Source organism: Hordeum vulgare, chromosome 2H (assembly GCF_904849725.1).
Source record: "Hordeum vulgare subsp. vulgare chromosome 2H, MorexV3_pseudomolecules_assembly, whole genome shotgun sequence".
NCBI classification, from domain to species: domain Eukaryota; kingdom Viridiplantae; phylum Streptophyta; class Magnoliopsida; order Poales; family Poaceae; genus Hordeum; species Hordeum vulgare.
This window is the reverse complement of record NC_058519.1, coordinates 2,332,310-2,404,398: the sequence shown is the minus strand read 5'-3', so window position 1 is coordinate 2,404,398 and position 72,089 is coordinate 2,332,310. Positions and strand designations below refer to the sequence as shown.

The window sequence follows — 72,089 nt, the reverse complement described above, 5'->3', positions numbered from 1 at the left end:
GCGATGTTTTACGAGTTCCCCGAAACCAGACCACGGAGTCCAGAACCGTTTGGCTGCGTAGCGGGACCCAAAATCAGTGACTAATAGCATACAAAACAAGCCGGAATAGGCCAAAACTGTGAGTTTTCATGATTTCCCCTTAACAGGACCCCGGGGTTCCCGAAACATTCAGATCGCAGCGGGACCCCAAATCAGTGACTAATAGTGTACAAAACTTGTCGGAATAGGCCAAAACTTCGAGTTTTGACGAGTTCCCCATAACAGGACCCTGGGGTTCCCGAAATGTTCCGATCGCAGCAGGAACCATAATCAGTGAGTCGTAGCATGCAAAACTCGTCAGGATAGGCCAAAACTGCGAGTTTTGATGAGTTCCCCGTGACCAGACCACGGGGTTCCCGAAACATTCGGATCACAGCGGGACCCAAATCAGTGACTAATAGCATAGAAAACTAGTCGTAATAGGCTAAAACTGCGAGTTTTGACGAGTTCTCCGTAACCGGGCCCCGGGGTTCCCGAAACATTCGAATCGCAGGAGGATCCAAAATGAGTGACTAATAGCATACAAAACTGGCCAGAATAGGCCAAAACTGCATGTTTTGACGAGTTCCACGTAAGCGGACCCCGGGGTTCCCGAAACATTCGGATCACATGAGGACCCAAAATGAATGACTAATAGCATACAAAAGTGGCGAAAATAGGCCAAAACTGCATGTTTCGACGAGTTCCACGTAACTGGACCCCAGGGTTCCCGAAACATTCGGATCGCGGCGGGACCCAAAATCAGTAATTAATAGCATGCAAAACTGGCCACAATAGGCCAAAACTGCGATTTTTTACGAGTTCCTCGTAAACGGACCCCAGGGTTCCCGAAACTTCCAAATCACAGTGGGACCCAAAATCAATGAGTAATAACATGCAAAACTCGCGAGAATAGGCCAAAACTGCGATTTTTCACGAGTTCACCGTAACCGGACCCCGGGGTTCCCGAAACATTCTGATCGCATCGGGACCCAAAATCAGTAAGTAATAGCATGCAAAACTGGCCACAATAGGCCAAAACTGCGATTTTTGACGAGTTCCCCGTAACCAGACCCCGGGGTTCCCGAAACGTTCAGATCGCAGCGGGACCCAAAATCAGTGAGTAATAGCATACAGAACTGGCCAGAATACACCAAAACTGTGAGTTTTCACGAGTTCCACGTAACAGTACCCCGTGGTTCCCGTAACGTTCGGATCGCTGCGGGACCCAAAATCATTGTGTATTAGCATGCAAAAATAGCCAGAATAGGCCAAAACTGTGATTTTTTACGAGTTCCCCATAACCAGACCACGCGGTTCCCGAAACGTTCGAATCGCAGCGAGGACCCAAAACCAGTGACTAATAGCATACAAAACTGGCCGCAATAGGCCAAAACTGCGAGTTTTGACGAATTACCCGAAACCGGATCTCGGGGTTCGTGAAACGTTCGGATCGCAGCGGGACCCAAAATCAGTGAGTAATAGCATGCAAAACTTGCCAGAATAGTCCAAAACTACGAGTTTTGACGAGTTCCCCGTAATCGTACCATGGGGTTCCCGAAACATTCGAATCACAGCGGGACCCAAAATCAGTGACTAATAACATAGAAAACTCGTCGTAGTAGGCCAAAACTGTGATTTTTTACGAGTTCCCCATAACCGGACCCCGGGGTTCCCGAAACGTTCGGATCGCAGTGGGGACCCAAAATCAGTGACTAATATCATACAAAACTGGCCAAAATAGGCCAAACTACGAGTTTTCAAGATTTCCCCTTAACCGGGCCCCGGGGTTCCCAAAACGTTCGGATCGCAGCGGGACCCAAAATCAGTGACTAATAGCTCGCAAGTAATCCCACTCAAGACGATCATATGCTTTCATCATATCCAGTTTCAAGGCACAAAAACCATTCTTCTTTGACCTTTTACGTTTCATGAAGTGAAGGCATTCATAAGCCGAGATAATATTATCAGCAATAAGCCTTCCCCTCACAAATGCCAATTGCTCCTCTCATATAATCTTCGGAAGGAAAGTTTTCAATCTGTTTGCCAAAAAATTGGAAGCAATCTTATATATTATATTACAAAGGCTTATAGGACGGAATTGAATGAGAAGCGTGGGGCTCATTACCTTGGGTATCAGTACCAAAATAGTATCATTCAAATCATTTACCTCTTCTTCCCCTCTCAGAATTATTAATATGAGCAAGGTGATCTCATCTCCACAAATGTCCCAATGACTCTGAAAAAAGTGAGTCGGGTACCTATCTGACCCTCGTGCCTTAGTAGGCACCATGTGAAAAAGAGTCGACTTCACTTCCTCCTTTCACTTCCTCCTTGGTGTAGACCGAGGTCAGTTTCTGGTTCATCTCTGCGGTAACTTTCCGAGGAATAATGTGAATCACCGCTCCATGTTTGTTGTACCCTCTGATTGTTGGGGAACGTCGCATGGGAAACAAAAATTTTCCTACGCGCACGAAGACCTATCATGGTGATGTCCATCTACTAGAGGGGATGAGTGATCTACGTACCCTTGTAGACCGTACAGCAGAAGCGTTAGAGAACGCGGTTGATGTAGTGGAACGTCCTCACGTCCCTCGATCCGCCCCGCGAACAATCCCGCGATCAGTCCCACGATCTAGTACCGAACGGACGGCACCTCCGCGTTCAGCACACGTACAGCTCGACGATGATCTCGGCCTTCTTGATCCAGCAAGAGAGACGGAGAGGTAGAAGAGTTCTCCGGCAGCGTGACGGCGCTCCGGAGGTTGGTGATGATCTTGTCTCAGCAGGGCTCCGCCCGAGCTCCGCAGAAACGCGATCTAGAGGAAAAACTATGGAGGTATGTGGTCGGGCAGCCGTGAGAAAGTCGTCTCAAATCAGCCCTAAAACCTCCGTATATATAGGTGGGAGGGGGAGGGAAGAGGCAGCCTCAAACCCTCAAGGGTTGGCCGAAATTGGAGGTGGGAGAGTCCTACTCCAATCCTACTTGGAGTAGGATTCCACCTTCCCACTTGGAAACTCTTTCCACCTTGTGTTTTTTCCTTCTCAAACCTTATGGGCCTTAGTGGGAACTTATTCCAGCCCACTAGGGGCGGGTTTATCTCTTCCCATAGCCCATGAGACCCCTTGGGGCGTGACACCCCTCCCGATGGTCCCCGGCACCCCTCCCGGCACTCCCGGTACACTACCGATGAGCCCGAAACTTTTCCGGTAATGCACAAAAACCTTCCGGTAACCAAATGAGGTCATCCTATATATCAATCTTCGTTTCCGGACCATTCCGGAAACCCTCGTGACGTCCGTGATCTCATCCGGGACTCCGAACAACATTCGGTAACCAACCATATAACTCAAATACGCATAAAACAACGTCGAACCTTAAGTGTGCAGACCCTGCGGGTTCGAGAACTATGTAGACATGACCCGAGAGACTCCTCGGTCAATATCCAATAGCGGGACCTGGATGCCCATATTGGATCCCACATATTCTACGAAGATCTTATCGTTTGAACCTCAGTGCCAAGGATTCGTATAATCCCGTATGTCATTCCCTTTGTCCTTCGGTATGTTACTTGCCCGAGATTCGATCGTCAGTATCCACATACCTATTTCAATCTCGTTTATCGGCAAGTCTCTTTACTCGTTCCGTAATACAAGATCCCGTAACTTACACTAAGTCACATTGCTTGCAAGGCTTGTGTGTGATGTTGTATTACCGAGTGGGCCCCGAGATACCTCTCCGTCACACGGAGTGACAAATCCCAGTCTCGATCCATACTAACTCAACGAACACCTTCGGAGATACCTGTAGAGCATCTTTATAGTCACCCAGTTACGTTGCGACGTTTGATACACACAAAGCATTCCTCCGGTGTCCGTGAGTTATATGATCTCATGGTCATAGGAACAAATACTTGACACGCAGAAAACAGTAGCAACAAAATGACACGATCAACATGCTACGTCTATTAGTTTGGGTCTAGTCCATCACATGATTCTCCTAATGATGTGATCCCGTTATCAAGTGACAACACTTGCCTATGGCCAGGAAACCTTGACCATCTTTGATCAACGAGCTAGTCAACTAGAGGCTTACTAGGGACAGTGTTTTGTCTATGTATCCACACAAGTATTGTGTTTCCAATCAATACAATTATAGCATGGATAATAAACGATTATCATGAACTAAGAAATATAATAATAACTAATTTATTATTGCCTCTAGGGCATATTTCCAACAGTCTCCCACTTGCACTAGAGTCAATAATCTAGTTCACATCACCATGTGATTCCAACGAATCCAACACCCATATAGTTATGGGGTCTGATCACGTCTTGCTCGTGAGAGAGGTTTTAGTCAACAGTTCTGAAACTTTCAGATCCGTGCGTTCTTTACAAATCTTTATGTCATCTTATAGATGCTGCTACTACATGCTATTTGGAAATGCTCCAAACATCTACTCTACCATACGAATCCGTTTCACTACTCATAGTTATTCGGATTAGTGTCAAAGCTTACATCGACGTAACCCTTTACGACGAACTCTTCAACCACCTCCATAATCAAGAAAAATTCCTTAGTCCATTAGTTACTAAGGATAAATTTTGACCGCTGCTAGTGATTCAATCATGGATCACTCTCTGTACCTCTCAACATACATTGAGTCAAGGCACACTTCAGGTGCGGTACACAGCATGGCATACTTTAGATTCTACGGCTAAGGCATAGAAGACGATCTTCGTCTATTCTCTTTATTCTGCCGTGGTCGGGTTTTGAGTCTTACTCAAATTCACACCTCACAACGCAACCAAGAACTCCTTCTTTGCTGGTCTATTTTGAACTCTTTCAAAACTTGTCAAGGCATGCATCTTGTTGAAACTTCTATTAAGCGCTTTCGATCTATCTCCATAGATCTTTGATGCTCAACGTTCAAGTAGCGTAATCCAGGTACTCCTTTGAAAACTTCTTTCAAACAACCTTGTATGCTTTACAGAAATTCTACATTAGTTCTGATCCACAATATGTCAACCACATATACCTATCAGAAATTCTATAGTGCTCCCACTCACTTCTTTGGAAATACAAGTTTCTCATAAACCTTGTACAAACCCAAAATCTTTGATCATCTCATCAAAGTGTATATTCCAACTCCGAGATGCTTGCACCAGTCCATTGAAGGATCACTGGAGCTTGCATACTTGCTAGTATCTTTAGGATCGACAAAACCTTCTGGTTGTATCACATACAATGTTTGCTCAAGGAAACCGTTGAGAAAACAATGTTTTGACATCCTACGTGCAATATTTCATAAATAATGCATCAACAACTAACATAATTCTAACAGACTTTTAGCATTGCTACGAGTGAGAAAGTCTCATCATAGTCAACTGTTTGATCTTATCGAAAACATCTTTGCGACAAGTCGAGCTTTTCTTAATAGTGACTTATCACCATCATCGTCTGTCTTCTTTTAAAGATCCATCTTTACTCAATAGTCTTATGACCATCAAGTAGTTCTTTCAAAGTCTACACTTTGTTTTCATACATGGATCCTCTCTCGGATTTCATGGCTTCCAGCCATTTGTCGGAATCTGGGCCCACCATCGCTTTCTCCATAACTCGTAGGTTCACTGTTGCTCAACAACATGACCTCCAAGACAGGGTTACCGTACTACTCTGCAGCAGTACGCGACCTTGTCGACCTACGAGTTTTGTAGTAACTTGATTCGAAGCTCAATGATCACCATCATCAGCTTCCACTTCAATTGGTGTAGGCGCCACAGGAACAACTTCCTATGCCCTGCTACACACTGGTTGAAGTGATGGTTCAATAACCTCATCAAGTTCTACTACCCTCCCACTCAATTCTTTCGAGAGAAACCTTTCCTCGAGAAAGGATCCGTTTCTAGAAACAAACACTTTGCTTTCGGATCTGAGATAGGAGATTTACCCAACTGTTTTGGATATCCTATGAAGATGCATTTATCCGCTTTGGGTTCGAGCTTATCAGACTGAAACTTTTTCACATAAGTGTCGAAGCCCCAAACTTTCAAGAAACGACAGTTTAGATTTCTCTAAACCTCAGTCTATACTGTGTCATCTCAACGGAAATACGCGGTGCCCTATTTAAAGTGAATGTGGTTGTCTCTAATGCATAACCCATAACCGATAGTGGTAATTCGATAAGAGACATCACAGCATGCACCATACTAAATAGTGCGTGGCTATGATGTTCAGACACATCATCACACTATGATGTTCCAGGTGGCATGAACTGTGAAACAACTTCCACATTGTCTTAACTGTGTACCAAAAACTCGTAACTCAGATATTCATTTCTATGATCATATCGTAGACAGTTTATCCTCTTGTTACGATGAACTTCACTCCGAAACAGAATTGAACTTTTCAATATCTCAGACTTGTGATTCATTAAGTAAATACTCTAGTATCTACTCAAATCATCATTGAAGTAAGAACATAATGATATCCACTACTTGCCTCAGCACCCATTGGACTGCATACATCAAAATGTATCACTTCCAACAAGTTACTATCTTGTTTCATCTCAATGACAACAAGGCCTTGCTCATGTGGTATAATTTGCATGTCACTAGTGATTCGAAATCAGGTGAGTACAAAGATCCATTAGCATGGAGCCTCTTCATGCAATTTATACTAACATGACTCAAGCGGCAGTGCCACAAGTAAGTGGTACTATCATCATTAACTCGTATCTTTTGGCACCAATGTGTAACACTACAATCGAGATTCAATAAACCATTGAAGGTGTTTATTCAAACAAATAGAGTAACCATTATTCTCTTTGAATGAATAATCGTATTGCAATAAACATGATCCAATCATGTTCATGCCTTAACGCAAGCACCAAATAACAATTATTTAGGTTCAACACCAATCCCGATGGTAGAGGGAGCGTGCGACGTTTGATCATATCAACCTTGGAAACACTTCCAACACGTATCGTCACCTCGCCTTTAGCTAGTCTCCGTTTATGTCATAGCTTTCATTTCGCGTTACTAATCACTTAGCAACCGAACCGGTATCCAATACCCTTGTGCTACTAGGAGTACTAGTAAAGTACACATCAACATTATGTATATCAAATATACTTCTCTTTACTTTTGCCAGCCTTCTTATCTACCAAGTATCTTGAGTTGCTCCGCCTCAGTGATTGTTCCCCTCATTACAGAAGCACTTAGTCTCGGGTTTGGGTTTAATCTTGGGTCTCTTCATTAGTGCAGCAACTGTTTTGCCGTTTCATGAAGTATCCCTTCTAGCCCTTGCCTTTCTTGAAACTTAGTGGTTTTACAAACCATCAACTATTGATGCTCCTTCTTGATTTCTACTTTCGCAGTGTCAAACATCGCGAATCGCTCAAGGATCATTGTATGTATCCTTGATATGTTATAGTTCATCACGAAGCTCTCACAGCTTGGTGGCAGTGACTTTGGAGAACTATCACTATCTCATCTGGAAGATTAACTCCCACTTGATTCAAGCGATTGTCGTACTCAGACAATCTGAGCACACGCTCAACGATTGAGCCTTTCTCCTTTACTTTGTGGACAAAGAATCTTGTCAGAGGTCTCGTACCTCTTAACAAGGGCACAAGCATGAAATCACAATTTCATCTCTTTAGAACATCACTTATGTTCCGTGGCGTTTTACAACGTTTTCGGCGCCTTGCTTCTAAGCCATTAAGTATTTTGCACTGAACTATCATGTAGTCATCAGAAACGTGTATGTCGGATGTTCATAGCATCCACAGACGACGCTCGAGGTGCAGCACACTGAGTGGTGCATTAAGGACATAATCCTTCTGTGCAGCAACGAGGACAATCCTCGGTTTTACAGACCCAGTCTGCAAAGTTTGCTACTATCAATTTTCAACTAAATTTTCTCTAGGAACATATAAAAAACAGTAGAGCCATAGCGCAAGCTACATCGTAATTCGCAAAGACCATTAGACTATGTTCATGACAATTAGTTCAAATAATCATATTACTTAAGAACTCCCACTCAAAAAGTACATCTCTCTAGTCATTTGAGTGGTACATGATCCAAATCCACTATCTCAAGTCCGATCATCACGTGAGTCGAGAATAGTTTCAGTGGTAAGCATCTCTATGCTAATCATATCAACTATACGATTCATGTTCGACCTTTCGGTCTCATGTGTTCCGAGGCCATGTCTGCACATGCTAGGCTCGTCAAGCTTAACCCGAGTGTTCCGCGTGTGCAACTGTTTTGCACCCGTTGTATGTGAACGTTGAGTCTATCACACCCGATCATCACGTGGTGTCTCGAAACGAAGAACTGTCGCAACGGTGCACAGTCGGGGAGAACACAATTTCGTCTTGAAATTTTAGTGAGAGATCACCTCATAATGCTACCGTCGTTCTAAGCAAAATAAGGTGCATAAAAGGATTAACATCACATGCAATTCATAAGTGACATGATATGGCCATCATCACGTGCTTCTTGATCTCCATCACCAAAGCACCGGCACGATCTTCTTGTCACCGGCGCCACACCATGATCATCCATCTACGTGTTGCCATCGGGGTTGTCGTGCTACTTATGCTATTACTACTAAAGCTACATCCTAGCAAAATAGTAAACGCATCTGCAAGCACAAACGTTAGTATAAAGACAACCCTATGGCTCCTGCCGGTTGTCGTACCATCGACATGCAAGTCGATATTTCTATTACAACATGATCATCTCATACATCCAATATATCACATCACATCGTTGGCCATATCACATCACAATCATACCCTGCAAAAACAAGTTAGACGTCCTCTAATTTTGTTGTTGCATGTTTTACGTGGTGACCAAGGGTATCTAGTAGGATCGCATCTTACTTACGCAAACACCACAACGGAGATATATGAGTTGCTATTTAACCTCATCCAAGGACCTCCTCGGTCAAATCCGATTCAACTAAAGTTGGAGAAACCGTCACTTGCCAGTCATCTTTGAGCAAAGGGGGTTACTCGTAACGATGAAACCAGTCTCTCGTAAGCGTACGAGTAATGTCGGTCCAAGCCGCTTCAATCCAACAATACCGCGGAATCAAGAAAAGACTAAGGAGGGCAGCAAAACGCACATCACCGCCCACAAAACCTTTTGTATTCTACTCGAGAAGACATCTACGCATGAACCTAGCTCATGATGCCACTGTTGGGGAACGTCGCATGGGAAACAAAAATTTTCCTACGCGCACGAAGACCTATCATGGTGATGTCCATCTACGAGAGGGGATGAGTGATCTACGTACCCTTGTAGACCGTACAGCAGAAGCGTTAGAGAACGCGGTTGATGTAGTGGAACGTCCTCACGTCCCTCGATCCGCCCCGCGAACAATCCCGCGATCAGTCCCACGATCTAGTACCGAACGGACGGCACCTCCGCGTTCAGCACACGTACAGCTCGACGATGATCTCGGCCTTCTTGATCCAGCAAGAGAGACGGAGAGGTAGAAGAGTTCTCCGGCAGCGTGACGGCGCTCCGGAGGTTGGTGATGATCTTGTCTCAGCAGGGCTCCGCCCGAGCTCCGCAGAAACGCGATCTAGAGGAAAAACTATGGAGGTATGTGGTCGGGCAGCCGTGAGAAAGTCGTCTCAAATCAGCCCTAAAACCTCCGTATATATAGGTGGGAGGGGGAGGGAAGAGGCAGCCTCAAACCCTCAAGGGTTGGCCGAAATTGGAGGTGGAAGAGTCCTACTCCAATCCTACTTGGAGTAGGATTCCACCTTCCCACTTGGAAACTCTTTCCACCTTGTGTTTTTTCCTTCTCAAACCTTATGGGCCTTAGTGGGAACTTATTCCAGCCCACTAGGGGCGGGTTTATCTCTTCCCATAGCCCATGAGACCCCTTTGGGCGTGACACCCCTCCCGATGGTCCCCGGCACCCCTCCCGGCACTCCCGGTACACTACCGATGAGCCCGAAACTTTTCCGGTAATGCACAAAAACCTTCCGGTAACCAAATGAGGTCATCCTATATATCAATCTTCGTTTCCGGACCATTCCGGAAACCCTCGTGACGTCCGTGATCTCATCCGGGACTCCGAACAACATTCGGTAACCAACCATATAACTCAAATACGCATAAAACAACGTCGAACCTTAAGTGTGCAGACCCTGCGGGTTCGAGAACTATGTAGACATGACCCGAGAGACTCCTCGGTCAATATCCAATAGCGGGACCTGGATGCCCATATTGGATCCTACATATTCTACGAAGATCTTATCGTTTGAACCTCAGTGCCAAGGATTCGTATAATCCCGTATGTCATTCCCTTTGTCCTTCGGTATGTTACTTGCCCGAGATTCGATCGTCAGTATCCACATACCTATTTCAATCTCGTTTATCGGCAAGTCTCTTTACTCGTTCCGTAATACAAGATCCTGTAACTTACACTAAGTCACATTGCTTGCAAGGCTTGTGTGTGATGTTGTATTACCGAGTGGGCCCCGAGATACCTCTCCGTCACACGGAGTGACAAATCCCAGTCTCGATCCATACTAACTCAACGAACACCTTCGGAGATACCTGTAGAGCATCTTTATAGTCACCCAGTTACGTTGCGACGTTTGATACACACAAAGCATTCCTCCGGTGTCCGTGAGTTATATGATCTCATGGTCATAGGAACAAATACTTGACACGCAGAAAACAGTAGCAACAAAATGACACGATCAACATGCTACGTCTATTAGTTTGGGTCTAGTCCATCACATGATTCTCCTAATGATGTGATCCCGTTATCAAGTGACAACACTTGCCTATGGCCAGGAAACCTTGACCATCTTTGATCAACGAGCTAGTCAACTAGAGGCTTACTAGGGACAGTGTTTTGTCTATGTATCCACACAAGTATTGTGTTTCCAATCAATACAATTATAGCATGGATAATAAACGATTATCATGAACTAAGAAATATAATAATAACTAATTTATTATTGCCTCTAGGGCATATTTCCAACACTGATGTGAAGAGATGGCGCTAGAAGTCTGTCACCATGCGCTCCATGTCCTTGACATCCTCATCCGTAGAGCCATCCTCCCTCAAGAGTGATTTGATTTTGTTTTTTCTGTCATCGTCTGCTTGCCTGTAAGTGAAAAACATTGGTGTTCTTGTCCCCCGCGGCAAGCCAGGTTATATGTGCCCTATGTCGCCACATTACTTCCTCTCGGTGATATAATTCAACAAGGCGATCCCAGATTTTTACTTCAATGTGGGTCGGCTCAGTCCACCGGGGTCCGCCTGAAGGTTTGCAAGCTCCACGTTCAGTCGTTTGATCTCTGCTCGGACGTTCCCAAAGTGGTATTTGTTGGGTAACGTAGCATAAATTCAAAATTTTCCTACGCATGTTCAGATCTTCCTATGGAGAGACCAGCAACGAGAGAGGGGTAAGAGCATCTTCATACCTTTGAAGATCGCTAAGCGGAAACGTTGCTAGAACGCGGTTGATGGAGTCGTACTCGCAACGATTCCGATCTAGTGCCGAACAACGGCACCTCCGCGTTCAACACACGTGCAGCCCGGTGACGTCTCCTGCACCTTGATCCAGCAAGGACGAGGGAGAGGTTGGGGAAGAAGACCAGAAACACGACGGCGTGGTGTTGGTGGAGAGACGAGGTCTCCTGGCAGGGCTTCGCCAAGCGCCGGCAGAGAGGAGGAGGAAGAAGTGCACGGCTGCACCGAGGGAGAGGGAAAACCGTGTCCTCCAAAGGCCAAAAGTGCCCACTATATATAGGGGAAGGGGAGAGGGGGTGCCACCCCTAGGGTTCCCACCCTAGGGGGTGCGGCAGCCCTCCCAGATGGGGGGAGTGGCGGCCAGGGCAAGGAGGAGGGGGGCGCACCCCTCTGGTGGGCCTAAGGCCCACCTAAGTTAGGGTTCCCCCCTTCCCCTTTTTTCTGGTGCACTTGGGCTGGGTGGGGGGTGCACCAGCCCACTTAGGGGCTGGTTCCCTTCCTCACTTAGCCCATCTAGCCTCCCGGGGTCTTCACCCCCCTTCGGTGGTCCCGGTGGTCCCGGTACGTTACCGGTGATGCCCGAAACACTTCCGGTGTTCGAAACCATCCGTCCTATATATCAATCTTTACCTCCGGACCATTCCGGAGCTCCTCGTGACGTCCGGGATCTCATCCGGGACTCCGAACAACTTTTGGTAATCTCGTATAACAATTCCCTATAACCCTAGCGTCATCGAACCTTAAGTGTGTAGACCCTACGGGTTCGGGAGACAGGCAGACATGACCGAGACACCTCTCTGGCCAATAACCATCAGCGGGGTCTGGATACCCATGGTGGCTCCCACTAGCTCCACGATGATCTCATCGGATGAACCACGATGTCAAGGATTCAATCAATCCCGTATACGATTCCCTTTGTCTGTCGGTATAGAACTTGCCCGAGATTCGATCGTCGGTATACCTATACCTTGTTCAATCTCGTTACTGGTAAGTCTCTTTACTCGTTCCGTAGCACGTCATCGTGTGACTAACTCCTTAGTCACATTGAGCTCATGATGATGTTCTACCGAGTGGGCCCAGAGATACCTCTCCGTCACACGGAGTGACAAATCCCGATCTCGATTCGTGCCAACCCAACAGACACTTTCGGAGGTACCCGTAGTGCACCTTTATAGTCACCCAGTTATGTTGTGACGTTTGATACACCCAAAGCACTCCTACGGTATCCGGGAGTTGCACAATCTCACGGTCGAAGGAAAAGATACTTGACATTAGAAAAGCATTAGCATACGAACAATACGATCTAGTGCTAGGCTTAGGATTGGGTCTTGTCCACCACATCATTCTCCCAATGATGTGATCCCGTTATCAATGACATCCAATGTCCATGATCAGGAAACCATGATCATCTATTGACTAACGAGCTAGCCAACTAGAGGCTTGCTAGGGACACATTGTGATCTATTCATTCACACATGTATTACTGTTTCATGTTAATACAATTATAGCATGAACGATAGACGATTATCATGAACAAGGAAATATGATAATAACCATTTTATTATTGCCTCTAGGGCATATTTCCAACAGTCTCCCACTTGCACTAGAGTCAATAATCTAGTTACATTGTGATGTATCGAACACCCATAGCATCATGGTGCTGATCATGTTTTGCTCGTGGAAGAGGTTTAGTCAACGGGTCTGCAATATTCAGATCCGTGTGTACTTTACAAATATCTATCACTCCACTCTGGACATGGTCCTGGATGGAGTTGTAGCGGCGCTTGATGTGCTTCGTCTTCCGATGAAACCTGGGCTCTTTGGCTATGGCAATGGCTCCAGTGTTATCACAGAAGATTGTCATAGGACCCGACGCGCTTGGAACCACTCCAAGGTCGGTGATGAGCTCCTTCATCCAAATTCCTTCATGAGTCGCTTCTGAAGCAGCTATGTACTCCGCTTCACATGTAGATGCTGCCACGACTTCTTGCTTGCTGCTGCACCAGCTCACTGCCCCACCATTCAACACATATACGTATCCGGTTTGTGACTTAGAGTCATCCGGATCTGTGTCGAAGCTAGCATCGACGTAACCCTTTCCGACGAGCTCTTCGTCACCTCCATAAACGAGAAACATTTCCTTAGTCCTTTTCAGGTACTTAAGGATATTCTTGACCGCTGTCCAGTGTTCCGCACCGGGATTACTTTGGTACCTCCCTACCAAGCTTATCGCAAGGTTTATATCAGGTCTTGTACACACCATGGCATACATTAGAGATCCCACGGCTGAAGCGTAGGGGACAGAACTCATCTTCTCTCTATCTGCTGCCGTGGTCGGCGATTGAGTCTTACTCAATCTCATACCTTGCAAAACTGGCAAGAACACTTTCTTTGAGTTTTCCATATTGAACTTCTTCAATATCTTGTCAAGGTATGTACTTTGCAAAAGACCTATGAGGTGTCTCGATCTATCTCTATAGATCTTGATGCCTAATATGTATGCAGCTTCTCCAAGGTCCTTCATTGAAAAACTCTTGTTCAAATAGGCCTTTATGCTCTCCAACATCTCTATATCATTCCCCATCAATAATATGTCATCCACATATAGTACGAGGAAAGCTACAGAGCTCCCACTCACTTTCTTGTACAGACAGGCTTCTCCGTAAACCTGTATGAACCCAAACGCTTTAATCACCTCATTAAAGCGAATGTTCCAACTCCGAGATGCTTGCACCAGCCCATAGATGGAGCGCTGGAGCTTGCACACTTTGTTACCACCTTTAGGGTCGATAAAACTTTCTGGTTGCATCATATACAACTCTTCCTTAAGGTTCCCGTTAAGGAACGCTGTTTTGACGTCCATTTGCCAAATTTCATAATCATAAAAGGCGGCAATTGTTAACATGATTCAGACTGATTTCAGCTTCGCTACGAGAGAGAAAGTCTCTTCGTAGTCAACTCCTTGAATTTGTCAAAAACCCTTTGCGACAAGTCGAGCTTTGTAAACGGTTACATTGCCGTTTGCATCAGTCTTCTTCTTGAAGATCCATTTATTTTCTATGGCTCGCCGGTCATCGGGCAAGTCCACCAAAGTCCATACTTTGTTCTCATACATGGATCCTATCTCGGATTTCATAGCCTCAAGCCATTTGTTGGAATCCGGGCCCGCCATCGCTTCTTCATAGTTCGAAGGTTCACCGTTGTCTAACAACATGATTTCCATCACAGGGTTGCCGTACCACTCTGGTGCGGAGCGTGCCCTTGTGGACCTTCGCGGTTCAGTAGTAACTTGATCCGAAGCTTCATGATCATCATCATTAACTTCCTCTTCAGTCGGTGTAGGCACCACAGGAACAACTTCTTGCGCTGCGCTACTTTCCTGTTCGAGAGGGGGTGTAATCACCTCATCAAGTTCTACCTTCCTCCCACTTACTTCTTTCGAGAGAAACTCTTTCTCTAGAAAGGATCCGTTCTTGGCAACAAAGGTTTTACCTTCGGATCTAAGATAGAAGGTATACCCAATAGTTTCCTTAGGGTATCCTATGAATACGCATTTCTCCGCTTTGGGTTCGAGCTTTTCTGGTTGAAGTTTCTTCACATAAGCATCGCAGCCCCAAACTTTAAGAAACGACAACTTAGGTTTCTTGCCAAACCATAGTTCATATGGTGTCGTCTCAACGGATTTAGACGGTGCCCTATTTAAAGTGAATGCTGCAGTTTCTAATGCATATCCCCAAAATGATAGCGGTAAGTCGGTGAGAGACATCATAGATCGTACCATATCTAATAAAGTGTGATTACGACGTTCAGACACTCCGTTGCGCTGCGGTGTGCCAGGCGGCGTCAGTTGTGAAACGATTCCACACTTCCTTAGGTGTGTGCCAAACTCGTGACTCAAATATTCTCCTCCACGATCAGATCGTAGACATTTAATTTTTCTGTCACGTTGATTCTCAACCTCACTCTGAAATTCCTTGAACTTTTCAAACATCTCAGATTTGTGCTTCATCAAGTAGATATACCCATACCTACTCAAATCATCGGTGAGAGTGAGAACATAACGATAACCACCGCGAGCTTCAACGTTCATTGGACCACACACATCAGTATGTATTATTTCCAATAAGTCGGTTGCTCTCTCCATTATTCCTGAGAATGGAGTCTTAGTCATCTTGCCCATGAGGCACGGTTCGCATGTGTCAAATGATTCAAAGTCAAGAGACTCTAGCAGTCCATCAGTATGGAGCTTCTTCATGCGCTTAACGCTGATATGACCAAGGCGGCAGTGCCACAAGTATGTGGGACTATCATTATCATCTTTGCATATTTTGGTACTCACACTATGAATATGTGTAACATCACGATCGAGATTCATCAAGAATAAACCATTCACCAGCGGAGCATGACCATAAAACATATCACTCATATAAATAGAACAACCATTATTCTCTAACTTAAATGAGTAGCCGTCTCGCATTAAGCAAGACCCTGATACAATGTTCATGCTTAAAGCTGGTACTAAATAACAATTATTAAGGTTTAAAACTAATCCCGACGGTAGATGTAGAGGTAGCGTGCCGACGGCGATCACATCGACCTTTGAACCATTCCCGACGCGCATCGTCACCTCGTCCTTGGCCAGTCTCCGCTTATTCCGCAGTTCCTGCTTTGAGTTGCAAATGTGAGCAACAGCACCGGTATCAAATACCCAGGAGCTACTACGAGCGCTGGTAAGGTACACATCAATAACATGTATATCACATATACCTTTAACGTTGCCGGCCTTCTTGTCCGCTAAGTATTTGGGGCAGTTCCGCTTCCAGTGACCTTTTCCCTTGCAGTAGAAGCACTCAGTCTCAGGCTTGGGTCCATTCTTTTTCTTCTTCCCGGCATCTGGCTTACCGGGCGCGGCAACAGCTTTGCCGTCCTTTTTGAAGTTCTTCTTACCCCTGCCTTTCTTGAAACTAGTGGTCTTGTTGACCATCAACACTTGATGCTCCTTCTTGATTTCTACTTCTGCAGACTTGAGCATCGAGTACAACTCGGGAATGGTTTTCTCCATCCCTTGCATGTTGTAGTTAAGCACAAAGCCTTTGTAGCTTGGTGGGAGAGACTGGAGGATTCTGTCAATGATAGCATCATCCGGAAGTTCGACTCCAAGTCAAGTCAGACGACCGTGTAACCCAGACATTTTGAGTATGTGCTCACTGACAGAACTGTTCTCCTCCATCTTAAAGCTGAATAACTTGTCGGAGACTTCATATCTCTCGACACAGGCATGAGCTTGAAAAACTAGCTTCAGCTCTTGGAACATCTCATATGCCCCGTGTTGCTCAAAACGTCTTTGGAGCCCCGTTTCTAAACTGTATAACATGCCACACCTGACCAGAGAGTAGTCATCACTCCGCGCTTGCCAGACGTTTAGAACGTCTTGCGCTGCTGCGGGAGCGGGAGGGTCACCTAGCGGCGCATTAAGGACATAAGCCTTTTTAGCTGCTTCAAGGATGAGCTTCAGGTTGCGAACCCAGTCCGCATAGTTGCTACCATCATCTTTCAGCTTGTTTTTCTCTAGGAATGCGTTGAAGTTGAGGTTGACGTTGGACATCTACAATATTTGTAAAGACAACTTTTAGACTAAGTTCATGACAATTAAGTTCATTTAATCAAATTAAGTATGAACTCTCACTTAAATCGACATCCCTCTAGTCATCTAAGTGATACATGATCCATGTTGACTAACCCGTGTCCGATCATCACGTGAGACGGACTAGTCACCATGGTGAGCAACTTCATGCTGATCGTATTCAACCATACAACTCATGTTCGACCTTTCGGTCTCTTGTATTCGAGGTCATGTCTGTACATGCTAAGCTCGTCGAGTCAACCTAAGTGTTTTGCATGTGTAAATCTCGCTTACACCCGTTGTATGCGAACGTTAGAATCTATCACACCCGATCATCACGTGGTGCTTCGAGACAACGAACCTTCGCAACGGTGCACACTTAGGGGAATACATTCTCGAAATTTTAAGAGGGATCATCTTATTATGCTACCGACATTTTAAGCAATAAGATGTAAAACATGATAAACATCACAATGCAATCATATAGTGACATGATATGGCCATCATCATCTTTGCTCTTTCGATCTCCATCTTCAGGCATTGCATGATTATCATCGTCACCGGCGTGACACCATGATCTCCATCATCATGATCTCCATCATCGTGTCTCCGTGAAGTCGTCATGCCAACTACTACTATCACTACTACTATGGCTAACCGTTAGCAATGAAGTAAAAGTAGTAAGCACATGGCGTTGCATCTCATACAATAAATTAAGACAACTCCTATGGCTCCTGCCGGTTGTCATACTCATCGACATGCTAGTCGTGAAACCTATTACAATAACATGATCATCTCATACATCATACATGCAACATCACAACTTTGGCCATATCACATCACATGTCAAACCCTGCAAAAACAAGTTAGACGTCCTCTAATAGTTGTTGCAAGTTTTACGTGGCTGATTTGGGTTTCTAGCAAGAACGCCTTCTTACCTACGTGACAGCCACAACGATGATATGCCAAAGCTATTTACCCTTCATAAGGACCCTTTTCATCAAATCCAATCCGACTAGAGTAGGAGAGACACACACCCGCTAGCCACCTTTATGCACTATGTGCATGTCTGTCGGTGGAACCAGTCTTACGTAAGCGTACGTGTAAGGTCGGTCCGGGCCGCTTCATCCCACAATACCGACGGAAAAGAATAAGACTAGTAACGGCAAGCAAATTGACAAACCATCGCCCACAACTTTTGTATTCTACTCGTGCATAGAATCTACGCATACAAAACCTGGCTCGGATGCCACTGTAGGGTAACGTAGCATAAATTCAAACTTTTCCTACGCATGTTCAGATCTTCCTATGGAGAGACCAGCAACGAGAGAGGGGTAAGAGCATCTTCATACCTTTGAAGATCGCTAAGCGGAAGCGTTGCTAGAACGCGGTTGATGGAGTCGTACTCGCAGCGATTCCGATCTAGTGCCGAACAACGGCACCTCCGTGTTCAACACACGTGCAGCCCGGTGACGTCTCCCGCACCTTGATCCAGCAAGGAGGAGGGAGAGGTTGGGGAAGAAGACCAGCAACACGACGGCGTGGTGTTTGTGGAGAGAAGAGGTCTCCCGGCAGGGCTTCGCCAAGCGCCGACAGAGAGGAGGAGGAAGAAGTGCAGGGCTGCACCGAGGGAGAGGGAAAACCGTGTCCTCCAAAGGCCAAAAGTGCCCACTATATATAGGGGAAGGGGAGAGGGGGTGCCACCCCTAGGGTTCCCACCCTAGGGGGTGCGGCAGCCCTCCCAGATGGGGGGAGTGGCGGCCAGGGCAAGGAGGAGGGGGGCGCACCCCTCTGGTGGGCCTAAGGCCCACCTAAGTTAGGGTTCCCCCCTTCCCCTTTTTTCTGGTGCACTTGGGCTGGGTGGGGGGCGCACCAGCCCACTTAGGGGCTGGTTCCCTTCCCCACTTAGCCCATCTAGCCTCCCGGGGTCGTCACCCACCTTCGGTGGTCCCCTGGGACCATCTCCGGTGGTCCCGGTGGTCCCGGTACGTTACCGGTGATGCCCGAAACACTTCCGGTGTCCGAAACCATCCATCCTATATATCAATCTTTACCTCCGGACCATTCCGGAGCTCCTCGTGATGTCCGGGATCTCATCCGGGACTCCGAACAACTTTCGGTAATCTCGTATAACAATTCCCTATAACCCTAGCGTCATCGAACCTTAAGTGTGTAGACCCTACGGGTTCGGGAGACAGGCAGACATGACCGAGACACCTCTCTGGCCAATAACCATCAGCGGGGTCTGGATACCCATGGTGGCTCCCACTAGCTCCACGATGATCTCATCGGATGAACCACGATGTCAAGGATTCAATCAATCCCGTATACGATTCCCTTTGTCTGTCGGTATAGAACTTGCCCGAGATTCGATCGTCGGTATACCTATACCTTGTTCAATCTCGTTACTGGTAAGTCTCTTTACTCGTTCCGTAGCACGTCATCGTGTGACTAACTCCTTAGTCACATTGAGCTCATGATGATGTTCTACCGAGTGGGACCAGAGATACCTCTCCGTCACACGGAGTGACAAATCCCGATCTCGATTCGTGCCAACCCAACAGACACTTTCGGAGGTACCCGTAGTGCACCTTTATAGTCACCCAGTTACGTTGTGATGTTTGATACACCCAAAGCACTCCTACGGTATCCGGGAGTTGCACAATCTCACGGTCGAAGGAAAAGATACTTGACATTAGAAAAGCATTAGCATACGAACAATACGATCTAGTGCTAGGCTTAGGATTGGGTCTTGTCCACCACATCATTCTCCCAATGATGTGATCCCGTTATCAATGACATCCAATGTCCATGATCAGGAAACCATGATCATCTATTGACTAACGAGCTAGCCAACTAGAGGCTTGCTAGGGACACATTGTGATCTATTCATTCACACATGTATTACTGTTTCCTGTTAATACAATTATAGCATGAATGATAGACGATTATCATGAACAAGGAAATATGATAATAACCATTTTATTATTGCCTCTAGGGCATATTTCCAACAGTATTATCCCATCGTTCAAGTCCCTTTGACAAAGCATCAATTTTCGCCCGTAGGCCAGCTACTGTTGTTACACCCGGTCCCTGCTAGTGTTGTTGTATCTCCTCTTGGAAGCCCCCATGGGACTCCCACATCATCTCATACCTGAATGGTTTTTGATGGTGTTGCTGACCACTTGGTTGAGGCTCGGTCTGAAGCAAGATTGGACTATGATCGGAAGTGGCAGCCACTTTATGCGAAACTTCCGCTTGCGGGTAAATACTGCACCATTCACCGCAAACCAATGGTCTATCAAGCCGTACGCGGGTGTACGTTCCTCCAGCTACCCTCCTTTCGAATGTCCACTTTGGCCCTGAAAAACCGATATCAGTCAACCCGCACACATCTATGGCGTCCTGGAAGCCAAGCACCTATGTCATACTACGGTGGCTCGCTCCATCATACTCATCCAGTCGCAAGACTTCACTGAAGCCCCTGATGCATAACCATGGACGATCACTGGCCGAGGCTAAGGATCGCAGAAGATCCCAAGTTCTGCTTCTTTCACTAACTCTAGCTTCCCCTTAGACGACCGTCATTCTCCACTGGGGTGCACCCGGGATAGTAACCAGCGCATCAGTGTGATAATCAGAGGAACCAAAGGTCTCGAGCTTTATTGCATTATTCCAAAAGATACCGATTCCACCACTCCTTCTAGAACTACTAACCGCATAGGAAAAATCATAACCTAGTGTACTTGCTAAGCTTTCTACTCGACCTCGAGGAAGTGGAGTTTCAACAATGCAAAACACTAGCGGGGCATATTGCCTCGCTAAACCGCAAAGCTCGTGAACTGTCTCGGGTCTGCCAGCCCCGCGACAGTTCCAACAAAGTATACTCATTGAGCCCGGCGGAGCTCCTCGTGGGAGCCCGCCAACTCGCTATGTGAGTTCTTCATTTTTGAGGGCGACGCTCCCTTCTTCAGCTTCTTCCTGTCCCGTGGTGAGACATATGCATATGGAGGCGGCGGAACCTGCCCCGACACCGAGGTATCCTGTGGTGAAGCTACTTGGTTCTGATCGCGTCTCTCAGGTCCAACCGGCTCCATCGTTGCAGGTGTAACGTCCGAAAGGTCAACCCTTTTCTTTGTCGAAGACTCAGCAAGCGTTGGTTGTTCTGTACCCTCGTCCTCTTGCTCAATCGGACATGTTTTCATGGGGCTCTCGGCTGTGTCATCTAGGTTATCATTGTCACTCATCCCCGCCTCTTGTGAAGAGCGCTTCCTAGCTCCATTAGCATCTCCATTAGTAGTTCTAGTAGATCCACATACTCCTCCTCCTCTCCCAGGGCGTGCACCCCCTCTGTTATGTGGAGGGTTGGGGTAATTGTTCTGGCTAAACTGATTTTGTTGGAAATATGCCCTAGAGGCAATAATAAAATGGTTATTATCATATTTCCTTGTTCATGATAATCGTCTATTGTTCATGCTATAATTGTATTAACATGAAACAGTAATACATGTGTGAATAAATAGATCACAATGTGTCCCTAGCAAGCCTCTAGTTGGCTAGCTCGTTAGTGAATAGATGATCATGGTTTCCTGATCATGGGCATTAGATGTCATTGATAACGGGATCACATCATTGGGATAATGATGTGATGGACAAGACCCAATCCTAAGCATAGCACTAGATCGTATTGTTCGTATGCTAAAGCTTTTCTAATGTCAAGTGTCTTTTCCTTCGACCGTGAGATTGTGCAACTCCCGGATACCGTAGGAGTGCTTTGGGTGTATCAAACGTCACAACGTAACTGGGTGACTATAAAGGTGCACTACGGGTATCTCTGAAAGTGTCTGTTGGGTTGGTACGAATCGAGATCGGGATTTGTCACTCCGTGTGACGGAGAGGTATCTCTGGGCCCACTCGGTAGAACATCATCATGAGCTCAATGTGACTAAGGAGTTAGTCACACGATGACGTGCTACGGAACGAGTAAAGAGACTTACCGGTAACGAGATTGAACAAGGTATAGGTATACCGACGGTCGAATCTCGGGCAAGTTCTATACCGACACACAAAGGGAATCGTATACGGGATTGATTGAATCCTTGACATCGTGGTTAATCTGATGAGATCATCGTGGAGCAAGTGGGAGCCACCATGGGTATCCAGACCCCGCTGATGGTTATTGGCCGGAGAGGCGTCTCGGTCATGCCTGCCTGTCTCCCGAACCCGTAGGGTCTACACACTTAAGGTTCGATGACGCTAGGGTTATAGGGAATTGTTATACAAGGTAACTGAAAGTTATTCGGAGTCTTGGATGAGATCCCGGATGTCACGAGGAGCTCCGGAATGGTCCGGAGGTAAAGATTGATATATAGGACGGATGGTTTCGGATACCGGAAGTGTTTCGGGCATCACCAGTAACGTACCGGGACCACCGGAGGTGGCCCCGGAGGCCCCGGGGGTCCACCGAAGGGGGACAACGACCCCGGGAGGTAAGGTGGGCCAAGTGGGGAAGGGAACCAGCCCGTAGGTGGGCTGGTGCGCCTCCCCACTCAGCCCAATGCGTGGGGGAGAGAAAAGGGGGGCAAACCCTAAGCTAGGTGGGCCTAAGGCCCACCAGGTGGTGCGCCACCCCCTCCCCACCCTAGCCGCCGCCACCCTTTCCCATATGGTGGCTGCCGCACCACCTAGGGAGGGAACCCTAGGGGTGGCACAGCCCCTCCCCCTCCTCCTATAAATAGAGAGGGGTTTTGGCCCTTGGGAGACAGACTTCTCCCTCTCCCTCGGCGCAGCCCTGCCCTTCTTTCTCCTCCTCTCTGCCGGTGCTTGGCGAAGCCCTGCCGGGAGACCTCGTCTCTCCATCGACACCATGCCGTCGTGCTGCTGGAGTTCTGCCCCAACCTCTCCCTCCTCCTTGCTGGATCAAGGTGCGGGAGACGTCACCGGGCTGCACGTGTGTTGAACGCGGAGGTGCCGTAGTTCGGCACTAGATCGGAATCGCTGCGACTACGACTCCATCAACCGCGTTCTAGCAATGCTTCCGCTTAGCGATCTTCAAAGGTATGAAGATGCTCTTACCCCTCTCTCGTTGCTGGTCTCTCCATAGGAAGATCTGAATATGCGTAGGAAAATTTTGAATTTATGCTACGTAACCCAACAGTGGCATCCGAGCCAGGTTTTCTATGCGTAGATTCTATGCACGAGTAGAACACAAAAGTTGTGGGCGATGATTTGTTAGTTTGCTTGCCGCTACTAGTCTTATTCTTTTCCGGCGGTATTGTGGGATGAAGCGGCCCGGACCGACTTTACACGTATGCTTATGTGAGACTGGTTCCACCGACAGACATGCACACCGTGCATAAAGGTGGCTAGCGGGTGTATGTCTCTCCTACTCTAGTCGGATTGGATTTGATGAAAAGGGTCCTTATGAAGGGTAAATAGCTTTGGCATATCATCGTTGTGGCTGTCACGTAGGTAAGAAGGCGTTCTTGCTAGAAACCCAAATCAGCCACGTAAAACTTGCAACAACAATTAGAGGACGTCTAACTTGTTTTTGCAGGGTTTGACATGTGATGTGATATGGCCAAAGTTGTGATGTTGCATGTATGATGTATGAGATGATCATGTTATTGTAATAGGTTTCACGACTTGCATGTCGATGAGTATGACAATCGGCAGGAGCCATAGGAGTTGTCTTAATTTATTGTACGAGATGCAACGCCATGTGCTTACTACTTTTACTTCATTGCTAACGGTTAGCTATAGTAGTAGTGATAGTAGTAGTTGGCGTGACGACTTCACGGAGACACGATGATGGAGATCATGGTGTCACGCCGGTGACGATGATGATCATGCGATGCCTGAAGATGGAGATCGAAAAGGCGAAGATGATAATGGCCATATCATGTCACTATATGATTGCATTGTGATGTTTATCATGTTTTTCATCTTATTGCTTAGAACGATGGTAGCATAATAAGATGATCCCTCTTAAAATTTCGAGAACGTATTCCCCTAAGTGTGCACCATTGCGAAGGTTCGTTGTCTCGAAGCACCACGTGATGATCGGGTGTGATAGATTCTAACGTTCGCATACAACAGGTGTAAGCCAGATTTACACACGCGAAACACCTAGGTTGACTCGACGAGCTTAGCATGTACAGACATGACCTCAAATACAAGAGACCGAAAGGTCGAACATGAGTCGTATGGTTGAATATGATCAGCATGAAGTTGCTCACCATGGTGACTAGTCCGTCTCACGTGATGATCGGACACGGGTTAGTCAACATGGATCATGTATCACTTAGATGACTAGAGGGATGTCGATTTAAGTGGGAGTTCATACTTAATTTGATTAAATGAACTTAATTGTCATGAACTTAGTCTAAAAGTTGTCTTTATAAATATTGTAGATGGCCAACGTCAACCTCAATTTCAACGCATTCCTAGAGAAAAACAAGTTGAAAGATGATGGTAGCAACTATGCGGACTGGGTTCGCAACTTGAAGCTCATCCTTGAAGCAGCTAAAAAGGCTTATGTCCTTGATGCGCCGCTAGGTGACCCTCCCGCTCCCGCAGCAGCCCAGGACATTCTGAACGTCTGGCAAACGCGGAGTGATGACTACTCTCTGGTTAGGTGTGGCATGTTATACAGTTTAGAAACGGGGCTCCAAAGGCATTTTGAGCAACACGGAGCACATGAGGTGTTCCAGGAGCTGAAGCTAGTTTTTCAAGCTCATGCCCGTGTCGAGAGATATGAAGTCTCCGACAAGTTCTTTAGCTGTAAGATGGAGGAGAACAGTTCTGTCAGTGAGCACATACTCAAAATGTCTGGGTTACACGGTCATCTGACTTCACTTGGAGTCGAACTTCCGGATGATGCTATAATTGACAGAATCCTCCAGTCTCTCCCACCAAGCTACAAAGGCTTTGTGCTTAACTACGACATGCAAGGGATGGAGAAGACCATTCCCGAGTTGTATTCGATGTTCAAGTCTGCAGAAGTAGAAATCAAGAAAGAGCATCAAGTGTTGATGGTCAACAAGACCACTAGTTTCAAGAAAGGCAAGGGTAAGAAGAATTTCAAGAAAGACGGCAAAGCTGTTGCCGCGCCCGGTAAGCCAGATGCCGGGAAGAAGAAAAAGAATGGACCCAAGCCTGAGACTGAGTGCTTCTATTGCAAGGGAAAAGGTCATTGGAAGCGGAACTGCCCCAAATACTTAGCGGACAAGAAGGTCGGCAACGTTAAAGGTATATGTGATATACATGTTATTGATGTGTACCTTACCAGCGCTCGTAGTAGCTCCTGGGTATTTGATACCGGTGTTGTTGCTCACATTTGCAACTCAAAGCAGGAACTGCGGAATAAGCGGAGACTGGCCAAGGACGAGGTGACGATGCGCGTCGGGAATGGTTCCAAGGTCGATGTAATCGCCGTCGGCATGCTCCCTCTATATCTACCGTCGGGATTAGTCTTAAACCTTAATAGTTGTTATTTAGTACCAGCTTTAAGCATGAACATTGTATCAGGGTCTTTCTTAATGCGAGATGGCTACTCATTTAAGTCAGAGAATAATGGTTGTTCTATTTATATGAGTGATATGTTTTATGGTCATGCTCCACTGGTGAATGGTTTATTCTTGATGAATCTCTATCGTGATGTTACACATATTCATAGTGGAAGTACCAAAAGATGTAAAGTTGATAATTATAGTCCCACATACTTGTGGCACTGCCGCCTTGGTCATATCGGCGTTAAGCGCATGAAGAAGCTCCATACTGATGGACTATTAGAGTCTCTTGACTTTGAATCATTTGACACATGCGAACCGTGCCTCATGGGCAAGACGACTAAGACTCCATTCTCAGGAATAATGGAGAGAGCAACCGACTTATTGGAAATAATACATACTGATCTGTGTGGTCCAATGAACGTTGAAGCTCGCGGTGGCTATCGTTATGTTCTCACTCTCACCGATGATTTGAGTAGGTATGTGTATATCTACTTGATGAAGCACAAATCTGAGATGTTTGAAAAGTTCAAGGAATTTCAGAGTGAGGTTGAGAATCAAGACAGAAAAATTAAATGTCTGCCATCTGATCATGGAGGAGAATATTTGAGTCACGAGTTTGGCACACGCCTAAGGAAGTGTGGAATCGTTTCACAACTGACGCCGCCTGGCACACCGCAACGCAACTGAGTGTCTGAACGTCGTAATCACACTTTATTAGATATGGTACGATCTATGATGTCTCTTACCGACCTACCGCTATCATTTTGGGGATATGCATTAGAAACTACAGCATTCACTTTAAATAGGGCACCGTCTAAATCCGTTGAGACGACACCGTATGAACTATGGTTTGGCAAGAAACCTAAGTTGTCGTTTCTTAAAGTTTGGGGCTGCGATGCTTATGTGAAGAAACTTCAACCAGAAAAGCTCGAACCCAAAGCGGAGAAATGCATATTCATAGGATACCCTAAGGAAACTATTGGGTATACCTTCTATTTTAGATCCGAAGGTAAAACCTTTGTTGCCAAGAACGGATCCTTTCTAGAGAAAGAGTTTCTCTCGAAAGAAGTAAGTGGGAGGAACGTAGAACTTGATGAGGTAATTACACCCCCTCTCGAACAGGATAGTAGTGCAGCGCGGGAAGTAGTTCCTGTGGCGCCTACACCAACTGAAGAGGAAGTTAATGATGATGATCATGAAGCTTCGGATCAAGTTACTACTGAACCGCGAAGGTCCACAAGGGCACGCTCCGCACCAGAGTCGTACGGCAACCCTGTGATGGAAATCATGTTGTTAGACAACGGTGAACCTTCGAACTATGAAGAAGCGATGGCGGGCCCGGATTCCAACAAATGGCTTGAGGCTATGAAATCCGAGATAGGATCCATGTATGAGAACAAAGTATGGACTTTGGGGGACTTGCCCGATGACCGGCGATCCATAGAAAATAAATGGATCTTCAAGAAGAAGACTGATGCAAACGGTAATGTAACCGTTTACAAAGCTCGACTTGTCGCAAAGGGTTTTTGACAAATTCAAGGAGTTGACTACGAAGAGACTTTCTCTCTCGTAGCGAAGCTAAAATCAGTCTGAATCATGTTAGCAATTGCCGCCTTTTATGATTATGAAATTTGGCAAATGGACGTCAAAACAGCGTTCCTTAACGGGAACCTTAAGGAAGAGTTGTATATGATGCAACCAGAAGGTTTTGTCGACCCTAAAGGTGCTAACAAAGTGTGCAAGCTCCAGCGCTCCATCTATGGGCTGGTGCAAGCATCTCGGAGTTGGAACATTCGCTTTAATGAGGTGATTAAAGCGTTTGGGTTCATACAGGTTTACGGAGAAGCCTGTCTGTACAAGAAAGTGAGTGGGAGCTCTGTAGCTTTCCTCATACTGTATGTGGATGACATATTATTGATGGGGAATAATATAGAGATGTTGGAGAGCATAAAGGCCTATTTGAACAAAAGTTTTTCAATGAAGGACCTTGGAGAAGCTGCATACATATTAGGCATCAAGATCTATAGAGATAGATCAAGACGCCTCATAGGTCTTTCGCAAAGTACATACCTTGACAAGATATTGAAGAAGTTCAATATGGAAAACTCAAAGAAAGGGTTCTTGCTAGTTTTGCAAGGTATGAGATTGAGTAAGACTCAGTCGCCGACCACGGCAGCAGATAGAGAGAAGATGAGTTATGTCCCCTGCGCATTAGCCGTGGGCTCTCTAATGTATGCCATGATGTGTACCAGACCTAATATAAACCTTGCCATAAGCTTGGTCGGGAGGTACCAAAGTGATCCCGGTATGGAACACTGGACAACGGTCAAGAATATCCTTAAGTACCTGAAAAGGACTAAGGAAATGTTTCTCGTTTATGGAGATGACGAAGAGCTCGTCGTAAAGGGTTACGTCGATGCTAGCTTCGACACAGATCCGAATGACTCTAAGTCACAGACCGGATACGTATATGTGTTGAATGGTGGGGCAGTGAGCTGGTGCAGCAGCAAGCAAGAAGTCGTGGCAGCATCTACATGTGAAGCGGAGTACATAGCTGCTTCAGAAGCAGCTCATAAAGGAATTTGGATGAAGGAGCTCATCACCGACCTTGGAGTGGTTCCAAGCACGTCGGGTCCAATGACACTCTTCTGTGATAACACTGGGGCCATTGCCATAGCCAAGGAGCCCAGGTTTCATCGGAAGACGAAGCACATCAAACACCACTACAACTCCATCCAGGACCATGTCCAGAGTGGAGTGATAGATATTTGTAAAGTACATACGGATCTGAATATTGCAGACCCATTGACTAAACCTCTTCCACGAGCAAAACATGATCAACACCATAATGCTATGGGTGTTCGATACATCACAATGTAACTAGATTACTGACTCTAGTGCAAGTGGGAGACTATTAGAAATATGCCCTAGAGGCAATAATAAAATGGTTATTATCATATTTCCTTGTTCATGATAATCGTCTATTGTTCATGCTATAATTGTATTAACAGGAAACAGTAATACATGTGTGAATAAATAGATCACAATGTGTCCCTAGCAAGCCTCTAGTTGACTAGCTCGTTAGTGAATAGATGATCATGGTTTCCTGATCATGGGCATTAGATGTCATTGATAACGGGATCATATCATTGGGAGAATGATGTGATGGACAAGACCCAATCCTAAGCATAGCACTAGATCGTATTGTTCGTATGCTAAAGCTTTTCTAATGTCAAGTGTCTTTTCCTTCGACCGTGAGATTGTGCAACTCCCGGATACCGTAGGAGTGCTTTGGGTGTATCAAACGTCACAACGTAACTGGGTGACTATAAAGGTGCACTACGGGTATCTCTGAAAGTGTCTGTTGGGTTGGTACGAATCGAGATCGAGATTTGTCACTCCGTGTGACGGAGAGGTATCTCTGGGCCCACTCGGTAGAACATCATCATGAGCTCAATGTGACTAAGGAGTTAGTCACACGATGATGTGCTACGGAACGAGTAAAGAGACTTACCGGTAACGAGATTGAACAAGGTATAGGTATACCGACGATCGAATCTCGGGTAAGTTCTATACCGACAGACAAAGGGAATCGTATACGGGATTGATTGAATCCTTGACATCGTGGTTAATCCGATGAGATCATCGTGGAGCAAGTGGGAGCCACCATGGGTATCCAGACCCCGCTGATGGTTATTGGTCGGAGAGGCGTCTCGGTCATGTCTGCCTGTCTCCCGAACCCGTAGGGTCTACACACTTAAGGTTCGATGACGCTAGGGTTATAGGGAATTGTTATACGAGGTTACCGAAAGTTATTCGGAGTCCCGGATGAGATCCCGGACGTCACGAGGAGCTCCGGAATGGTCCGGAGGTAAAGATTGATATATAGGACGGATGGTTTCGGATACCGGAAGTGTTTCGGGCATCACCGGTAACGTACAGGGACCACCGGAGGTGGCCCCGTGGGTCCACCGAAGGGGGACAACGACCCCGGGAGGTAAGGTGGGCCAAGTGGGGAAGGGAACCAGCCCCTAGGTGGGCTGGTGCGCCTCCCCACTCAGCCCAATGCGTGGGAAGAGAAAAGGGGGGCAAACCCTAAGCCAGGTGGGCCTAAGGCCCACCAGGTGGTGCGCCACCCCCTCCCCACCCTAGCCGCCCCCCCCCCTTCCCATCTTGTGGCTGCCGCACCACCTAGGGAGGGAACCCTAGGGGTGGCGCAGCCCCTCCCCCTCCCCCTATAAACAGAGAGGGATTTTGGCCCTTGGGAAACAGACTTCTCCCTCTCCCTCGGCGCAGCCCTGCCCTTCTTTCTCCTCCTCTCTGCCGGTGCTTGGCGAAGCCCTGCCGGGAGACCTCGTCTCTCCATCGACACCACGCCGTCGTGCTGCTGGAGTTCTTCCCCAACCTCTCCCTCCTCCTTGCTGGATCAAGGTGCGGGAGACGTCACCGGCCTGCACGTGTGTTGAACGCGGAGGTGACGTAGTTCGGCACTAGATCAGAATCGCTGCGAGTACGAATCCATCAACCGCGTTCTAGCAACGCTTCTGCTTAGTGATCTTCAAAGGTATGAAGATGCTCTTACCCCTCTCTCGTTGCTGGTCTCTCCATAGGAAGATCTGGATATGCGTAGGAAAATTTTGAATTTATGCTACGTAACCCAACAGATTTGACGAGAGGCTTCTTCTAGTAGCTACCATCCACTGCGCGTACTCAATCTCATCACGGCCATGGATGCCATTGCCACACTCTTCCAATATGTGCCCCATTATGCCACAGACCTCACAGAAGAAAGAAATTTTCTCATACTTCACTAGCAACAGTAGACTTCCTTCCACTGTGATGGATATATAGCGGAGTGAAACGGACCAGAGGTTCATCTACCTTGATTTTGACTCGGACACGCACATAGTTGACCTCAAAAACCCTAGAAGGATTCATCTCAACACTCTTAACCTGGCCAATGCGACGCGCTAGCTGATCGAGCACCACCTCCCTACGGTATAACTCTCGAGTATCATGTATCCTGTGTCCACACATGCACCCGATTGAGAACGACCGCGTGCGGCTTGCCCTTGTCGTCATACTCCTCGATGATGACCATGAGACCCCTGAAGATCCAAGGACCTTGGTGCATAACTCTGTTCCAGTCCCCAACACAGAACATCTGGATGATGAACAGGTTGTCGTCCACCTCGTGGATCGCGGGATCATACGTCAGCCGCGAGATGAATTTCATCGTCGTTTTGAAAGACTCGACGCTAAAAAGGCTTCGTCGTGTTCACTTTAACCACCGCAAGCCAGCGTGTTTCCTCAGTAAACTTGGAGATCTCCTCGTCCCCTACTATCACTTCATCCAATTTAGATTCCTCAACTTCATTTTCTTCATCGCCGTCTCCAGATCGACGGGAGATTTCCCCTTCCATCCCCCCAGGGCCGTGCCATGAGGAGCACTGGTCGAGGATGAAGATGCCATTGTCGTCGGTCAAGAAACCCTAGGTCCCGCGCTCGCTTCGAGACCGAGTGGAAGGACAAAGTCGATCCCTTTATCAGTCCCAGAGCTCGCGACAGGAGAGGGACGAGATACAACGTCGGAGGTTAACAAAAGAAAGCCTCGACGGCGGCGTGGCGCCGTCGGAGTAGAAGAACCCTAAACCCTAGCAATCAGTACTTTCTTAAATGCACTATATATCTTGTACATCCAGTTAGAAAGCGCTTGCTAACTAGTTGCTCCCTGTATGAATTGGTGTTTGGGCTGGGCCAGGCCGGGCTCAACTTGGGGATTTTAAGAGCAGGCCTTGTTGTTAAGCCCGGCGCAGAATCCGGCCTGGTCTGGTTCACCCAAAGCCCAGCCCAGAGGAACCTCCTGCTCACTCTGGCTGCTAGCCTAGCTACTCCTTTTATTGCTCACCGCCGGCAACAAATCCCGCGCGGCTCCGTCCGGCGGCGGGCTCGCACGCCCTCCAGGACATGAGCCCCCTCGCGCTCTTGCAGGGGAGGTCCTCATCGTTGCCAGCACAGCCCCCTCCGGAGGGCCCGGCGTTCCCGCCGCCGGCGGCCGCTGCCTCGCCGCCCCTTTGCTCCAGGTACTGCAGCCACCACCACACACAGACGAGGCAATAGGGTACAGAACAGTTGGATCTCGTGCTTCTCCATGACCAATCTGAGTAGTGCTTCATTTCTGAACCCTTGTTCTTGGGACTTCTTTCACTGCACCCCCATGTTGATTTTCACTCAAACTAGCAGCAGGCAGCAGCATCTAGAATTTTTCTACTAGCAATTTCCGATGAACTCGCGCGCGGTTCGCCATAAGCTTCCTTCCACATTAATTGCCACACATTAGTCACAAACTTCTTGTTTGGTGCAAAGGAACTTACAATTGTTTACAACATTTGAAAAATAACAGAGTTTTCAGATACTAAAATAACAGGGCTTCATTGCCGTGCTCAACATTCGGACAAGCTTCCATGCAGTGTTCACATAGCAATTCCTGATAAACTCGCACCAGCTGTTTCTACATCGCCACGCATTTCTCACAAACTTCTTTTTACAGATGTAAGTATCAGAGATGTGAAATAGATGCAACGTTAACTGACTATTATCTCCATTCTCACCTTATATGCTATTAAATAAAGTCTTTGTTCTCTCATGGGCACATAGCTCGAGCTTCAGCCGAATATCTGATGCTTCTTCAACCTTGTGTTATGTATTTTATGAACATTATAACCATTTTTAGATTGTAAGCACCCGAGAGTTGGATATACAAACACATGCTAGCATTGTTGCTCATTAGAGAAGCTGGCATGTAGTTTGCTTGTACCCTATTATAGGCCTTTGTCTGTTTTGCAGCTAATATAAATTCAACTTGTTGAATTCCAATTTAACCGGCAATGCAAAAATTGCCTCGAATCTGAAAACACTTAACCAAACACACTAACATACATATATGCTAACTAACTTGGGAAGACTCATAAAAGACACTATAATAATATTTCCTAATTCGCAAGACATGGCAGTAGCATACATGATGTGAGTCACATACATTGTGTTACTCAAATGAAATGTTTTTCTTCCTGGTGCGCCCGCTTCTTGCTTCCTGCTGTAAGTTGTGGTGCTTGCATCTTGCAGATTATCGTGTAGTTGTAGTAGGGTGGTATGCGGGACCTCCATGCAAGAGCCTCAAATTTCCCACGTGGTAGTGTGCCACCACGCCCCAAGATGATGTCCTGCACACTGATCTTGGGGACCTCCTCACTGGAACCTAACTGATGATGGTTGCAAACCAAGAAATATTTGCTGCTGCCCGCCAATCTCCAACAATACACTGGTGCATCTTCCCGTAGATGAAGGTCCGTTTGGGTGCTGGTCAAACATACGGAGATGTGTCTGTTTATATGTTCTCACACATTCAAGCATCGTTCTCCAAAATCGAACATTGAAGTTACCTCGCAGTATCCCAGCAGTGATATGCGTGCTTGTGAAACACTGTCTGTGTTCCGAAGCGATCTCCATTGCCATTGTTGCCAGTTTTGGCTGCTCATCAGGGTATGTGCTTCCGAATGCAAGCAACTTGAAAAAATGCCAATAAGCTTCTTGAGAGAGATAGTCCAGTCCAAGTGCTTCCGTTGTTCCCAGACTCACGATTTTATCTGATCGACTGGTGATTATAATTTTGCTCCCACCGCACGGTGTCATGCAGGTTGCGGAAGATTTCAGCCTCCTCAGTGTTTCCTCGTTAATGTCCTCGGCTAGTTCAACAATAATGAGCAACCTGTTTTGAGAAGCATAATTTTTATGTCTGACTAGACCATTAATATTGTTTCCTTTCAGGTCAATAACTCCTTCATCCTTGAGAGTACCTTCTGGAAAGAACAAGATCAACGAAAAGTGACCACGCACACTCTCATCTCTACAGACATACTCAACAAGGGTGCTCTTCCCTACTCTTCTTGGACCAACAATCGGAAGTACAGCCAACTCTGAAGTAGCACCAGGATGAAGCAAGAAATCCAGAACCCGTTCCCTATCCATTTGGCGACCAAACATGCAGTTGTCCAATAGCAGATACGTGCCATAAGGTTGGCGGAGGATCCGAGGATATAACTCCAAGAAGAAAAGAAACTCCTTCATACCAGCCACGGTGTGTTCAAGGCTATCAACCATCCGTTGTAGCTCTTCTCGCATGTTACTGTTGCTTCTCTGTTGCTGCTACCACTGCGGGTGCGAGAGAAACGAAGGCGTTTGATTGGAATGGATTTTGACAGTGCAGATGACAAGTGGCTCATCTCCTCCTCCCCCTCCTCGTCGAGAGCCGCTTGGAACCTCAAGGCATCGAGAACGTCGTGACCTCTGTACATTCCTTGTCTCAACATGTTGAGCTGACGGAGCATCCCCTGGTTGGTGATGCGCCGCGCCTCGGCCTCCTGGACGATGATGTCGATTCTCTGTACAACACTCTGTAGCCTCTGTAGAATCCTGTGGATGCCAGCCTGCTGCTGGAAGTATTTGCTGATCACGAAGGAAGCTGACCTGCTGATGAGGTCACCTGCGATCGCAGAGACGAGGATATCCATTGATTGTGAACCTCCTCGACTCAGAGCTCCAGTGGTGCAATGGACGAGGGATATCATAAAATTAGCAATCAGTACTGGATGGAATATTATCAATGAGGATATCTATTTGGGCGTCAAGTCATGGGCTGTGTTCTGTATGGAATATTAGAAGTGAAGGGATGGATCGGCATGCCATATATATATATATATATGATGTGGTGGTGCCTTACCAATTTCTGTGTGGGTCTTTGCCTGCCTTGTGGAATTGACTCTGACTTGGACCCTTTTTCCTTTGACGAGTTATAACTTGGACTTAATTTGTGTAGACTGTTCTACAAGGATGGAGCCTTCATATATCAGTGTTGGAATTGTTTATCCTTCATAGGCTACTGTTGGGATTAATCAATAAGCAGAATACACACAACATTTGAACTACCACAGTTACCAATAACATTCATCTTCTCTGTAAAATTGCAGGCAGTATGGTGGGCTTCAGCTTCAACCTTCCTGCCAGGTAGTCAGTCAGTTGCCCCTGATCCTAGCCATATCTTGTTTCTCATTGATCTGCTATTGACAGGAACCCTCTATTATAGTTGTTTCTCTTCGTTGGCTTTTCAACGCAAAATGCTGGACGAGCAACGTCTGTACAGTGCATCTTTCACATATAGGTAACTTCAGTAAGCTAATGATCGCCCTGCCAAAATTCTGGGCAGGTTTCAACTCATGTCACTGGTTTGATACTAAATGAGCTGTTAAGGATAGAGGGGATGCATTGTGGCATAGCGGAATGTACGTATTTCTTGAACCAGAACAGTGAGCTCCCCGTTCGACCAAGTGATAATACCCCATTTGGAGTTATTACTACCACATTAGCAATGCAGAATCCTCTGAGGGGCTCCATAGCCACATAACTATTACTGGTTAATTCAGCTATCTGTGACTTTGAGATTGTTTTTCCCGTTGAATCATGGAAGTCATGAATGCCTTAGCAATTATTGTCTAGCCAAAATTTAGTCATCCTGAACAAGAACATCTACTTATCTGATATAAAATTTATGCAGTGTTAACTGACTATTTTGTCCATTCTCACCTTCTTCACTGTTAATAAAGTCTTTGTTACCTCATTAGCACATAGAGTTTCACCTGAACATCTGATTGCAGTGTTATGTACTTTTATGACACTTATAATCATTTTTACACTGTAAGTTGTAAATGATGCCATAAGTTTTTATGAAGCACTCATACTAGTATTATTGTGTAATAGGAAGTTGGTATGTAGTTTGCTTATACCCCATTTTGGCCTTTGTCTGTTGATACTGGAACTAGAACGCGGGAAAAGTCAATCTAATTTTTTCCTTCTCCCATTGGTTTATCTGATTCTCTTCTCTTCGAGTCAATAAGATAGAAAATGTAGCTCAGTTTGTGGGATGATAGACAAGAAACCAACAACTTCCTCACCGTTGGAGCTCCAGGTAATGCCACTACTCCCGTTCCAGCTTATCTTTCTGATCTTTAAACCCAGCAAGAAAAGAATATGTTTCATCTCCATAAGAGTGGCTGAGTTTTGAACTTTTGATGTTGGCTCGCCAAGCCTATCACAACCCTCCTCCTTTACCCCGGTCTTGAGACCGGCTATGTTCAGACAACATAGGCGGAGTTAAGAAAAGAATCTGTTACAGAAATTAAATGTGACAGAGGAATTGAAAATGTTGACTTTTGCCCAATAGGATACGGACAGGACTCTAGCAGTCAAATCTATAAATACATTTTGTCTTGGACTCTGATTTAACCGGCAGTGCAAACACTGTTTTGAATCTGAAAGTACTTTCCAAACACAAGCATGATGTACTCGACATGCAAACTTATGCTAGGAGGATAGAAGTCCTCCATGCCTACATGTTAATAGACATATGTGTTAACTAACTTGACAAAACTCCTTAATTAAGGCAGAGGAATAATATTTCCTAATTCGCAGGACAACATCGTAACATACATGATATGAGTCACAGACAGTGTGCTACTCAAACAAAATGTTCTTCCTCTTGATGCACACGCTTCTTCCTTCCCACGGTAAGTTGTGGTGCTTGCATCTTACAGCTTACCGTGTAGTTGTAGTAGGGCGGTATGCGAGACCTCCATGCAAGAGCCTCAAATTCTCCACAGGGTAGTTTACCACCACATCCTAACATGATGTCCTGCAGATTGATCTTGGGGACATTCTCACTGGATTCTGACTGATGATGGTTGCAAATGAAGAAATATCTGTGTCCCTTCACCAATCTCCAACAATACATCGGTGCATCTTCCCGCAAACGAAGGTATGGGTGCTGGTCAAACATAAGGAGATTTGTCTGTTTACTTTCTCTCACACAATCAAGAACCGTGCGCCAGAATCGAGCATTAAAGTTATCTCGCAATATCCCAGCAGCGATACGCGCGCTTGTGAAACACTGTCGCAGTTCCAAAGCGATCTCCATGGCCATTGTTGCCAGTTTTGGCTGCTCATCAGAGTTTGTGCTTCTGAATACGAGTGACTTGAAAAAATGCCAGTAAGCTTCTTGTGGGAGATAGTCCAGTCGAAGTGCTTCCGTTGTTCCCAGATTCACAATTCTATCTGACCAACTGGTGATTATGATTTTGCTCTCACCGCAAGGTGTCATGCATGTTGCAGAAGATTTCAGCCTTCTCCATGTTTCCTCGTTAATATCGTTGGCTGTTTCGATAATAATCAGCAACCTGTTTTGAGAAGCAAAATTCTGATGTCTGAATTTAATATTGTTTTCTCTCAGGTTGACCACTCTTTCATCCTTGAGACTGCCTTCCGGAAAGAAGAGGATCATTGAGAAGCGATCGCGCACACTATCATCTCTACAGATATTCTCAACAAGAGTGCTCTTCCCTACTCTTATTGGGCCAACGATCGGAAGTATAGCCAAATCTGGAGTAGCACTAGGACACATCAAGAAATTCAGAATCCGCCGCCGTTCCGTTTGGCGACCAAATATGCAATTGTCCAAGAACAAATATGTGCCGTAAGGTTCGCGCAGCATCCGAGGATATAACTCCAAGAAGAAAAGAAACTCCTTCATACCATCCATGGTGTCTTCAAGGGTATCAACCATCTGTTGCAGCTCTTGTCGTATGTTCCTATTTGTGTCAATTAACAGTGCTTCTCTGCTGCTGCTGCTGGTGCGAGAGAAACGGAGCCGTTTGGCTGGACTGGATTTACGCGGCACAGCCAATGAGTGGCTCATCCCCTCCTCTCCTTCCTCGTCGAGGGCGGGTCGGAATCTCAAGGCATCAAGAACATAGTGTCCTCTGTACATTTCTTCCCTCAACATCTTGAGCTGACAGAGCATACCCTGATTAGTGATGTCCCTCCCCTGGGCCTCCTCGACGACGGTGTCGATTCTCAATACAACACTCTGTAGCCTCTGGGCAATCTTGCTGACGTCAGGTTGCTGCTGGAAGTATTTGCTGATCAAAAACGACATCGACCTGCCGACAAGGTCACCTGCGATTGCTGAGATGAGGATATCCATTGATTGTAAACCTCCTCGACTCTTGACTCTGAGCTCAAGTGCTGCAATGAAAGAGGGATAAAAATAGCAATGGGTGATACTAGCTAGTTGGGCGTCAAGTCATGGAGGTGTTGCTCAATTTGGAAAAGTTAGAAGGTGTCTGACTATGTCAAGGTAGTGTGAGTCTTTGCCTGCCGTGTGAAATTGGGTTTTGACTTGACGTGTTGTGTGGAATTGCTACTTCCTTTTCTTTTATTACTTGTAGGGTTAAAAAAATTGCAAAAATATTTATAGGGTTAATTTGGTACATGTCACTGCCAACTTCGTGCATTGAAAAATGCCACTGCAAAAAGTGACTCAAGAAAATTGCCATTGTAAAAAAGAGTTAATTCCAAATAGGCCACTGCCCGTTTGGCATATTTCAAATTAGTTTATAAGATGCATATGGAGTGATTTGGACAAGAGGATAGGTGGATGTTGATCCTGATTTTTAGAAATGTGTCTGAGATATTTAAGTTTCTTTTCGCCAACCAACTCTCACTCGAATGCATATTTTCTTTGGTTTTGGAGTACTTTTTCTAGCGTGAAAGAGTACCTTTTACACAAAATAAAATAAAATACACTTGCATTGATCGATTTATGGATTCAAGCCTTTAGCAATTACCACCGGGTTCAAGCCTTAGCCTTGACATGGGTGTTTGCATTTTCTTCTTCAATTTCAGGATTTTATGGATTTATTTTTTCAATGGTAAGTGATGTGTCCATGATAGCGAACATCTGTGGTGACTTTATCAATCTCAAGTCATGTCAGTCTTTTGAAGGCGTACATAAAAGTAGGGGGAGACTTGTGTGGCTCATATTAGGTGAGATCAATGAGTTATTTTTTTTTGAAAAAAAAATCTACATGTTCAAACATTCTTAAAAAAATATAGACACACATCAATGGTTAATGTTCAACTCCCAAGAAATTACAGCACCTAATTTGAACTACATTAATAGAAACAAAAAAACAAAATTAGAGGTGAATAGTGGCAAAGTACTATTCACCCAAAGCTGCCACTTTTCACATTCTAATTTGTTTCTTTTTAATCTCCAAATATACGTCGAGTTTTGAGCTGAATTTTTTTGGATAGACATACCCCACATGAATGTTGTGAAATAATTTCAGATTTTTTTTTGAAATGTCTAAATATGAATTTTTAAGGTTGATCTCACGATCTCACCTAATGTGAGATCTCATAAAAGTTCCTCCTGAAGTAGGATGTTTATACACATATCCATAATAGTAAGTGTATATACGTATTTGTGAGCATTCATGGGTGTTTATACGGTATTTTGCAAAAAAAGGAAAAAAAAACACGAACACACGGCTGGGTCATCGCAAGAAGACGAGATGACCCACACCTAAAGCTACATTCACCATCAGCACTTTAGGCCTCTTTGATTTGCAGGATTTTAAAAACGCGGGAATAGGAAAATTAGAGGGTTGGAGTGGCATGTCCATTTGAACCCTATAGGTTTAGCAATGAGTGTTTGATATCATAGAAAAAACAAAGAAATTATATAAAAAAGGTTGAAGTGGATGTTAGATTTTTTTATAAAATGTAGTACAAAAGATTTCATAAAGAAATTATATGGAATTCAATCCTATGAATCAAAGGACCGATGTATAAAAAATTCCTAAGAATTTCAATTCTTCAAAAATCATATAGAATTCCTTTGAATCAAAGGAGCCCTTAATGCATGCCGTGAAGGGCAGGGGCTCTCGTAACATCCACATACCTACGTGATAATTAAATTATTTTGAACCACTAGAATGCATGTACCAAAATATATTTCGACTTGTTAAAATAAATCAGGAGCCACCATCGATCATCCGAGGATTAAGTAATCACACAAGTCACAACACCGACATTTGTTAACGAGGTTCCTTGAACTAGGCTATACCCGAGGCTTCCATGTGATCCGGTCAAAATACCGCACCTCGGCCCTCCGGGGCACCGACACATGCTGTCGGATCTCCTCTGTGCATGTGCTATTATATTGGCATTGATTACATCGTGCGTTTACCTTCATATTATATAAGAGACCTAGGAAAACAAGTGTCCTATTAAGACATGACTTCTACCCTATCTACACATAGTTTAAATTCAAATCCACCCTCCACCCCCCGCACGCGCGTCGCCCCTCCTCTAGCGATACGGGGGACCCCTCGTCACGCTGCCACACTCCCACATCCCACCTCCCTCCCGTCTCGCCGCCACTCGAGGGGGCAGCGGTGAAGGCCGCGTGCACTCCAGGGAAGGTGGCGATGGGGCACACATGTTGCTCCTCGTGGCCGTCTCGCTGCCATAGGAGGGCGACGGGCCATGCTGGATCTGGCCGCTTTGAGGCGGGTAGCGGCGGCTTCTCCTCCTCTGGCATGGAGGTGGCAGCTCAGGGTGATGGTCGTGGCACGACGTGGAGCTAGGATTGCGCGGGTGACCTGCATTTGCATAGCGACGGTGCAGGACTGATCTGGGCCAGCGTGTGTGGGTGGTGGTGCAACTCGTTGGCCGGCGGCCGTGCCTAGGTGCACACCTTTTGACCGCTCATGCATCACCACTCCTCACCTGGTTATCCTGCTATCTTGGGTAGGGCGTCATCGCAAATCAGGGTGTAAATCCCGCTCCTTTCGAAACCGGCGATGGTGACGCATGTGGGCGTCGCAATCCTCCTTGGAGGCGTCGCTATGGGGTTGTTGTCCCTTCCCTTTGACTCCGGGGAAACCCTCCTTGTATAGGTTCTTCTGGATCGGATGATAGCGCGCAACTTGCATCGTGCCCCTTGTTGAAGGCATCGCCATGGAGTCATATGTGATCGATGAGGTTGATAGTTGCTTGGTGCAGGGATGCGGGTGGTGGTGGAGTGCAGGAGTGGGGGACGGAAAATTCGGCCCAATGTGTCGACCCAAACGGAGGCGCATCCGCTTTCTGTCTGCCTACCGTCCCATTCCCGGCCCATTTTTAGCCTGATTTGCATCAGCGTGGACACAAGATGGATCTGTGCGGCGCCCGCCTACTCCTTCCCCTAGCCCGCTAGTCGGTGGCACATTGGCCATCCTCTCCCACCCCATATCGAAAGCAAACCCTCGTCCGCCTCCGCCGCGTCAGCACCGACGCCCATTTTCCGGTGCTGATACACCTCCCCCCAATGTCATCACCTCGCCGCCACCACTGTCTCTCCGCCGGGACTTCTCTAGACCAACCATCTGGTCCAAGGGAGGCACGCGCCTCTTCACCGGCCAGCTCCTTCGACGACGCCCGCAAGTTGGTCGATAGTTTGCCGTGGTACAAAATACACTCCGCCGATTCCTCATCTGATGATGAGGAGGAGATCTTGGTTGCCGTGTTGGTCCATCACCACCTTAATAGCCAGCAACCGTTGTTGCGTGGCTCGATCCTGGGACACCTTCCGACGTTGAATCGTAACCGAGAGAGCAGCCATTTCCTTCTTTGGAAGGACTACTTTGACACAACCAACCTGATGTTCAAACATCAGAAATTTTGGTTGCGTTTTCATATGGCTAGACATGTTTTCAACCGTATTAGAGAGGGGGTGGTCGAATACGATAACTATTTCGAGTGCAAAGAGGACTCCCTTGGAAAGATTGTCTTCTCATCTTATAAAAAATGCATTGTAGCCATCCGGATGCTTGCATACGAGTGCCCGGTGATCTCATTGATGAGTACGTCCGTATGAGCGAGTCTACATGCCTAGAATCCATGTATAGGTTTTGCAGGGCTATGGTTGATGTGTTTGGCCCTGAGTACTTGAGAGAGTCGACTCCTCAAGATACAACCCACTTGTTGGCGATGAATGCCAACATGGGCTTTCCAGGAATGCTTGGCAACATAGACTACATGCACTGGGAGTGGAAGAACTGCCCTACCGCTTGACAAGGGCAGTATAAGGGCCATGTCAGGGCTTGGACCGTCATACTTGAGATCGTGGTCTCACAAGATCCTGGATGTGACACACTTTTTTTGGCATGGCCGGATCACATAATGATGTCAACGTGCTTCTACGCTCGCCAATGTTTGCAAGGCTTGCGAAAGGCAACAACCCACTGGTGAATGTTACCTTCAACGACCACAACTATGACAAAGGATACTACCTAGGTAACAGTATCTATCGTCAGTGGACCACTATTGTGAAGACAATCCCCGTCTCTGTCGGAGATAAGAGGAAAAGATTTGATCAAGAGTAAGAGAGTGCTAGGAAGGACGTCAAGCGTGTGTTTGGTATTTTGCCATCTCAATGGGGCATCATTCGGTACCATCTAAGACTTGGAGCACCATTAAGCTGTGGGAGGTGATGACAGCTTGTGTGATTATGCACAATATGATTATAGAAGATGACCGCCTGGAATGTATTTACGATCAAGCCTTTCGGTTTCAGGGTGAGAATGTTGTGTCTGAGCATGGAGGAGCGGCAACGTTTGAACAGTTCATGATTAGGAAACTCACATGCAGCTGCAAAATGATTTGGTTGACCATAAGTGGGTCATGTTGACGACCAATAGATGTATCTTTTTTCATATGTATTTGAGACAATTTAATTTTTATTCGGTTTGTAAAGCTATACTTATTTATTTGAAAACTATGCTTTATTTGGTTGTGAAACTATGACATTTTTTTATATGTTTGTTTGTCAAATAATGTAAAACATGTGCATATTTATTGAAAAAAGAACGACCAGTCGGTCACGCTGGCAAATATGAATCGCGGACGTTGGATACACTACCGACCCAAATGTTAAACATGACGGACGTCAAACGGGCGGCCGATCAAAATCGGAAAAAAAAACAAAAACATCATTGGTTTGGATCGACACATTAAAGTTGCTCTTAGCTTGACGAATATGCAACGCTAGCTATTCCTACACACACAAAAAGAAGAAGAAAAGGAATGCTCATCTCTGGTCGGCGCTTCAACAGTGTCACGAGAATCGAGGATGGCACTCGTGCTCATTCGCTATCTATCGATCCAGCCATGTAACAGTCTTTTTTACTTCTGTGTAGCTAAATAATTGTAGTTAAAAAACTGATTTAAGTTTTTTACAACTATAATTATTTAGATGTAGAAGGAGTATTGCTCCTTGTGCAATTTACTCCCTTGGCATCAATTTGTGTGTCGTCTACGACAACACCCGGCTCCGGTAACCATTGTAAAACATATTAACAATAAAGCATTCATCTTTATGTCTTCTTCAATGATTTCTTTTCTTGCAATTCAATCATTATGTATGAGTAATTTAGTAAGGTAATGCGTTGATGCATAGTTTTGCAACCCTATGTATTTGTACTCCCTCCGTCACGGTTTAGAAGACGTGCATGAAAATTTTCTAAAACCTACGTGGTTATTGATTGGTCATAAAATGAGTTGAAAAATAGCATTCACACTACGCATGCATATAAAAGTAGTACAACAGAGTACTAATTAGCTGCTAGGAGTAAATGCAATGCGCCTTAAACCTTATGTATTATGGAAATGCACGTAAACTTAACCGTGCCTTCTAAAGCGTGACGGAGGTAGTATGAGAGATCCATGAAATGACTTGGAATAATTAATGTCATGTATGTGTCTGATTGCTATGGAGTTATCTCTTGTCTCTTTATCACTGTATGACCCTTCAGGTACCCAGAATCTCGGATTTCGATCAAGGAGAAAGTTAGGAGCAAGGAGGACGAGGAATGCTATTTTGAACATCAATTACAAAATGGTTTAGTATGATGGAGAAAAGCCAACCCTTGGAAATTCATGAGGTGTAGTCATTAAATGCCCTATACTTTTATTTGAATTATATTCTGAATAACCGAGGAAACTCTGCGAGACAGTAAGGGACTGCAATTGGACAACTGACTCTTAATGTTGGTCATGCACCTGTGAGGACGTAATTTGGATATTCTCCACTTCATCATGTTGCAAGCACATCTTAACAAGTCACAAATGAAGATCATGATGATCGCTAGCGCAAAATATATGGTTGTAAGAATAAAGGCCTCATACTCATGCATGTTTCAATTCTAGTGTTTACACCCCTAAGATTGTTAAGGTACGGTTACAAAAAATGTAATTTAAATCTCTCGCAAGGAATTGGTAGAGCCTCTAATCAAGTGCACATTCTCTCGTGGGTTCGATAACACATGGTCACTCTTTGAGAAAAAGGTAGTGTAATCTTCGCTATCCAAACCGGGTCTCAAAGGGCATCAGGTTCGTGTCCTACTAAGAAAGATGAGGCGACGACGGCTCTCTGAAGATGAAATAGGTCCTCCATGCCTAGTCCATGTCCCGATGGTGCGTCTAGCATCGTTAGAGGACGTGTGGAGTTGTATCTTTAGCGGATCTCGCGAGATTCGGTCGGTTTTCGTCTTCAGCGGGTCTACTTAGATTCAATCTTTGTTTGTGTGCTTCTTATGTCTTTAGGGATCCTTCTGGTCTACTCTTCTCTTCATCAACGACGGTTGTTGTTCTGATACACTGGTCCTTTGGGGTCTTAGTATGACGATTTTTTAATTGTCTACTACAACAAAGTTTATCCAGCTCCAAAGGGAGGGGTGATGACGGGGCACGCCTTTGGCTCGCTTTTAGTGCTTCTAATTGTCGCCAGATGGTGTATATGCATAGATGTATTTTCTATTGCTTCTTATGTTCTTTGTAATGTCATAATGTTTTTGCTGAATAGATCGAATTTTCTTTTACATATACTTAATAATAAAGTCAATAGTGTTTTTTGTGGTACGTCACATAAATTGCCTCCCAAGATTGCAAAATATTACCCACCGATGTCAGTGATAAAAAATGTTTCGCACGGGAAATCCCCACTAAGGCCGGCCCATCTAGTAGGAACCTCTTATACTACGCTATGCATGTTCGGATAGGACACATCACACATGTTTGGGTCGGCAAATGTCCGTTCGGCCTGTTTTTATTTTATTTTTTTTGCGTTTCCGTCTTTATTTTTTACACTTTTAATAATTTGTGAATTAAAAAAGTTTCAATTTTTAAAAAAATGAATTTTTTGAGATAAAATGTTCAATAATTATAAACGTTTTTGAATTCAATACATGTACGTGATTTTTAATACATTTTTGGAAAATAAAAAATATTCATGTTTTTTTAAAGATCGTATATTTAAAATGTAAATAAATTTAACAAAATTCCGGAAATTAAAAAAATGTTCATGAAATGAAAAATATCCTAAAAATTCAAAAAATGTTCGTGACTTACAAAATACTCCGTCTGTATCCTAAAACTACAGAGAGAGTAGTTTATTGATTCATGAAATGTTAGCTGATTCAAAAAATAATCATGCATTAGCAAAATATTTTTTTAAACACTTTTTTTTGTGAATTTCAAAACTTTGGTCCACCAACTTTTTAAAAAATCCATGCAAATAGTAGTATAAAACCTTCATTAATATAGTAAATTTCTGAAAATCTGTAGCAATGTTCACGAATTTGAAAATATTCACAATTTCAAATTGGTTTACGATTCTAAACATTTTTTCAGGATTTTTAAAAAATGTTTACGATCTTATGAAAATAAAAGTGATAGTGTATCTCGATGATGCCGCAAAATGTGGCCATGGTCGTTGAAGATTATAACCTTTTTTTCCTTTTATTGCAACGCATGGACCCTTTTTGACAGTTTTTTTTTTAAATCCACCAAGCAATGCATGATGTCTTGAAGATTAGAGCTCCGCCAATGCTTGAGGAGGATGTTGTTGCTTGGGCGCCTGCAAAGCTGGGTGTGTTCACAGTGAAATCTGAATATATGTTGGGAGGAGTCCAACAAAGAGTCTGCGATCTCTTCGAGTACGGCGCCTGATGGGAGCAAAAGCTGCTGGAAGTATATATGGAGCTGCAATGTGCCTCCAACAGTGAAAAACTTCGCTTGGAGATTGTCGATTGATTTAGTACCGACCTCGAAGAACAAAAACAAGATTCGGTTAGAAGTGACAAACCGTTGTCCAGTTTGTGGTATGGAGAAGGAGGATAACTTCCATCCTTTCATTAAATGCCAGTTTGGAAGAGACATCTACCTTGCAATGTCTGAAGTTTGGGAACTGCCAGCGTTGGAATTGATGGAAGGAATTGGGAAGGAGTGGTTGCTTCATGTTCTCGCCCCGCTTTCCGAATTTCAGAGGGGTATGGTATTGCTAATCTTTTGGAGAAGCTGGTATGTACGCAATCATATGGTGCACTCTAAACCTGCTCCACCGTTGATGGTCTCGATGAGGTTCTTGCAGGATTATGTTGCGTCTTTATCAAGAATCAGTGATGGCTCATCACAGGACCTGATCAAAGGGAAACAGAGCTTATGTTTCAACAAAGCTCCAACTAAACGAGACGGAGAGATTGTTCCTGCAGTCCCTTGGAAACCACCGCTGATAGGTTGGGTTAAAGTGAATACAGATGGCTCGTACTCGGAAGATGCTGGTGCAGGTGCAGGTATGATCCTAAGGGACTACTTGGGGGCTATTGTGTTCTCCTCGTGCAGAACACTTTACTCTTGCAGGGATCCACCGGAGGTTGAATTGTGTGCTTGTATGGAAGGGATTTCCTTCGCTATACAACGATCCAACCTCCCAATTCTGATTGAGATGGACTCGAGCACGGTTGTGGCGATGATTTCAAGTGTTGAACCAGATCGTTCGATGTATGCTTCACTGGTGCGGAAATCAAGCATCTTATGGGTCTTAGAAAAACTTGTATTACTTTTATTCCTAGATCTCAAAATAGGACTTCTGATCGGCTAGCTAATTTTGGTAGGATAGAAGGCCGAACTATGACTTGGGTTAGTCCTGCTCTTGAGGAAGTTTTGAAGTTGGTCCTGGATGATTGTAAGGACCGTCAAGTTGAGTACTACAAGTATTATTCCCACACAAAAAATGCACCACGTCCCGGAATCCTGATGCTAAGAGCATATACAGTCGGTCCTCCTTAAATGTTCAGGCAGACCGTTCGATCATTGTCCGGTCACGGAAATACGATCCAGATGGGCCTCTCAAACTGGCTTCAAACGTCCAGGCTGATCAGTACCCCTCCATTTCCAGCCCAAATATGGGACGGATATGAGGGAGCCCCGGTGCATCCGCCATATTGGCCTTACGGCTTGGCCCCACGGGGACTCGTCGGGAAACCCAACGGTCCGACGGGCGCCTCGATCGTCGTCGCGTGTGAATGTCGCGCGGCGCCGCTCTGGCTCCTCGCCGTTATCCATAGCCGGCTATTTAAGTCGGCCGACATCCCCCAGCCCTAGCACATCCATCTCCTCCCTTCCCCTAAGCCACCCGAGCCCACCAGCCATGCCCCACGTCTTCTGACACTACACAATCCAACACTGCCTTTGGCTCCTTTAGCGGGTCAGAATCCGAAGGGAGGCAGGGCTACCTATGGATCCGGAGGAGGATTTCCAGGAGGTGGAGGACGAAAAGGAGGAGGAGCTGGGGGTGGAAGAGGAGGAGCAGAAGGCAACACCGCTAGCTGTGGGGGAGGACCAGCAGGAGCCGGCGGAGGAGACCCCACAGCTAGCTGTGGGAAAGGACCAACAGGAGCCGACGAGGAGGCGCTGCTGCTAGCTGTGGGGAGGACCAACAGGAGCCGACGAAGGAGGCACCTCCACTGGATGTGAGGGAGGAGGAGGCGTCGGTGGTCGTGGTTCCGTGGCCCGAACAGCCGGCCATCCTGAACTCCATCCATTCGAAGGAAGCTACGAAGGCCAGACAACTTCATCGACAACAGACGGAGGCGGCGCACGCCATCTCCGACGACGACGATGTGTAGTACAATATTACGTAGTACGTAGGCGTTTCATTTTGCATGCTTATGTATGGAAGTAGGGATGAAATATGAAATATATGGATGTGGAGAGGCAAATTTGAGACGTGACCGGTGAGTGTCCGCGGGCGGTTGAAGGGGTCCGGTTGTAGCTCTATAAGGCGAGCCTATTCTCTGTTTGCATAGTGTGAAGGCGTACTTTAGAAATACGTCTGGTGCTCTGCTTTCGCTAGTAGGTTCCGCGTCCGCCCACAGAAACCAATCAGCGGAAGGATACTCGAAAAAAGATCTCCGCTTTCCCTGCCTGCGCCGGACGGACGGAGCCACCCACCCAAGCGACCGGAGCGGCGAGCGGCGGAGAGATGGCGTCGGCGGCGGGGGAGGAGACGGTGCGCGCGTCGCACATCCTGATCAAGCACGAGGGGTCCCGGCGCAAGGCGTCCTGGAAGGACCCGGAGGGCCGGGTCATCTCCGCCACCACGCGCGCCGACGCCGCCGCGCGCCTCGGCGAGCTCCGCTCCCAGATCCTCGCCGGCCGCGCCTCCTTCGCCGACCTCGCCGCGCAGCACTCGGACTGCTCCTCCGCCCGCCGCGGCGGCGACCTAGGTACGTATGACGCGATGCGATGCGCCGCCTCATCCGCTCCTCCTGAGACGGGCGCTAGATTTGGATGCGCGTCCGCTGGGATCTAGGGTTGCTCCAACCCATCGATCCGCCGGTGATTCGATCCTTGATTATTTCCTAACAGGGGCAGGGGTCAGGAATGTACTACAGTAGTATTTAGGACGTACTGTATGATGATTCATGAATGATGGAAGGGTCTTTCGCTAATCAATAGGACTGCTTTCTATGGGGTTAACATTAGATCCCATGAGGCCAAATTCTGAAATTATTTCATAACGGTTATGCGAAGATAGGCGGATTGATCGGCTAGCGTGTTTTCATGGCATGACATTCCTTCCTTCCTGGATCCACCAACTAATCATGTGTCATACAACATTCATTTGAAGTTATTGCTGAGTGTAATATTATGTAGGAATGAATATGGTAGTTCAAGGATTAGCTAGGTCTAAGTTAAAGAGGATGATGGATAGGGTTTGCTTGAAAGTGCGTAAACATTTTCTTTTTAAGATTGCAACTTGTCTTTAAAAGAAGAATGCTAAATATTCAGTTGGTTGTCCCGGCACGTGGCCTTTTGTTGGGTCTTTGATGCTGATGATCTGTGAGAAATAATAAGTTGATCGGAATTGTTGCTTCGTAGTATTCATTGTAATCTCTTACATTTGCATGTAGTACCTATTTGTTTGCCTTATGTTAAATAGTTGAAGCACGCCATGCTCTTGTGCTTGCCTGCTGCTGGAGTATATTGCCTCTCATGTAATCTCATAAAAGAGCATCTTTTTTTTTACGATATGACAATAGTGACATGGTATGAGCCTATTTCAATTTCTCCCTTACTCGTTTTTGTTTTCATTCTGAATGACGAGTGTGAGGTTAGGTTTTCAAGAAGATAGTTTGGGTTTCCTTGTGATATTTAAAGAAAGCTTGAAGCTAAGATTGTCGTGTTGCCTAACTAGTTTGGAGGAAGAAGTGTGCTGAACTCGCAAGTTTGATAGCAGTTATCACAGAACCTTGCCTTGTTGTGTTGTTTATATCAGTGTGCATCTCTTCCGTGAAATTTGTCTCTTGCTGATTAGGGTGGGAACTGAGAAGTTTCTACAATGGTGCTGCAACCATGATACTATTGATTGTTACATTGTATTCACTCAATTAATAATCCAATCTCCGTGGAAACACATCAATGATGTTCATTCATGGAATTATTGCTTGCAACAAAACATGTGCTCATGGAATTATTGCTTGCAACAAAACATGTGCTGCCGATGCTGATTGAACCTCTTGCCGTTCCACCACAATTGCATCTTGGTAACCGTTATCTTGCTATGAATACTTGATAGGCACCTTTGGGAGGAGGCAGATGCAGAAGCCCTTCGAGGACGCCACGTACGCTCTCAAGGTGGGGGAGATCAGCGACATCATCGACACCGAGAGCGGGGTTCACATCATCCTGCGTACCGCATAGGGAGAAAGAAGCCCACGCCGTGGCCGTCACAACACCCTCTGATATTATTTAGCACTTTTCCTTCTTCCAGGGCATGCGGCTCTTCTCATTCTGGCAGCCCAAAACTTGAATGAATGAAGAAAAATGTCTTGTATCGTCTCGCCATTTTGCTACGGTTGATACATATATCACATGTCAGTGTTTGAGCTTATGATGTCTTGATCAGGAAATGTTCTTTTTCTCTTCATTTCATTTGTGATAAATCATTTCAAATGAGTGTTGTATGCACAATGAAATCTCTCCGGCTTACATTACGGTTTTGTTGTTCATTCGTCCAATCTTGCATGACCCCATCTCCCTCCCTTCCTCTGTATTGATTCTGTCCTTCCACTTATGATTTTTTACACCGTTTTCCCCTCAAAACTGCATCGATTGATCACGCTGCTTTCAAAATTAATTTATGTTTTCTTTGGTAAACCGAGTAAATGCTTGCCAAATAAGTGTATATATAGTATAAAATATTTTTTTAACACAATCACATTATGTATGGATAGGTGTAAGTGCTTACTAACTAAGTAAAAAAAATTACACAATCGAGTGAGGCGTTTTGCCTCCTAGGCTCATCTGCATCCACGTTGAATAAACTTTTTAAAACAAATACTAAAAAAATTCCAATTTTGCAAAAAAAAAATTGTCATAGTAGAGAATTTGATGCGTGATGTATGCTCTAAATTTCAAATTATTTGACCATCCGAGTAACACTCAGCAAAAAAAAAACGAATTTGAGGTCTTTTAAAAAGTGTACTGTTTATGTACTGTTTGAACCTTAATTTGTCTTCTTTTGTACTGTTTGAACCTTAATTTGTCTTTTTTTTTGCTGAGAGTTGCTCGTATATTCAAATGATCTCAAATTTGAAGCACACCTCACGCATCAAATATCTACCTTACACACAAAAATTGGATTTTAAGAATTTGTTTTGAACTTTTTATGAATTGTTTCTGATGGGGTGCAAATGAGCCCGTCTAACTCACCAAAATATGTATGCCCCTTTGCGACGCACGGACAACCAGTAATGGGTCGTCTTCAGATAGGAAAATGAATTGGAAAAAATACATTTCTTGTAATTTTGCATGAATCCTTAAAAATCATCCAACAAGTCCGTGGTGACCGTTCGAAAGAGAGAGATAGGCCATATTTTCACTAATGAGAAAATTAAGCAATATACCCGGGCCACCAATAACTTAAATTAATATGCTTGGTTGTATAGAGAACTGTTATGGCTTGCAACTAGCAGGATCCTCCATTCTTCAAATAAAAAAGCAACCACCATTCAAAAGAAAAGAAAAAAAGATGCAGCAGCATCATAATGTTGCACAACACTACTGAATAACCATTATGAGGCAGGCAACATAAAGTGCCGAATAACCATCATGCGACATTCTTTTAGCCGTTCTCAGCGCGGTCGTATGAGTTGGACTTGTGCTTGGGCGCGAAGGTGAACCCTTCCGGGACTTTGCCGAGCAGCAGCTCCGAGATCCTCACCTGTGTATTGCATAGAGCGGATGCATCAGCTTCCCATTCATGTCGCAAGTAGTTCCTCAGACAACCGGATGGAGAAAGAGGGCAGCTGGCTTACCCAGTCGGCTGCCGAGTCGGAGGCCATCATGGTCTCAAGGTCGTCGCGGCCGCAGTAGCTTGGAGGCCTCCAGTTCAGCCGCTGCGGGACAACGTCCAGCAGCCCGACCGGGATGTACCTGCACGTGTAGCTCAGCCATTCTAGTAGGAAATGGCGTGTTGTCTCCACACCTGAAAGCACATTGAACTATAAGTTGAGAATGAAGATAACTATTTGCAAGACAATTTGTAAGTTTAAACGATGGGCCGATACAACTCCCACGAAAATATGGCAAAGAATATGTCATAATTTCTACGTACTGTCAGATATGGGAGGACTCACCTTTGGTGTCGGAGCCCCAGTGTTCGAGACCGAAACGCGTGAAGTCTTTCAGAATACTCAATCTCTCGCCAGATGTGATATCCCAGTCCCTTTCTTCTTTTATCTCAGTAAATATCCAAGGCTGCCAACCATCAAAACAGCATGCATGAGCACCAAGCCACCAACACAATTTAATAAATAACCCATAAAGGGCAAGCCCGTATAGACATTTCCTGCCGACTTGTGTCCCATTATGTTTGAAAAATCAATGCATAGGTTGTTTCAATGGAGATCGGGCACTGTTAGACTGATTATTCAAACACTTCATCTAGTACAGAGATGCAGAGAGGTTATTAATTAAGCTAGTAAAAGCATTACAAAAAATGTCAGGACCTATGAGCATTCAAGTAATACTGAGTTTGCATGTATCCTCTTGAATTACTATCGATTACATGCTCGAGTTTACCTTGTCTACCAGGTACCAATTCAATGTGAAGTGTGCATTATAAAGACCGTCCAATAACTACGTAAACAATATGGATGCACAGTTATCAACCATTTGGCAGCTACGAACAGGGACCAACTGTACAGATTTTTAGAATAATTGGCATCTGAATTTTTTAGTTTTAAGAAGAGGGATAAGTGAGACATTCATGGAAGAGGAACAAATGTGAAAATAACAGTTTATATGCTGCAGTTGAGGCACAGCAAAAGACATGCAAAATAGTTATTTCAATTCTAGAATGGTTATAAGTATAAGGGGTACTGTTCACACAAAACACAAAGAAGACACATGGAGAGCATTAAACAGTGTCACAAATATCCAATGTTTTGAAACGATGAATATCACTTATTCTTATGGCAGACGACCATTGAGAGTTTTTCAAGACTAAACACTGGAGCATAATTCACTGATGTAGAACTGAACACAATGCCAAGCTAAAATGTGGTTCACAAGCATGCTTTCCAAAAATACTTAGAACCATTTGTTTTTTCTCTCATAATATATAACAACTTAAATCATGTAAACTGCTGTACATACTAACCTTGACAAGCGCACCTCGAGCAATCATGCAAGTGGAGATTTTGGAGCTGCCAGAAACATGCCTGTTCCAGTCGGTAAAGGAGAATATATCACCATTTCCAATGACATGCAAGTCGTCAGGGGCCTTCTGTGCACACTGGTTAATATAGTCCCAATCGGCATTTTTGCTGTAGCGTTGTTGCCGCGATCGGCCATGTATTGTTATGGCTGAAGCACCCCAGTCATAAATGTCTGAAACTAAAGAATCAGCACGGTTCCTGCCTTCAAAGAAAGCTGTTCTTACCTGGAATCAAGAAGCAAAGACAAGGTGAGAACAAAAATTCAGCTATTCTATTCAGTATATGTGCCGGGGAATTACCTTAACAGTTAAAGGTCTTTTAGTAACGGCAGATGATGCTTGAACAATGCTCTTAATCCTCATAGGTTTGTTAAGCAATGAGGACCCGGCACCCTTGTTGACAACTACATCAATTGGGCAGCCCATATTTATGTCAACGAAGTCAAACGAACACTCATTATCCACGAGTTCAATTGTCCGTGCCACTGTATCTGGAAAAGCTCCACAGATTTGCACCCCAAACAAATCCTCTGATGAATGACGTCGCAGCAAAGCCCACTCTGAAGCTTGCCCCTACATGAAACATATTCATATGAAAAGAGGTTGCAAGGAATAAACAGATGATAAATTGTTAACCTTGCGTCTGGCAGCATTTTGTAATGGATGTAAGAAACAACTCCACTCAGAAACACAAAAGGGGCATATGTACTTCATTTTCTAACCTGCATAAGATTTGTGCACATAGCCATTTCTCCACAAGTAATATCAGCTCCCAATGTTTTGCACAGCCTACGGAAAGGAAGATTCCCAACAGTGGTCAAAGGAGCAAGGTACAACTTCTCCCGAAAATCTATTATCTTTCTTTCACGTAAATGAGGTGTTGCGACTAGGTCAACTCTGCAAGAGCTTGGGATATTCGAGGGCACTTCCGATCCATTGACTAAATTAGGATCTTCAGGGTATGCCTTATTGTCATGAGTACCTAACAAACAGTGTTCGTGAAAAGGTTAATAAATGAAACCATACTATGAGCAATAGGAGCACTTAAAAGAATGGCTCTTAAGTCCAGAAACAAAATTACCAGCTGCTTCTTTGTTAATTTCAACAACTTCAATCTTTGACTTCTTTGCTGCCCTTGCAACAGAGTCACCAACCAAAGGTTCTCCCCCCAATTTATCCATTTCTTCGCACAAATTGGAATCATGTTCCACATTCACAGGAGCATTGCAAGAAGATTCAGTTTTATCATCACCATTCAGTTCACACGATACGTCTGGATTATCATGATCAGCGCTCCGGTCTTCAGTTGCTGCGCCTGCTTTAATCTTGATGACTTCCTGCATTATGGAACACACTGATTAAGAGAGACTAAACGAATGTATTATCATGTGACAGAACTCACAGAATAGATCCTAAAACAACAGAGTCTGACCAACGCCCTATGTTGCATCAGAAACTTCACAACAATAACTTACAATCAAAATAAAAAGTGTTATAGACATAACAAATTTCATTGGCCATGTGTTGACAAACATTTTGAGGATCTTATACCCGTATCAGTATCAGGCACATAGTAACTGCCAATGCTAAGAACATACATCTCTTCTATGTATCTAAGAAGTTGAGTATATTGCCAAAGGGTTACGACCGGTATATGTATTACCCATTGCCACCTAGCAGGTGATAACCAGTAACCATTAAATATACAAATTTGGAGATGCAGTAAAAATCACTTGGCAGAGAAATTCCAATATTTGCCAAAATTAGGGTTACGACTACTATATGTATTAGCCATTGCCACCTAGCAGGTGATAACCGGTAACCACTAAATATACAAATTTAAACCCATACAAATGCAATGTGATCCAATAAACATAAATCGTGCACTCTGTGTCCATGGTAATAACAAGTGTAAAAAGACAGACCTGATAGACAATAGAATTCAAGAAATTTAAATTGTGTACCTTAAGACCAAGATGTTTGATCTGCTCACTGGCCCTGGGAAATTTATATCTGGTCTTCCATAAGAGCTTTTGAACATCTTTACTCAGAGTGTTTATCTCATGACTTTCAGAAGGTGCATGGTCGTCTTTGTGTGTACCAAAAAATCTACAAGTTAGTCCATACGGACATGGCTGCCCCAGAACAGTGAATGGACATGTTCCTTCAAGGTCAGCTGGTTTCTGTGAAAGTAACAAAAAGATCAGTCATGAGTTATAGGTTCAGGGAGAACAACAAATCAAGAAGGGCCAGGAATGGCCAAATAAAACAATACCTGAGCCAAATAAGCATCTATGTCATGGGTGAAACGGCAAGAAGCACCAAATTTGCAAGCATCCACATTTCCACTTTTGGCAACTCCCACACAAAGACGCAACACCGACTCCTGTTCCTGCATAAGTGGCACGTAAATACCCAAATTGAGTTGAAGACCGACAGTTTGTAGTATATGATGCCTACATAACAAATACATAAAGGTCTGCCATGTTCATGCAGCACTACCGAAGCATGCAGATATTTATGACCAGAGCGCATAGCAGAGACAAAAATTGATGGGAGATGCAGGCATGCAGCAGGGGTAGTTCAGAGGCGATTTTGCAACAAAGATGGTACATGATTCATATATCTCATTAGTTAAGTAGCCGCAAATTGTCATTGAAAATCAAAGAGGGCCATTTTACATCATTACTGAAACCAAATATGGAACATAATGAGTGTAAAGTCACTTCCAACTTAGATACCAAAAATTGCTGACATAGGCACAAAAATTAAAGGAATGGCCGAATGGGGGTGCACAATTCCAACCTATACAAGAGCGATGAGTGTTTAAAGAAAGCGATCAGTCTGACAAGACATCGCGCCAACACAGGAGTCACAAATTTAACAATAACTCGAGTATATTATATCTATCCATGAAAGGGTGCTTGCATTAGAGAGAAATCAGAAGCCCACAGGCTTACTTCTTTCGTGAACTATAATCAATGAAACGGAGCATGCTTTCATACAGGCCAGTGCAATTTTTTTAGTCCTCGCATCTGCATCCAGCATGTGATTCTTGCTCACAACATCTGTACTTACTACCCATTTATGTCTAAACTAATAAATCTTGTCAAAGCAGGCTCACCGCCAATTTCAAGAAACTATGTAACCTGAATCCCTTAACACACTCCGTCCAGTTCACACTCTGCACAGGCACATATCACCCTCCAACAAGTGAAATTTTCATGAAACAGATGCATCACGACCGTCACGCCGTCCGGCTACAAAGCAACTGCACGCGGGCATTACCACAAGCACCTGGGACGCGCTGCTTCACAACGCTACGGACGACGCTGCGGCATTACCGCGAACACCATGAGTGCACCACCGTCGTTACCTGCTTGCGGTCGCGCCTGAACTGGCGCTTGGACTTCTTCTCGAGGGGGACGGCGCCGCTGGCCCTGCCGTCCTCTCCGGGGGCGTCGCGGACGGGGGGCGGGCGGAGGAAGGCGGCCTTGACGGGCGCGACGGCGCGGGCCACCAGCTCCTCCGGCGTGGGGAGCGGAGGGGGAGACGGGTCTGCGGCGACGGGGCAAGGCTCCGGCCGGTCTTCGGCCGGCGCGGTGTCGGCCATGGCAGCTGCGTGGCGGCGGCGGCGGCGGCGGCGGCGAGGGGAGTGGAGCTACAGCCTGCGCGTGATGGAGGAGGCTGCGGAGATGGTTTTATGCGGCGGGGGGATTTTTCGCAGTAAAACCCATTTTGGGATGGCAATTTACTTGGATGAAGTTTTACAAAATTCAAGGGGCAATGTTGAATTACTTTAACTCTCGGATCCGAAAATAGAAGTTCGGCAGTTTTAGGTGGCGGGCCCACTATCATAGGAATCACAAGCACTCCCTTCATCCGAAATTACTTGTCGCATAAATTTATAAAAATGAATGTATGTAGAACTAAAATACATCTAGATATATAAGTATTTTCGAACGAAGGGAATATTGAATAAAGTTGTTAGTTTGTCCTAAGGTAGTTTGGTATGCGAGTCCTTGCTTATTTGATGACCGACGTATATTCATATAATGTTGAGCCACTCATTCCACGTTTATTAAATCCACTATATACTAGTGAAAGGAACTTTATATATATATATATATATATATATATATATATATATATATATATATATATATATATATATATATATATGACAAATTTTATCTACCACCGGTGATAGTTACCATCATTTGCGTTTTGTATGTTGTATGGAGTATGTATCAAATTGGAGAGTATGTATGCGTAGTATGTAGTATATAATCATGTTTAGGTAGTATATATATATTTTTTTGGTAGTATGTATCATATTTTGTGTATGCTCTTTTTTACATACAAATATATATGTATTTCACAAATATAATAAAAACTATGAGTCAACTTGTAATTTTTTCATGTAACTCACTTTGAAAAATCTTGTATATAGTATATGAACATAATTAAAATGATAAATTAGTATATATACTCCCCCATGGTACTATATTGAACAAGTGGGGTAACTACCTCTGGGTGGTAGGATGTATTTTTCCTATATATATATATATATATATATATATATATATATATTAGAGGTAAGATAGAGATTGCATTTAATTATGACATGCACCACAACCCACTGCATGTTTTTTGGTAATTCTTATTTGGGAAAAATGTAGGGGCAGTAGCTAGTATTATGTCTTCCAATTGTGAGTCCTCCCAAAGGGGTCCTTTGACGAATTTCTTCTTACACTAATTTTGGCATGGTCATACCCAAGTAAAATAGTTGGTTTCTTCAATAACTATTTTAGCTCATTATAATTAACTGCATTTACCATCCATGGATTTTCTTGTAAACTAATAAGTTTGTATATGAAATGAAACTACATTCATGAGTATTTCTTTGCCTCCCAGGGTCATGAGGATAACAACTTGACACCGCCGCAATGGCTTGGTCATCGCCATTGCCCCGATAATTGGGCATCACGTCCTGAACAACAACTTGTGTGAATGACGTTGTGACCCTTCTAGGAGCTTTAGTGACAATACTTGAAAAACGAGTAGAGGTGGAACGTCAGGTGATGTAGGTCTGTGTCTAGCTTGTTTCTCATCTTTGTTGCGCTACATAAATTGTTTCATTAATCGAGATTGGTGATAACCACTTCATTTGTAAATCAATCATATGATGTGCCATCATTTCTCTCAAGGTGTGAGGACCAGTTCATATATTATATAGTTTTAAAGGCAACCCAAGCAATGGTAAGGCGACATGACAATTTTTTTAAGCGATGACAATTTTATAACAGGGGTAGATGCGGAGAATAGAAGTCATCTTGCAACGAGAGGATGGTTGAAGAGACGCGGTGATTGTTAGAGAGGAAAGAAGCGAGAAAAGTGGTATTTGTCATTGATAAGGCCATCGTGTTTGACATGTACTTAGAAACTTGAACAATTCTTGGGTTATTAATTTATTATGTATTTATATATATTTCTCGTTATCCGTGGCAACACACGGGCATTCAGAAATCTATTTGAATCTTGTTTTATGGAGTACAAAGATTACTTGATGTATGTGAAATATAAACACCTCTATACTAGAAGCACACATAAACATGAAATGAAATCCCACCGTGAAATCTGTAAAAACAGATTTGATGTTGATATATGCCCATTAACTGCAAAATTTAGCATGCTGGTGATAGAAAAAAGCTTTCAAGGTGCAATTTTTAAGAGAATTCTCAACATTTATCCCTTTCTCTTGAGTGCATGCCTCATTATTTAATCATCGATGTACATATGGTAGCTTCATGGTTCAATCATATTTCATTTCTCTTTGACAGAACTAGATAATGCCCCGCGATGGGAATCTTGTTAAAAATGTATGGATAAGTGATAGAAGGCTAAAACTAATGCAGAAACAAATATAAAACTTTCTTACATGAGTTAACTTCGTGGGAAAAATAATGCATGAGGTGGTATGTTTTGCATGAAGAGATTAATGAAAAAAGTAACTTATGACTCCATGCATGACTTGATGATGTGGCATTGTTGCATGGAGAGAAAAATTAGTTAGTGGGTAAACAAATATAAAACTTTCTTACATGACTTAATTCCCTGAAAAGAATATGCATGAGATGGTATGTTTTGCATGGGGAGATTAATGAAAAAAGTAACTTATGACTCCATGCATGACTTGATGAGGTTGTATTGTTGCATGGAAAGGAAAATTAGCTAGTGGGTTGTATCTATTTAAGAATAGAGGATATATGACCGGGTGTGTCCAAATGTGTTTATCTTCTGAACATGTTTTCATATGAATGGGTAAAAGTCACATCCTAAAAACTTTGGTGCTTTTACTTTTCATTTAGGTTGCTCGACCAAGGTGTCTTTGTTGAATAAGAAAAACATGTTATTTTACCGATTATTATCACAAGTTATCAAAATGCGTTATTTTACCCGTCATCACAAGACAACAAAATGATTATTTTAACGGTCATTACAAGTTAACAAAATGCATTATTTTTAAGGATGAATGCAGGCATGCACATCCTACCCCTTTTTTTGAACGAGGAAGGCCAGGTTGGCCCTTATATTGCATGTGATAGTATGGTTACATCATCCGCTAGGGTATCAACGAGGAAGCCAGGGGCTCCTCCATCCACTTTATAGTTCTAGTGGGTTCGGCAAATCTAGCTAAAGTATGAGCAACTGTGTTTGCTTCCCTAGGACAGAAAGCAAAGTGGATAGAACTAAAATTCTTAGCAAAGAAAGAGCATTCTTCGTAAATAGCAAACGCTGGTCCGAGGGAATTACCATCTTGTATCATGGTGTCTATCACCTCCATGCAGTCCGACTCGACGACAAGTTTCTGTACTCCCACCTCACTAGCCAGGATAAGACCATCTCTGAGTGCTCTTGCTTCGGCCGAACTGGTGTCTTCGGCAAACGGAATCCCACTGCATAAGGCGGCGATGAAGGTACCTATGTCGTTCCGCAACACAGCCCATGTGCTGCCCGTCCCCGAATCGCTAGAAAACCCAGCGTGGACATTAAGCTTGTACAGACCCTCAGGTGGCCGCTGCCATCCGTGCCGAATTACCCTCTTCTTCTTCTCCCTAGCCCTCACAAAGTTCTTTGTGAGAGCTGCTATTGCATGCGCTGATCTGGGAGCCGCAAAAAATCCCTCGCCATGGGTGAAGTTCCTCCTTTCCCACCATACATACCAGACGGTAGTTGCAATTAGTTCACCACGACCGACATCTGATAGGTGTGAGCTGATTTTGCTCTTAGATAAGAGCAGTTCCGAGAGGATGGCACTCCCATCTCGCTCCATTGTACATGTCTGTTGCACAAGGCTGTCAAGCCCCAAAATTCTCCAGATATCTTGCACTCTCGGGCATTGGAAAAAGACATGTTTAATGCTCTCACAATCTGTTGTGCACAGCGGGCATTGGGAGCTAGTCATGATATGACGATTTGCCAACACACCATAGCAGGGTATTGCTCCCAACACAAACTTCCATAGATGTATTTTAATCTTTGCAGGGATCCGCAATTTCCATATGGTTCTCCAAATTGGACTATTACCTGAGGATTGGTTTGTCTTTGTTCTCCTCAACTTTCGCCCATGTTGGAATTTCCATTCTTCATGGTAAGCCGATCTAACAGAGAAGATCCCATGCTTGTCTGGGTGCCAAGAAACAAAATCAGATATCATTCCCAAGGCCAGTGGGATATTCATAATACGTTGTGCATCTACCGGCCAGAATAGATCGTTTGATGAGCTCCTCGTCCCATGCTCTACTATCTGCATCTATTAGTTCAGATACTTTAGTAAGAACGATATTGTTCCTTGGCGTCATGAGCTTCTTGCTCGGGCTGCTTGGTTTCCACGGGTCTTCCCAGATGTTAATGGACGAGCCATCACCCACCCGCCATATGATACCTTTCTTGAAAGTTTGCACGCCACTCCAGAGGCTCTGCCAAGTGTATGAACTTCCTTTCTTCAGAGAACAGTTCATGAGATCGTCGTCAGCGAAATACTTCGCTCGAAGCACTCTTGCACATAGTGTGTCTGGGTAGCTTAGGAGTCTCCATGATTGCTTGGCTAGTAGGGCAAGATTAAAACAATGGATGTCCCTAAATCCCATTCCTCCCTTACCTTTCGGTATGCACATCTTCCACCATGCAAACCAGTGCATGTGTTTCTTGTGGTCATCGTCCCCCCACCAGTATTTTGACATTGCTGAGGTGATATCATTGCAGATTTCCTTCGGTAGTTTGAACACTGACATCGCATAGGAGGGAATGGCTTGTATAACAACTTTGAGCAGGATTTCTCTTCCCCCACAGAGAGGAGCTTTTCCTTACATCCTCTTATTTTGCTCAAGACTCTTTCAACCAGATGTTGGAAGCAATCAGATCTGTCTACCCCCACAATTGGTGGTAACCCAAGGTATTTTTCAGAGAGAGCTTCGGCCATGATATTCAGGGTGGTACAAACCTGCACTCTAACATGGACAGGTGTGCATGGGCTGAAAAAGATTACAAACTTCGCCTCGCTGATTTGTTGACCCGATGCCAAGCAATATTCGTCCAGGGCCTCCCGAAGGCTTGCATCATTTCCTTGATCAGCACGCATCAGGATGAGGGAATCATCTGCAAATAATAGGTGGGACACCGACGGAGCATCACGACACACCTTTATCCCAGTGATATTGCGTGCAGCCTCTTCAACGCTAGTGAACTTGATAAACCCTCTGCACAAAGGAGGAATAGATAGGGAGAAATCGGATCACCTTGACGGAGGCCCCTTGTTGGGGTGAAGGGGTCCGAGAGCTCGTTGTTAATCCGGATTTGATACTGCACCGATGATATACATTCAATGATTAGGGCCACCCAATCATCTGAAAACCCTAGTCTGGTCATCATCCTCTGGAGAAAAGACCACTCTACCCGGTCATAAGCCTTATGCATATCAAGCTTAACCGCACATGTTCCATAACCGGAGTTCTTCCTCTTTATTGCATGATATGATTCGAAAGCCACGAGGAAGTTGTCCGTGATTAGCCATCCAGGGACAAAGGCGCTCTGGTTCTGAGATATGATGTCAGACAGAACAAGCTTCAGTCTCCCTGCCAGAACTTTGGAAATCACTTTGTAGAGGACATTGCAGAGGCTAATTGGTCTGAATTGCGTTACATATTCTGGATTCTCCACCTTGGGTATAAGGACAATGGTGGTGTTATTCCATCCCATCGGGATTTTCTTTCTATGTATAGCATCTTACACCTCATCCACCAAGTCCTCGCCAATGATGTGCCAAAACCGCTTGTAAAACACAACATGTAGTCCATCAGGTCCCGGGGCCTTAAGATCACCAATACTGTATAGGGCTTTCTTCACTTCTTCCCTGGTGTAGGGTTTGTTTAAATCGGCATTCATCGCTGCTGTAACCCTTGGAATCACCTTCTGGATAAGGCCGGCATCATCCCCCTGTAGTTCAGAGGTAAAAAGCTGTGAGAAATAGGACGAGATACTCTCTTGTATGTCATCAAGGTTGTCCACCCAGTCGCCATTAGAATCTCGGATTTTAACAATTAAGTTCCGCTTCTTCCTGCCATTAGCTGCCCGGTGAAAATATCCAGTGTTCTGGTCCCCTTTTGTAAGCCAATCGGCTCTACCTCTTTGCATCCAATAAAGTTCTTCCTTCTCAAGCATCTCCTCGATCTTAATGTGAAGCTTATGTTGTTTGATTATCGCCTCGTCGGTTAGAGGTCCTGGTAGCACAGAGTTGAGTTCGGCTTGTAGCTTTCGTAGCTTCGCCCTTGGCCCCTTCAAAGTTTCCTTGTCCCAATGAGGGAGATCAGCGTGCACCCCAGCAACAATTTCTGCCAATGGACCCAAGCCTTCGGCCTTCCTCTTGTTCCATGTCGTTTGGACGATAGTCTCCACATTTTCCTCTGCCAACCATCGTGCTTCAAACTTACGGATACCTGGAGCCCTCCTCTGCACCATCGAGCTATACTCCGTATCAATAAGAATAGGGAGATGATCCGATTTGTCGTACTCTTCGTTGGAGACACCATGATCAGGGAACATATCCGCCCACTGCACGTTGCCTACAGCTCGATCCAGGCGCTCGCGGATAGTGCCACGATGCCAGGTAAATATATCGCCCACAAAGCCTAGATCATCAAGCCCGCAGTCCGTCAGTGCATCACTGAATCCACGAAGACACCGAAGCAGTCGTGGAGTACCTCCTTCCTTCTCGTTGTTATGCAGAATTTCATTAAAGTCACCCGCAACGAGCCAAGGGAGGCTTATCATCGCATGTACTTGACGTAGATAATCCCAAGTAAGGTGCTTCCTTTCACCGCTAGGTTCGCCATATATCCCCGTAAAACGCCATCCATCCGGGTTGTGCTCATTGATCCGAATATCAATGAAGTTTGTATGCACTTCCGTCGACGTGACCCCCAAGTTATTATACCAGAGCATCACTAGCCCACCGCTTCATCCATCACTCTCCGAAACAACCATTTGATCAAACCCTAGTCTCCTCATCAACTTCCCTGCCTTAGCTTTATTCAGATGCGCTTCAGACAGGAAGAGCACATCTGGTCTTGCTCGCCCGTGGATACCCACAAGCGCACGCACTGCCGCAGGCTTTCGCAGCCCATGGCAGTTCCAGCATAACGGTTTCATTGCGTCCGGTCGAGCTCCTTCTCGGAGCTCGCCGATATCTGATGACTAACATCCATGACAGTATTGCACCCCGTCTTTGATATCTTTGAATCCTGCGAGGACACATCGTCATCCTCCTCCCCATCAGCACCTAGACTCGGTCCAAGATTCTCCATTGGTGTTACTCCGACAGCCGCAGCCTTCAGGAGAAGAGGTAGTTTTGAACTTGTTGTTCCTGTGACCGTCTCGTCATACGTTAATATCTTACGAGATTTCTCGCCATCTCGCTTGTTCCCGTCGCCAGGTTTAAGAGGGCTAATCGCGTCATCCAGGAGTTCTTTCACTGAGGCTTTTCCACTCTCCGCTCTACCCTGGGGGTTTGGCTTCTGTCCCACATTAGAGTTCTGTCTAGGTCCATGAGGTTGAGCTCCCGACCGAGGGGCGAGAATCCACTCACCCCATGCCATAGATTCTTTGTCATGCTTCCCATTGCCATGCTCCAAGAACGTATGCCCATATGTCCGCACACATAGCAGAACACCGGCATCTTCTCGTATAGGAGTGAGTAGTACACCTTCCTCTGGTTTTTAGTTATAGAAACAAACCTCATCAGGGCTTCATTCACATCCAGCTTGACCCAAACTCTGACGATCCTGCCATTACCCCATCTAGGGTTTAACATAACGTTCATTACCTCCCCAACTTTCCTGGTCAGGGATCGGACAACATGCTCCTTCCTATACATTGGAGGGAGATCAACAATCTGGATCCATACTGCCAGCTTATCAAGGGCCACCTCGTGGAACTTTGTGAAACCATCATATGCTTCGATCAGGACCCCATGGTCCCGGAAGAGCCATGGGCCTTCTTCAGTAATCCTCTTCTAGTCACCCAGACAATTGACGGTGATCGAGAATAGGTTTTCACCCAACACACTGAAGGTAGCCCCCTGTGCCAAGCTCCACGCCATGCGCATACTTTCGTATAAAGCCCCCCTGGAGAAGGGTTTATCCGTATGAACTTTGGCAATTGCCATGAACTCCGCTTCCCCAATCTCATCTGGGAATTCCTCATCAAAGTTGAGATCATCTTCCTCCCTATCTTGCAGATTTAGCTTCCCAATTAGATCGCCTACTCTCGTCGACTTGTCCGCCATGGTCGTACTATTAGCTGATGATTTCGAGCCAGAGTTCGCCATAACCGCGAAAGCAACCCTAGCGCGGGGATTCGTCTTGCCGATCCGATGCATATATAGGCTCACCGCGATCCACACCGAGGAAGAGTTGTAATCGGACTCCAAAGATCAGGCAAACCCTAGACGTTGCCGCCACGGGAGGGAAACCCTAGACGTTGCCGCCACGGGAGAGTGAGATTCTCTAAGGGTTCGTGCACATCCTACCCCTTGAATGCATGGATGTTCTATTTCCTCTAATCTTTAGCTGACACGTACCAAGATTTTCTCCCATGCATCCTGGAAGAATTCTACTCCTGCGAATTTGCTAGCTTGCAGAAAATAGCAGGTTTTAAAGAAACGGCTACAACTTTTAAACCGCGCATCGGATCAGAGTGATTAAATTTTGTAGTTTGACTAGAATTTCGTGTAGGCTATTATTTTCCAACTCTCATGCATAATTATAACTGTTTACTGTGTTGTTTGCATCGGTTTGCATGTCGACGTGTTGAAAACGGTTTAGGTCGTAACTATTTGTCCGTAGCTCCGTTGGAGATGTGCCATATAGGTAGATGGACCAGAACGACGACTAGAATCACGTGAACCACTTTGTTTTGCCATTTAACAAACCAAAAATGTGATTAGGACAAATCTGGACAGAATTAAGATTTAACACGTGGGGTCATTTCGGAGATGCTACATGACGTTTCAATTCCGGTCTCATTTAAAATGTCTAGCTAGGTAGATTAATTTGTGCTTGACCCTCGTGCCATGTTTAATAACATTTAATATAGCCGTGTACCTGAACGGGAGCGAACTAAATAATTAGACGTGGAGTTTCGTCGATATGCAACTCATTGCATATCGAGCTTCACTTAATGTGTAGTGTTTGGTTGTTGTGTTTGTCATGCCTTGCATTAGACCGTTCATGCATCATATGTGTTGGGCATCATGTGGTGTATATTGTGTGTTGATGCTTGTTTCCGTTTCCCTCCGTCTCGATAGAGTTCCGCAAGCGTGTCGGATGTGAGGACCGTTCGACTACATCGGTTCGTCTGCTTCACGGAGTCATTCTTCTCCCAAGCGGGATCTCAGGCAAGATGACCATTTCTCCAGATACCATTACTATCATGGCCATGCTAATTTATCGCTTCTATCGGTTATGTCTCGTTGCCTACCACATGTTAAATATAAGCCTCTCAACAATGCCATGAAAACCTTCAACCTGTTCAACCTAGCAAACCACTGATTGGCTATGATACCGCTTGCTTAACCCCGTGTTAGCGTTGCTAATTGCAGGTGTAATTGCTTCCATGTGAAAGCATGGGTTCCTGGTTATATCACCATATTAAATGCTATTTAATTTAATGCACCTATATACTTGGTAAAAGGTGGAAGGCTCGGCCTTTCTAGCCTGGTGTTTTGTTCCACCTTTGCCCCCTTAGTTTCGGCTACCGGTGTTATGTTCCATAATTGAGCGCTCCTAACACGATCTGGTTGTTACGGGGACCCCCTTGATAATTCGTTTTAGATTAAAGCTAGTCTGGCAAGGCCCAACTTTGGTATTACATTTGCCTAATCACCTAATAAAATTGCATAGGGACTTTCCGGACCCCGAGGATAATTTAATCAACCCCCGGGCCAGTGCTCCTCATGAGTGTTGGTCCAAATTGGCAGACTACGGGGCCACCGCGGGGCAACCCGAGGTTTGGTTTCTCCTAGTGTGACCCATCCGTCGTGTCCTGAGAACGAGATATGCGGCTCCTATCGTAGCGCCCCAGGGGCAGGCCCTTTAGTCCCGGCTCGTTACACGGACCGGGACTAAAGAGTTTCAGATTTTGCTTATTTTTGGTTTTTTTTGAATGAAATTATTTTTGGGTTTTAGGGTTTTAGGTGTTCGGGAGATTAACGTGATGCCTCGTTTGGTGTTCGGGAATTAGTTTTCATATAATTTAAATAGAAATAATTATGCATATATATATATAAGATTAACTTATCTTACAAGCGAGCATATATATATACAATTATATGCAGATCTGAATTATCGGGACTAGAGCCCGTCTATTCGATTACATGGACGAACATCAGTAATGGCCCCTAGTTACACTAAATCGTCCTTTGTCATCTATAGCTTCCGTCCTCAGAAAGGTCGCAAGCTCCTCTGCAACAGCAATCGCGCGTTGCTATGGTAGGACCTTCGTCCTCATGGCCGTGTACTATATAAGAAGAGGAGATGAATATGAATATCAATCATGATAACAAAGAATGACAGGTAAAAATAGAGGTGTGAATGTTCATTGCTTACGTCGAATCTGTGATCCTTGTGCTCAGAGGTAAACGTGCGAATGGTCTCGCAAACATAGTATCCGCATAGATGCGTCCCCCGTGGCTGCTGGTCGCACTTTACGAGAATAGAATATATACAATCAAAATAATAATCTAGCATCATAAATGTATTGAAAATAGAAGTATATCATACTACTACTTACCTGAGCCGCTCTAAAGGTCAGCTTCTCAGGAAACTTACCGGGAGTCACGCACTTGAACCGCTTCCAAACCCTGCCCAACAAGGATAATGATTTGCTAAGTTTTTCATTAATTGATATATCAAAAAATCATCGAAAGAGACCGATAGAGCGCAAGAATGATTGAAATTACCCTTGGAGCATGTCCTGCAGGCTTTGGAACTGTTCCAAGGGTCTTCATAATGGGTCGAAGGCATCAACTCTTCCCTTATCAATTTGAATGTCCAACAGAATCCAATGGAAGCTGCACATGTATATATATATATATGTGTCAGTAACTTATCAATTACACTTATAAGTGAATGGACACAACAGAGTAAAGACCCTCACCTGAAGTTGTATGGAAACAGTATGTGGTCACAGAAATTTTGATCTGTTAGAAACCTTAGAAGGTTTTCCTCCGTTTCCTTGGGTTTATCAGTTAGCGTCGCTATATGTATTTTATCTGGGTGAATAAACCCAATATTTAGGATGTTCTTACTTTTACAATCCAGAATCTTCATTCTGCATAATAGAGTACAAGTTATATATAGACAATGAATTGAAATAACTAAACAAGTTATATGTAGACAACGAATTGAAAAACTTACACACAATAACAACTCATAAGCGATTTGTCGAGGGCGTCTCCATTGTACATCTGGAAGAGTTCATCAAAGTCGATATGGATTTCTTCGGGGCGGCCGTAGTACTCCCGTGGGACACTCACCACGATCGTCGTTCTCACATTCTCTGATTCACTTAAGTACCATGTATGCAAGTAACGCATATTTGTTGGGAGATCATCTTTGCTGACCAAAGGCTCTCCCATGACAAACTGTGGCTTAGGGGCTACCACAGCCTTGGGTAACCTGTCGTCTTGGGAAGCCAGAATGTCTTCAACCGGGACACCCCATTCAGCCGCCTCTTCTTTGCTAATTCAAAATCTTGCCCCTGCACCGGAGGGGGAACATTCTTGGTTAATGTTGGAATTATGCCCTAGAGGCAATAATAAATATTGTTATTATTATAATTCATGTATCAAGATAATCGTTTATTATCCATGCTATAATTGTATTGAATGAAGACTCATTTACATGTGTGGATACATAGACAAAACACTGTCCCTAGCAAGCCTCTAGTTGGCTAGCCAGTTGATCAAAGATAGTCACTGTCTTCTGATTATGAACAAGGTGTTGTTGCTTGATAACTGGATCACGTCATTAGGAGAATCACGTGATGGACTAGACCCAAACTAATAGACGTAGCATGTTGATCGTGTCATTTTGTTGCTACTGTTTTCTGCGTGTCAAGTATTTGTTCCGATGACCATGAGATCATATAACTCACTAACACCGGAGGAATACTTTGTGTGTATAAAACGTCGCAACGTAACTAGGTGACTATAAAGATGCTCTACAGGTATCTCCGAAGGTGTTCGTTGAGTTAGTATGGATCAAGACTGGGATTTGTCACTCCGTGTGACGGAGAGGTATCTCGGGGCCCACTCGGTAATACAACATCACACACAAGCCTTGCAAGCAATGTGACTTAGTGTAAGTTGTGGGATCTTGTATTACGGAACGAGTAAAGAGACTTGCCGGTAAACGAGATTGAAATAGGTATACGGATACTGACGATCGAATCTCGGGCAAGTAACATACCGAAGGACAAAGGGAATGACATACGGGATTATACGAATCCTTGGCACTGAGGTTCAAACGATAAGATCTTCGTAGAATATGTAGGATCCAATATGGGCATCCAGGTCCCTCTATTGGATATTGACCAAGGAGTCTCTCGGGTCATGTCTACATAGTTCTCGAACCCGCAAGGTCTGCACACTTAAGGTTCGACGTTGTTTTATGCGTATTTGAGTTATATGGTTGGTTACCGAATGTTGTTCGGAGTCCCGGATGAGATCACGGACGTCACGAGGGTTTACGGAATGGTCCGGAAACGAAGATTGATATATAGGATGACCTCATTTGATTACCGGAAGGTTTTCGGAGTTACCGGGAATGTACCGGGAATGACGAATGGGTTTCGGAAGTTCACCGGGGGGCACCCACCCCGGGGAAGCCCATAGGCATTGAGGGTGGTGCACCAGCCCTTAGTGGGCTGGTGGGACAGCCCAAAAGAGCCCTATGCGCATTGGAAGAAAAATCAAAGAGAAAAAAAGGAGGAGGTGGGAAAGGAAAGAAGGACTCCACCCACCAAACCAAGTAGGACTCAGTTTTGGGGGGGGGGGAGACCTTCCCCCCTTGGCTCGTCCGACCCCCTTGGGGCTCCTTGAGCCCCAAGGCAAGGCCCCCCTCTCCCACCTATATATACGGAGGTTTTAGGGCTGATTTGAGATGACTTTTCCACGGCAGCCCGACCACATACCTCCACGGTTTTTCCTCTAGATCGCGTTTCTGCGGAGCTCGGGCGGAGCCCTGCTGAGACAAGATCATCACCATCCTCCGGAGCGTCGTCATGCTGCCAGAGAACTCTTCTACCTCTCCGTCTCTCTTGCTGGATCAAGAAGGCCGAGATCATCGTCGAGCTGTACGTGTGCTGAACGCGGAGGTGCCGTCCGTTCGGCACTAGATCGTGGGACTGATTGCGGGACGGTTCGCGGGGCGGATCGAGGGACGTGAGGACGTTCCACTACATCAACCGCGTTCACTAACGCTTCTGCTGTACGGTCTACAAGGGTACGTAGATCACACATCCCCTCTCGTAGATGGACATCACCATGATAGGTCTTCGTGCGCGTAGGAAATTTTTTGTTTCCCATGCGGCGTTCCCCAACAGTGGCATCATGAGCTAGGTTCATGCGTAGATGTCTTCTCGAGTAGAACACAAAAGTTTTTGTGGGCGGTGATGTGCGTTTTGCTGTCCTCCTTAGTCTTTTCTTGATTCCGCGGTATTGTTGGATTGAAGCGGCTTGGACCGACATTACTCGTACGCTTACGAGAGACTGGTTTCATCGCTACGAGTAACCACGTTGCTCAAAGATGACTGGCAAGTGTCAGTTTCTCCAACTTTAGTTGAATCGGATTTGACCGAGGAGGTCCTTGAATGAGGTTAAATATCAACTCATATATCTCTGTTGTGGTGTTTGCGTAAGTAAGATGCGATCCTACTAGATACCCATGGTCACCACGTAAAACATGCAACAACAAAAGTAGAGGACGTCTAACTTGTTTTTGCAGGGTATGCTTGTGATGTGATATGGCCAACGATGTGATGTGATATATTGGATGTATGAGATGATCATGTTGTAATAGATAATATCGACTTGCACGTCGATGGTACGACAACCGGCAGGAGCCATAGGGTTGTCTTTATACTAACGGTTGTGCTTGCAGATGCGTTTACTATTTTGCTAGGATGTAGCTTTAGTAGTAATAGCATGAGTAGCACGACAACCCCGATGGCGACACGTTGATGGAGATCATTGTGTGGCGCCGGTGACAAGAAGATCGTGCCGGTGTTTTGGTGATGGAGATCAAGAAGCACGTGATGATGGCCATATCATGTCACTTATGAATTGCATGTGATGTTAATCCTTTTATGCACCTTTGCTTAGAACGACGGTAGCATTATGAGGTGATCTCTCACTAAAATTTCAAGACGAAATTGTGTTCTCCCCGACTGTGCACCGTTGCTACAGTTCGTCGTTTCGAGACACCACGTGATGATCGGGTGTGATAGACTCAACGTTCACATACAACGGGTGCAAAACAGTTGCGCACGCGGAACACTCGGGTTAAGCTTGACGAGCCTAGCATGTGCAGACATGGCCTCGGAACACATGAGACCTAAAGGTCGATCATGAATCATATAGATGATATGATTAGCATAGGGATGCTTACCACTGAAACTATACTCAAATCACGTGATGATCGGACTTGAGCTAGCGTAAGTGGATCATGAACCACTCAAATGACTAGAGAGATGTACTTTTTGAGTGGGAGTTTAGCGAATAATTTGATTAAGTTAAACTCTAATTATCTTGAACATAGTCTAAGTCCATTTTGAATATATTTGTGTTGTAGATCATGGCTCACGCGACAGTCACCCTGAATTTTAATACGTTCCTAGAGAAAGCTAAGTTGAAAGATGATGGAAGCAACTTTGTAGACTGGGCTCGTAATCTTAAGCTAATCTTACAAGCTGGGAAGAAGGATTATGTCCTTAATGCTGCGCTAGGAGATGAACCACCCGCTACGGTTGATCAGGATGTTAAGAACGCTTGGTTAGCACGTAAGGAGGACTACTCAGTAGTTCAATGTGCAGTCTTGTATGGTTTAGAACCGGGACTTCAACGTCGCTTTGAGCGTCATGGAGCATTTGAGATGTTCCAGGAGTTGAAGTTTATCTTTAAGAAGAACGCCCGGATCGAGAGGAATGAGACCTCCGATAAATTCTATGCTTGCAAGATGGAGGAGAACTCGTCTGTCAGTGAACATGTGCTCAAAATGTCTGGGTACTCAAACTGTCTAGCTGAGCTGGGGATTGAACTCCCACAAGAGGCTATCACTGACAGAATCCTTCAATCACTGCCGCCAAGCTATAAAGGCTTTGTGTTGAACTACAACATGCAAGGGATGAACAAGTCACCCGCGAGTTGTTTGCGATGCTGAAAGTCGCAGAGTCTGAACTCCGTAAAGAGCATCAAGTGTTGATGGTGAATAAGACCACTAGTTTCAAGAGAAACGGCAAAGGCAAGAAGGGAAATTCAAAGAAGAGCGGCAAGCCTGTTGCCAATCGGACGAAGAAACCCAAAGCTGGACCTAAGCCTGAAACAGAGTGTTACTATTGCAAGGGTATGGGTCCGTGGAAGCGCAATTGCCCCAAGTATCTGGCAGATAATAAGGCGGCCAAAGGAAAATCGGGTATATTTGATATACATGTTATTGATGTCTACTTAACCGGCTCTCGTAGTAGTGCCTGGGTATTCGATACCGGTTCTGTTGCTCATATTTGCAACTCGAAACAGGAACTGCGGAATAGACGAAGGTTGGCGAAAGATGAAATGACAATGCGTGTAGGAAATGGTTCCAAGGTTGATG

The 72,089-nt window shown here is 45.0% G+C and overlaps 3 protein-coding genes and 1 pseudogene across 3 annotated transcripts; 1 reads left to right on the top strand and 3 right to left on the bottom strand.

Moving 5' to 3' along the window:
* Nucleotides 1–32,674: 32,674 nt before the first annotated feature.
* LOC123431474 lies at nucleotides 32,675–34,787 on the bottom strand (annotated as a pseudogene).
* Nucleotides 34,788–36,141: 1,354 nt separating this feature from the next.
* LOC123431475 (disease resistance protein RGA2-like) lies at nucleotides 36,142–38,884 on the bottom strand. The gene has a single exon (XM_045115280.1). It carries the CDS (start codon nucleotides 37,756–37,758, stop codon nucleotides 36,238–36,240), a length of 1,521 nt encoding a protein of 506 aa, XP_044971215.1. The 5' UTR covers nucleotides 37,759–38,884; the 3' UTR covers nucleotides 36,142–36,237.
* An 8,875-nt stretch (nucleotides 38,885–47,759) lies between these two features.
* LOC123431473 (peptidyl-prolyl cis-trans isomerase Pin1-like) lies at nucleotides 47,760–49,833 on the top strand. The gene is made up of 2 exons (XM_045115279.1): nucleotides 47,760–48,166; nucleotides 49,519–49,833. Exons 1-2 carry the CDS (start codon nucleotides 47,923–47,925, stop codon nucleotides 49,641–49,643), a joined length of 369 nt encoding a protein of 122 aa, XP_044971214.1. The 5' UTR covers nucleotides 47,760–47,922; the 3' UTR covers nucleotides 49,644–49,833.
* Nucleotides 49,834–50,845: 1,012 nt separating this feature from the next.
* On the bottom strand, nucleotides 50,846–56,293 carry LOC123431472 (tRNA-dihydrouridine(47) synthase [NAD(P)(+)]-like). The gene is made up of 10 exons (XM_045115277.1): nucleotides 56,039–56,293; nucleotides 54,938–55,054; nucleotides 54,627–54,845; nucleotides 53,744–53,999; nucleotides 53,385–53,644; nucleotides 52,963–53,235; nucleotides 52,606–52,887; nucleotides 51,581–51,701; nucleotides 51,260–51,429; nucleotides 50,846–51,165 (listed from the first exon to the last, which is right to left on the bottom strand). The coding sequence occupies exons 1-10, from the start codon at nucleotides 56,273–56,275 to the stop codon at nucleotides 51,067–51,069; spliced, it is 2,034 nt and encodes a 677-aa protein (XP_044971212.1). The 5' UTR covers nucleotides 56,276–56,293; the 3' UTR covers nucleotides 50,846–51,066.
* Between the last annotated feature and the right edge of the window lie 15,796 nt (nucleotides 56,294–72,089).

Coding starts and splice junctions, on each gene's coding strand:
- LOC123431475 (XM_045115280.1), bottom strand. CDS start 37,758: ATGGATATCCTCATCTCAGCAATCGCAGGTGACCTTGTCGGCAGGTCG.
- LOC123431473 (XM_045115279.1), top strand. CDS start 47,923: ATGGCGTCGGCGGCGGGGGAGGAGACGGTGCGCGCGTCGCACATCCTG. Junction 48,167..49,518: donor CCGCCGCGGCGGCGACCTAG/GTACGTATGACG, acceptor AATACTTGATAG/GCACCTTTGGGAGGAGGCAG.
- LOC123431472 (XM_045115277.1), bottom strand. CDS start 56,275: ATGGCCGACACCGCGCCGGCCGAAGACCGGCCGGAGCCTTGCCCCGTC. Junction 53,645..53,743: donor AATTAACAAAGAAGCAGCTG/GTAATTTTGTTT, acceptor ACTGTTTGTTAG/GTACTCATGACAATAAGGCA. Junction 51,430..51,580: donor CTGGGGCTCCGACACCAAAG/GTGAGTCCTCCC, acceptor ATGTGCTTTCAG/GTGTGGAGACAACACGCCAT.